The sequence below is a fragment of the Rana temporaria genome, chromosome 13, assembly GCF_905171775.1.
Source record: "Rana temporaria chromosome 13, aRanTem1.1, whole genome shotgun sequence".
Classification (NCBI taxonomy): Eukaryota; Metazoa; Chordata; class Amphibia; order Anura; family Ranidae; genus Rana; species Rana temporaria.
Window position 1 is genome coordinate 116327790 of NC_053501.1, and position 66531 is coordinate 116394320.

General features: G+C 48.1%; 1 protein-coding gene across 2 annotated transcripts; it reads left to right on the forward strand.

Moving 5' to 3' along the window:
- The first annotated feature begins 35037 nt into the window (after window positions 1-35037).
- LOC120920459 (toll-like receptor 2) lies at window positions 35038-52560 on the forward strand. 2 transcript variants are annotated; one of them, XM_040332568.1, is made up of 3 exons: window positions 35038-35111; window positions 47691-47829; window positions 49913-52560. In XM_040332568.1, the coding sequence occupies exon 3, from the start codon at window positions 49939-49941 to the stop codon at window positions 52444-52446; it is 2508 nt and encodes an 835-aa protein (XP_040188502.1). In that variant the 5' UTR covers window positions 35038-35111; window positions 47691-47829; window positions 49913-49938; the 3' UTR covers window positions 52447-52560. The 2 variants fall into 2 exon arrangements, with proteins under 2 accessions (XP_040188502.1, XP_040188503.1); XM_040332569.1 differs by having other exon boundaries at window positions 47691-47808.
- The last annotated feature ends 13971 nt before the right edge of the window (window positions 52561-66531 follow it).

Genomic DNA, 66531 nt, shown 5'->3' on the forward strand with positions numbered 1-66531 from the left:
GCCCCCGTGATGGGAGTAAAGGGCCTTGGGATCTGAGGGAAGGGCCCTGTGATGAGAGTAAAGGGCCTTGGGATCTGAGGAAAGGGCCCTGTGATGAGAGTAAAGGGCCCTGTGATGGGAGTAAAGGGTCCTGGGATCTGAGGAAAGGGCCCTGTGATGAGAGTAAAGGGCCCTGTGATGGGAGTAAAGGGCCTTGGGATCTGAGGGAAGGGCCCTGTGATGGGAATAAAGGGCCCTGGGATCTGAGGAAATGGCCCTGTGATGGGAGTAAAGGGCCCTGTGATGAGAGTAAAGGGCCCTGTGATGAGAGTAAAGGGCCCCCGTTATGGGAGTAAAGGGCCCTGGGATCTGAGGGAAGGGCCCTTGTAGTCAAGGAGGCACTTAATACATTTTTGCATCGAGGCGCCGAAGGTTCTAGTTATGCCTCTGGTATGGGGAACCCCATAATAATTCCCTCAGGGGTCTCCAAACTACGGCCCTCCAGCTGTTCAGGAACTACAATTCCCATCATGCCCAGTCATGTCTGTGAATGTCAGATTGCCTCATGGGATGTGTAGTTTTGCAACAGCTGGAGGGCTGTAGTTTGGAGATCCTATCAGTGACGGGGAACCTCCGCACCCCCAGATGTTTTAGAACTACATTTCCCATGATGCTCCACTACACTGCAGAGTGCCTGAGCATCATGGGAAATGTAGTTCCAAAACATCTGGGGTGCCGAGGTTCACCATCACTGCCCTAAATGATACAATCCTAGATACATACACTATATTGTCAAAAGTATTGGGACGCCTGCCTTTAATGGCATCCCAGTCTTAGTCCGTAGGGTTCAATATTGAGTTGGCCCCGCCCTTTGTAGCTATAACAGCTTCAACTCTTCTGGGAAGGCTCCACAAGGTTTAGGAGGGTGTCTATGGGAAGGTGTGACCGTTCTTCCAGAAGCGCGAGGTGAGGTCAGGCACTGATGTTGGACGAGGTGTGGTGGAGGAGACATTGGAGGTGAAGGAGGCGCCCCCTGGTGTGCAGATGACAAAACCTCACCCTGATCTTTCCATATCTATACCTCCCGCATCTCCATAGACTTCTAGGGAACCGTCACTAGAGGAACGTCCAACCCCATTCTACACACCGCAGATTATCCCACCACTGACCTCTCTAGAGATCTGCAGAGCATCGCACCCTCCCACCCCCCTCCTGATATATTCTGCAGATTATCCCACCACTGACCTCTCTAGAGATCTGCAGAGCATCGCTCCCTCCCCTCCTGATATGTTCTGCAGATTATCCCACCACTGACCTCTCTAGAGATCTGCAGAGCATCTCACCCTCCCACCCCCCTCCTGATATGTTCTGCAGATTATCTCATCACTGACCTCTCTAGAGATCTGCAGAGCATCGCTCCCTCCCCTCCCCCCTCCTGATATGTTCTGCAGATTATCCCACCACTGACCTCTCTAGAGATCTGCAGAGCATCGCTCCCTCCCCTCCCCCCTCCTGATATGTTCTGCAGATTATCCCACCACTGACCTCTCTAGAGATCTGCAGAGCATCACTCCCTCTCCCCTCCTGATATGTTCTGCAGATTATCCCATCACTGACCCCTATAGAGATCTGCAGAGCATCGCTCCCTCCCCTCCCCCCTCCTGATATGTTCTTCAGATTATCCCATCACTGACCCCTATAGAGATCTGCAGAGCATCGCTCCCTCCCCTCCCCCCTCCTGATATATTCTGCAGATTATTCTATCACTGACCTCTCTAGAGATCTGCAGAACATCACTCCCTCCCCTCCTGAAATATTCTGCAGATTATCCCATCACTGACCCCCTCTAGAGATCTGCAGAACATCGCTCCCTCCCATCCCCCTCCTGATATATTCTGCAGATTATCCCATCACTGACCCCCTCTAGAGATCTGCAGAACATCACTCCCTCCCCTGCCCCTCCTGATATATTCTGCACATTATCCCACCACTGACCTCGCTAGAGATCTGCAGAACATCGCTCCCTCCCCTCCCCCTCCTGATATATTCTGCACATTATCCCACCACTGACCTCGCTAGAGATCTGCAGAACATCGCTCCCTCCCCTCCCCCTCCTGATATATTCTGCAGATTATCCCATCGCTGACCCCTTTAGAAATCTGCAGAGCATCGCTCCCTCCCATCCCCCTCCTGACAGATCCATATTGAGATATTCTGCAGATTATCCCATCACGGACCCCCTCTAGAGATCTGCAGAACATCGCTCCCTCCCCCTCCTGTATGTGGATTGGCTGTGAATTGGGGGAGGGGGGGGTCAGGAAATCTTCTCTCCCGGTACAGAGACGTGAGATTGTCGCACCGCGTTGGGTGATTAATACACACATAACACGGGTGGCTCTGGGGATCGATGGCCTGGTTTACATTCCGCAGGACGGAATTATAATGAAACATAAACCTGATTTTTATTATCCTCTCTTCTCTCTGCTGAGTGTTTAAAATTTCATAAGAACAGCGGGGGAGGTGGATATTCATATTCATCAAGGTGTATGGTGAGAACAGACAGAGGGGGCGCCAAAGAGCCCAATATTACAGATAGAGGTGAGCGATGCTGCGCTACTGCCCTCTGCTGGCCACTGAGATCTTAGCTTTACATCTACACTATATTACCAAAAGTATTGGGACGCCGGCCTTTACACACACATAGGGGCAGATAAACAGAGCGAGTAGTTACACCTGCCATGTTAAGTATGGCCATCGTTCCCGCGTTTAATTTGAATTTTTTTTTTTTTTGCGTAAGTCGTCCCTGAATCGGGATGGACGTAATTCACATCAATGTTAAAAAAATGACGTCCTTGCGATGTCATTTAGCACAATGCACGGCGGGAAATTTAGAAACGGAGCATGCGCAGTTCGATCGGCGCGGGGACGCGCTTCATTTAAATGAAACACGCCCCCTACTCACCGCATTTGAATTCAGCGCCGTTACGCCGATTGAGATACACTACGCCGCCGTAACTTACGGCGCAAATTCTTTATGGATTCGATTTAAAGCCAGGTAAGGTACAGCGGCGTAGCGTATCTCAGATACGATGCGCCGGGGCAGATCTCTGTGAATCTGCTGCATGAACTTTAATGGCATCCCAGTCTTAGTCCGGAGGGTTCAATATTGAGTTGGCTCCGCCCTTTGCAGCTATAACAGCTTCAACTCTTCTGGTAGGGCCGTCCACAAGGTTTAGGAGGGTGTCCGTATCAGTCAGTATCACTGTTAGTTAGTGTCAGTGTCAGTTAGTGGCAGTCTATTGGTTACTGTCAGTGTCAGTTAGTGGCAGTCTATTGGTTACTGTCAGTGTCAGTTAGTGGCAGTCTATTGGTTACTGTCAGTGTCAGTTAGTGGCAGTCTATTGGTTACTGTCAGTGTCAGTTAGTGGCAGTCTATTGGTTACTGTCAGTGTCCGTTAGTGGCAGTCTATTGGTTACTGTCAGTGTCCGTTAGTGGCAGTCTATTGGTTACTGTCAGTGTCAGTTAGGCCCCTGTCACACTAGCGCAGAGAATACGAACCGAGCCCACCCAGGTGTGTTACAATAACGAATGAATATTTGCTATTGTAACAGTGATCCTCCTCCCAGCCTATCAGGAAGCGGGTCTTGAGACCCATCACCCGATTGGCTGAAAGGACAGGCGATCCTATTGAACGCCTAGGAGGAGCGGAGGAGACGCACGACGGAACAGGGACAGTCTCTCTATATCAGAGACAGTCTCTCCAAATCACAGACAGTCCCTCCAAATCAGGGACAGTCCCTCCAAATCAGGGACAATCCCTCCAAATCAGAGACAGTCCCTCCAAATCCAGAACAATCCCTCCAAATCAGGGACAGTCCCTCCAAATCAGAGACAGTCCCTCCAAATCAGGGACACTCCCTTCAAATCAGAGACAGTCCCTCCAAATCCAGAACAATCCCTCCAAATCAGGGACATTCCCTCCAAATCAGAGACAGTCCCTCCAAATCAGGGACACTCCCTTCAAATCAGAGACAGTCCCTCCAAATCCAGAACAATCCCTCCAAATCAGGGACATTCCCTCCAAATCAGGGACAGTCCCTCCAAATCAGAGACAGTCCCTCCAAATCAGGAACATTCCCTCCAAATCAGGGACAGTCCCTCCAAATCAGGGACAGTCCCTCCAAATCAGGGACAGTCCCTCCAAATCAGGGACAATCCCACCAAATCAGGGACAGTTGGGAGCTATGTACTAATGCATGCTCTTAGATTGTAAGCTCCAAGGAGCAGGGCCCTCTGAACCCCTCCTGTAATAAAGTGCATTGTATTTGTTCTGTCTGCCCCCATGTTGTAGAGCGCTGCACAAACTGTTGGCTCAGTATAAATCCTGTATAATAATAATGTGAAAGTCGCACCATTGGGTGCTCAGGGTTTGTATTGACCATGAAGGGGTTAAAGAGCCCGGTGCGGCTCCTGAGTCCGGCAACAACATCACATGGCCGCTTGTAAACACATCACCGTGCCGCGCACACACCGCGAGGCGGAGGAAGGGCTAAATTGCATTTGTATTGATAAGACCCGGCTGAGGAAATTCTAAGGACGCCGCACGGCGATAACGAGGAAGGATGGAGCCTCGCGCTAATTGTTCTACATTAACCAGATTGAGTCTTCTGAAGAATCTCGGCGAGCTCGCCCGCCGCTAATCGTTTTCTAGGAAGCGCCGGCCTCGGACGCACCAGATGAATTTCCTTGTAAGAGTTCCAGAATGAGGAGGCGGAGGAAGCGCGGCGGGGGCATGCGATGGCAGATGGATCGCTTCGATATCACTTTATTCATTTAACGAGTTGTGAGATGTGAAGGGAGAATCCTGGGGCTCCTTAATATCGGGGGGGGGGGGGGGGGGCTCTGGCTCCTCTCATGGACTGAAATGGCTTCCTCTGATATAGCCGCACACTGTGAGCTTCTCACCATGTTCATTAGAAGCTGCAGCCAGTCACATAGCACTTGTCTCATTTGCTGGCTTGGAGGACACCCAGCATTATCTAGCCAGTGGCGGCCCGTCCATAGAGGACACACCCCCTACCCATGCGTCCGTCCCCCTGGTCTACATATCAGGGCACCGGACTATGGATTCCTATGGTGGTGGGTGTATTTTTGAAGCACCTGATTAGAGCCAGAGGCTCTTATAGGCTTCAAAAAAGGGTGGGCTTGGGGCGCAGAACACTGCGCCCCAATCCCACCCAGTTGTGTGATGATAGCGAATACATTTTCACTATTTTCACACTAAAGTTCCTCCCCGCCAATCGGGAGGCAGGTCGTGAAACCTGTTTCCCTGATTGGCCAAAGCATCAGGCGATTCTATTGGATGCCTAGCGCTTTGGCGGAAGAGGAGAAACGCGGCGGAGGAAGCTTGAGGAGCGGACACCGGAGCCGCCGCTGCCCGCACTCCAGGGGTGGGGGGAGCTGTCCGTTTCGGGCCGCCCTGGGGGGCGGCATCACTGGGGGGGCAGGTTCGGCATCACTGGGGGGGCAGGTTTGGCATCACTGGGGGGGGCAGGTTTGGCATCACTGGGGGGCAGGTTCAGCATCACTGGGGGGCAGGTTCGGCATCACTGGGGGGGCAGGTTCGGCATCCCTGGGGGGCTGGTTTAGCATCACTGGGGGGCAGGTTCAGCATCACTGGGGGGAAGGTTCAGCATCACCGGGGGAGGCAGGTTCAGCATCACTGGGGGCAGGTTCGGCATCACTAAGGGCAGGTTCGGCATCACTAAGGGCAGGTTCGGCATCACTGGGGGGGCAGGTTCAGCATCACTGGGGGGCAGGTTCGACATCACTGGGGGCAGGTTCAGCATCACTGGGGGCAGGTTCGGCATCACTAAGGGCAGGTTCGGCATCACTGGGGGGGCAGGTTCAGCATCACTGGGGGGCAGGTTCGACATCACTGGGGGCAGGTTCAGCATCACTGGGGGGGCAGGTTCAGCATCACTGGGGGGCAGGTTCGACATCACTGGGGGCAGGTTCAGCATCACTGGGGGTAGGTTTGGCATCACTGGGGGGGCAGGTTCAGCATCACTGGGGGGGCAGGTTCAGCATCACTGGGGGACAGGTTTGGCATCACTGAGGGGGGCAGGTTCAGCATCACTGGGGGGGCAGGTTCAGCATCACTGGGGGGCAGGTTTGGCATCACTGGGGGGCAAGTTCAGCATCACTTGGGGGCAGGTTCAGCATCACTGGGGGGCAGGTTCAGCATCACTGGGGTGCAGGTTCAGCATCACTTGGGGGCAGGTTCAGCATCACTGGGGGGGCAGGTTCAGCATCAGTGGGGGGGGGCAGGTTTCGGCATCACTGGGGGTAGGTTCAACATCACTGGGGGGGCAGATTCGGCATCACTGGGGGGCAGGTTCGGCATCACTGGGGGGCAGGTTCGGCATCACTGGGGGGGGGGGCAGGACGATGATGTCAGCAAGAGCAATTTGGCCACACCCACTGTTCGTTGCAACACGCTATGCGCACCGCATGACTACTCTCCTCGGGGGTCCCAAAGGAATCCCAGGGCATTAAAGTACTGGCTTAAAGAAAAGGCGACAACCCTGAGAGGAGTACTGAGGCCGGGGGGCTGTGGATGTCTTCAGGAAGCGATGTACAGCCCCCTGCCAGCTCCTCCCACCAGCCATGATCTGCCTGCATTGCATAGAGAAGCACAGAGACCCACCAGGGCTACAATAAGATATTTAATGATTTTATTTAAACATGTCACAGCATATTGATGAGGAGGGAATGTAAAAAAATAAATGGTCAGCTTAGTGTGGAGGAACTTGGAGTGTCCTGAGCAGAGGCCGGGCCTCAACCTCTACTGAGGACCTTTGGGGTGCATTGGAATGAAGATCTTCTCATCCCTCATCAGTATCACACCTCAGAAATGGACACAACACCCCACAGACACCAAAATCTTCTGGAAAGTGGAAGATCTCAAAACTGCAAAGGGGACAATTCCAAATTATGGCCATGGGGAGGGGGGGGGTCTCCATATTAATAGCCTTGTGGGCAACTCCTTATTATTGGCCTTGTGGGCAACTCCTTATTATTGGCCTTGTGGGCAACTCCTTATTATTGGCCTTGTGGGCAACTCCTTATTAATGGCCTTGTGGGCAACTCCTTATTATTGGCAATGTGGGCTACTCCATTTTAATAGCCATGCGGGCAATTCCATATTAATAGCCTTGTGGGCAACTCCATATTATTGGCCATGTGGGCAACTCCATATTGACGGCCATGTGGGCAACTCCTCATTATTGGCCATGTGGGCAACTCCATATTAATGGCCTTGTGGGCAACTCCTTATTATTGGCAATGTGGGCTACTCCATTTTAATAGCCATGCGAGCAATTCCATATTAATAGCCTTGTGGGCAACTCCATATTATTGGCCATGTGGGCAACTCCGTATTGACGGCCACATGGGCAACGTCTTATTATTGGCCATGTCGGCAACTCCTCATTATTGGCCATGTGGGCAACTCTATATTAAAAGCCTTGTGGGCAACTCCATATTATTGGCCTTGTGGGCAACTCCTTATTATTGGCCTTGTGGGCAACTCCTTATTACTGGCCATGTAGGCAACTCCTTATTAACGGCCATGTGGGCTACTCTATATTAATGGGCAGGCAGGAGAGGAACAAGGAACAACTCCATATTAATGGCCATGTGGGCAACTTCATATTAATAGCCATGTGGGCAACTCCTTACTATTGGCCATGTGGCCAACTCCTTATTATTGGCCATGTGGCCAACTCCTTATTATTGGCCATGTGGGCAACTCTATATTAATGGGCAGGCAGGAGAGGAACAAGGAACAACTTCATATTACTGGGCATAGGGGAGGGGGGCAACTCCATAATAACAGCCATGCGGGGAGGAGGGCAACCCTTTATTAAGGGCCATGGGGGAATAGGGCAACTCCATTATAATAGCCATAAGGGGAGGGGGCAACTTCATACTAATTGCCATGGGGGGAGGGGGGTAACTCCATACTAATGGCAATGGGGGGAGAGAGGGCAACTCCATACTAATGGCCATGGGGGGGAGGGGGTAACTCCATACTAATGGCCATGGGGGAAGGGGGGTAACTCTATACTAATGGCCATGGGGGGGGGGGGGGGTAACTCCATACTAATGGCCATGGGGGGAGGGGGGGTAACTCCATACTAATGCCCATGGGGGGAAGGGGGGTAACTCCATACTAATGGCCATGGGGGGAAGGGGCAGCTTCATAATAATAGCCGCCATATGAGGAGGGGAGCAACTATTATTTTCTCATGATGAGAGTATAATCTATGCAATGGTCATTCCTCAAACTCACCACTAGATGTCAGGAGTATACCAACCTTAATCCCATAAATAAGTGTCTATTGCCATTGTGTAGGGCATGGTGCAACACCCCCCCTAGGGGGCATATAAAAAGATGGGCACCTCTAGGGCCATCCACATTCCGGACCTCACCCACATTCACTGCCGTTGGCTTCAATACTTTGAGTCCCTGACCTGGAACAGGAATACAGATAAGGACGGCCCCCCTTCCTTCATTTGGAGTGCGCCTACGTTGCTTCCTGTGTTTTCTTTCATTATAAAGGTTTTGAATATTTAAAGTACTAAGCCCCGCCTCTCAGGGTAGTCAAGCCCCTCGTCCCTAAGGTGCGTTGCCATTTTCCCTTTCTATATATAGTGAGATAGTGTGACCAAGACAGGGTGGCTACGTTCCTACATACAGTGGGACCAAGACAGGATGGCTACGTTCCTACAAAGAGTGGGACCTAGACAGGGTGGCTACATTCCTACCTACTGTGGGACTAAAACAGGGTAGCTATGTTCCTACATGCAGTGAGAGCAAGAGAGGGTAGCTACGTTCCTACATACATGGGGGACTTAGGCAGGGTGGCTACGTTTCTACATACAGGGGGACTAAGGCAGGGTGGCTACGTTCCTACATACAGTGGGACCAAGACAGGGTGGCTACGTTCCTACATACAGTGGGACCAAGGCAGGGTGGCTACGTTCCTACATACAGGGGGACCAAGACAGGATGGCTACGTTCCTACATACAGGGGGACCAAGACAGGATGGCTACGTTCCTACATACAGGGGGACCAAGACAGGGTGGCTACGTTCTACATACAGTGGGACCAAGACAGGATGGCTACATTCCTACATACAGTGGGGCCAAGACAGGGTGGCTAAGTTCCTACAAACAGTGGGATCCAAGACAGGGTGGCTACATTCCTACCTACTGTGGGACCAAGAGAGGGTGGCTATGTTCCTACATGCAGTGGGAGCAAGAGTGGGTGGCTATGTCCCTACATACATGGGGGACTAAGGCAGGGTGGCTACGTTTTTACATACAGGGGGACTAAGGCAGGGTGGCTACATTCCTACATACAGTGGGACCAAGACAAGGTGGCTATGTTCCTACATACAGTGGGACCAAGGCAGGGTGGCTACGTTCCTACATACAGGGGGACTAAGGCAGGGTGGCTACGTTCCTAAATACAGTGGGACCCATAGAGGGTGGCTACGTTTCTACATACAGTGGGACCAAGACAGAGTGGCTACGTTCCTACATACAGTGGGAACCAAGACAGGTTGGCTACGTTCCTACATACAGGGGGACCAATGCAGGTGGCTACATTCCTACATACAGTGGGACCAAGGCAGGGTGGCTACATTCCTACATACGGGGGGGTCCAAGGCAGGGTGGCCATGGTTCTACATATAGTGGGACCAAGACAGAGTGGCTATGTTCCTACATAGAGTGGGACAACAGGGAATGAACACAGCCCCCCTTTAAGGTTCATGCAAATTCTATTGCTGTTTGTCAGTCTTTGAAGCCCCCAAAGCCGCACCGTTCCCGGGAATCTGATCTCAGTACACGTGTTCCCCGGAATCTGTGATTACCTACAATTAGAAGATCTACGTCTTCTCAGCCTGTCACCGGTATTTCCTGGAAGGCAGCGTCTGCTGAGGAATAATGACTTCCCGAGAACAGATCAGTGTGATTATAATGTGTTCATTTCTCCTCCAATCCACAGCGCTTGCAGAAAAACTGCAATAAAACAAATTACAGGACAAGCCACACAGGGATTACATTGTGGATGCAGTCTGGGCTGACACAGAGAGGGGGCGCAGCAGAGCACAGTCCCCTCACTGAAAATGATTTGGATGAAACAATAATCTGATACATAGAAATATTTATAAGAGGATATAGAAGATAGATCGTGCTGCAGCAATAAAGACATTTCCAAAGGAAAAAATGTCATTTAAACTTTCTCACGGCTGTAATGTATTGCTGGCTCGGCATTCCTAACCCTCAGAAGATATTATTGAAATGAGTTGCCTCTCATGTTTGGAAAGCTCAGATATCGCACATTTATGGTCATGGTTTATTTTCTCAGCAGCAGAGAAAGAACTTACCTTACCTGTCATCTCATTTCAAATTCTTCCTATTATCTCCCTATCTGCTCCTGTCATGTGATGCCTTGCTGAGTCATAAAAACAGCAAAACTATTTGCATATGACATCAAATATTCAAAATATGAAACAGCAAACAACTCAAAACTGAAAGTCATAGCAAATATTACTGTCAGCAAATGCACTGTATTATATACACTACACTGCCTGCACTGTATACTCTGCACTGTATTATGTACACTACACTGACTGCACTGTATTATATACACTACACTGACTGCACTATATACTCTGCACTGTATTATATACACTACACTGACTGCACTATATTATATACACTACACTGACTGCACTGTATTATATACACTACACTGACTGCACTATACTGTATACTCTGCACTGTATTATATACACTACACTGACTGCACTATATACTCTGCACTATATTATATACACTACACTGACTGCACTATATTATATACACTACACTGATTGCACTGTATTATATACAGCATTGTATTATATACACTACACTGATTGCATTGTATTATATACACTACACTGACTGCACAACATACTCTGCACTGTATCAGATGTAACAGAAAAGCATGCAGCCAGGTAAGTCACAATTCCCTTTCTGAACACTTTGATGGGTGGCACAGGAGCAGCTGCTGGAAGTTCAGTTCCCATTGACCACCCCCAGAACTACAGCTCCCGAGAACCTTTCCTTTAGACACATTGGGGTTGAATTATTAAAACTGGAGCACTCAGAATCTGGTACAGCTCTACATGGTAGCCAGCTTCTAGCTTCAGCTTTGACAATAAACCTTGTTTACGTTAGGACGTGTCACGTAGACATGCGATTTGACATATCAAGTCACATGCCAAATCGCAGCCTATTGCCTGCAACGGCACCATTCCCAATCAGTGCGATGCCGACTACAGAAATGGGAATTGTCAATAAATGTATCATGCGGCACGCTGTGATGCATTGCAGTGAGCTGCAGAGCGTGTGCATTGCCTTGTTGCATTTGGACCCATTCAAAATGAATTGCACCACAACGCATGAAACACGCACATTGCCACAACGCAGTCATCCTTTGTGTCCGGCTCAGCAAGCCTAATGTAAAGAACTTAATGTTTGTAACCTTTCCACCCATATATATTCTATACATCCATGCTGGGAGTTGTAGTCCTTGAACAGGTAGAGGATACCCCCCACCCCCCCCCCCCTGGCTGTAACCTGACCCAGATTTCTGTTCTGGGAGCGGCCAATAGCCAGACTGGAATGTCAGCCATGCGGACAGACTGGATCTACAGAGCCATGTCATCATCCACGCTTCACTGATGGCAGAACAAGTGTGAGAAGAGCTCAGCAAGGGCCGTGGCGTCACTCCACCGCTCGGCCAGATGTCACCAAGGGGGCTCAGCGGGGGCCGAGGCGTCACTCCACCGCTCCGTCACATGTCACCAAGGGGGCTCAGCAAGGGCCTCAGCGTCACTCCACCGCTCTGTCACATGTCACCAAGGGGGCTCAGCAAGGGCATCAGCGTCACTCCACCGCTCTGTCACATGTCACCAAGGGAGCTCAGCAAGAGCCTCAGCGTCACTCCACCGCTCTGTCACATGTCACCAAGGGGGCTCAGCAAGGGCCGCGGCATCACTCCACCGCTCTGTCACATGTCACCAAGGGAGCTCAGCAAGAGCCTCAGCGTCACTCCACCGCTCTGTCACATGTCACCAAGGGGGCTCAGCAAGGGCCGCGGCATCACTCCACCGCTCCGTCACATGTCACCAAGGGAGCTCAGCAAGAGCCTCAGCGTCACTCCACCGCTCTGTCACATGTCACCAAGGGGGCTCAGCAAGGGCCTCAGCGTCACTCCACCGCTCTGCCAGATGTCACCAAGGGGGCTCAGCGGGGGACGAGGCGCCACTCCACCGCTCCGTCACATGTCACCAAGGGGGCTCAGCGGGGGCCGAGGCGCCACTCCACCGCTCCGTCACATGTCACCAAGGGGGCTCAGCGAGGGCCGCGGCTTCACTACACCGCTCCATCACATGTCACCAAGGGGGCTCAGCGGGGGCCGAGGCGCCACTCCACCGCTCCGTCACATGTCACCAAGGGGGCTCAGCGGGGGCCGAGGCGCCACTCCACCGCTCTGCCAGATAATAACCAAGGGGGCTCAGCAAGGGCCTCAGCGTCACTCCACCGCTCTGCCAGATGTCACCAAGGGGGCTCAGCGGGGGCCGAGGCGCCACTCCACCGCTCCGTCACATGTCACCAAGGAGGGTCAGCGAGGGCCGCGGCGTCACTACACCGCTCCATCACATGTCACCAAGGGGGCTCAGCGGGGGCCGAGGCGCCACTCCACCGCTCCGTCACATGTCACCAAGGGGGGTCAGCGAGGGCCGAGGCGTCACTCCACCGCTCTGTCACATGTCACCAAGGAGGCTCAGCGAGGGCCGAGGCGTCACTCCACCGCTCTGTCACATGTCACCAAGGGGGCTCAGCAAGGGCCTCAGCGTCACTCCACTGCTCTGTCAGATGTCACCAAGGGGGCTCAGCGGGGGCCGAGGCGCCACTCCACCGCTCTGCCAGATAATAACCAAGGGGGCTCAGCGAGGGCCGCAGTGTCACTCCCCCGCTCTGCCACATGTCACCAAGTTGGCTCAGCAAGGGCCGCAATGTCACTCCGTCGCTCTGCCACATGTCACTAAGGGGGCTCAGCGAGGGCTGAGGCGTCACTCCACCGCTCTGCCACATGTCACCAAGTTGGCTCAGCAAGGGCCGCAGTGTCACTCCGCCGCTCTGCCACATGTCACCAAGGGGGCTCAGCAAGGGCCGCAGTGTCACTCCACCGCTCTGCCACATGTCACCAAGTTGGCTCAGCAAGGGCCGCAGTGTCACTCCGCCGCTCTGCCACATGTCAACAAGGGGGCTCAGCAAGGGCCGCAGTGTCACTCCACCGCTCTGTCACGTCACGTCAGCAAGGGGGCTCAGCGAGGGCTGAGGCGTCACTACACCGCTCTGTCACATGTCACCAAGGGGGCTCAGCGATGGCCGAGGGCCGGTCTGGATGAAGTCCAGGGTCAAATTTTTGTCCCAGTCCAGCCCTGAATATGCCACATTGTTGGTGTCAGTTGACAGAATAGTGTCATATATCAGAGGGATAAGTAGTACTCCAAGGGCCGGATAAAGGCAAGTAAAGGGCCGCAGTTACGAGACCCCTGCCCTAGGGTGTCTGGAAAAATGTTTGGGGGTTCTAAGTAATTTTGTAGCAAAAAAAGAACCCGATTTTAACTTGTAAACAACAAATCTCAAAAAGAGTCTCGGTCCTGAAGTGGTTAAAAGGATAGCGCACCCTTATTTTATACATGCTAGAAAATAATAGTGTTTGTGGCACCTCTGAGAGTGCTGCTTTCCCAGTACAGTGAAACCTCGAATTACGAGCATAATCCGTTCCAGGAGAATGCTTGTAATCCAAAGCACTCGCATATCAAAGCGAGTTTCCCCATAGAAGTCAATGGAAATGAAAATAATTTGTTCCACATTGGCTTCTATGGCAAGCAATACCGCATGTAGCCAGAGGTGGGGGGGCACCAGAGAGAAGAGAAACACTCGGAGACCGTTCGGCTGCATTCGGAAAGGCTAGGAAACACTCGGGAACCAAGTATTTCCAAGAATTTAGGAGTATTTCTGAACGGCTCTGGCGCTCCCGCACCTCTGGCAAAATGCGATACTGCACACTGCAGAGGCTTGAATCCTGCTCGTGTTGCGAGACAACACTCGCAAACTTAGAAAAAACTAAAATTGCTTGTATTGCGAAATGCCCGTTCACTGCGTTACTCGCAATCCGAGGTTCCGCTGTATTGTAATTTTTGTTGCATCGTTTGATTTGCTATACAAACATTGAGCGTAGAGGTACACAGGTACAGCGGAACCTTGGATTACGAGCAAAATCTGTTCCAGGAGAATGCTGGTAATCCTGAAGTACTCGCATATCAAAGCGAGTTTCCCCATTGAAGTCAATGGAAACTAAAATAATTTGTTCCGCATTGACTTCAACAGCATGCAATACCGCATGCGGCCAGAGGCAGGGGAGGAGCGCTCGGCTGACCTCAGCAAACCTCGGAAAGGCTCAGTTCACAAGCCTTTCCGTGGTTTGCCAAGGTCAGCCATGCTGTCCTGGGGTCTTTGCTTGCATTTCCGAACGGCGCCGTTCGGCTCAGGCGCCCCCCCACCTCAAGCCGAATGCGGTACTGCAGGCCTCATTAGCTGGAATTTTTCTTGTTTTGCAATACCGCATGCGGTCAGAGGCAGGGGAGGAGCGCTCGGCTGACCTCAGCAAACCTCGGAAAGGCTCAGTTCACAAGCCTTTCCGTGGTTTGCCAAGGTCAGCCATGCTGTCCTTGGGTCTTTGCTTGCATTTCCGAACGGCTCCGTTCGGCTCAGGCACACCCCCCCCACCTCAGGCCAAATGCGGTACTGCGGGCCTCATTAGCTGGAATTTTTCTTGTTTTGCAATACCGCATGTGGCCAGAGGTGGGGGGGGGGGGCGCCAGAGAGACTCAGAAAAATTCTCAGAGACATTGAAGTCAATGGCATGCAATACCGCATGCGGCCAGAGGCGAAGGGGGCGCCGGAGAGCCTCGGAAACGACCAGAAAGGACTGAGGACAGCTCGGCTGAACTCGGATAAACTCGGAAAGGCTGGGGAACTGAGTATTTCCAAGGTTTTCCGAGAATTTCCGAATGGCTCCGGAGCCCCCTACATCAGGCCAAGCGCAGTACTGCACACCGCTGTGGCTTAAATTCTGTTCGTTTTGCGAGACAACACTGCCAAACCGAGTCAGTATTGTTTTTTTTTTTAAAGTTGCTCGTCTTTCAAAATGCTCCTTACTCGTAAACCGAGGTTCCACTGTACTAGTGTTTTAGTCCAGTCTTCACATTTCCTCCTCATTGTAGTAATGGTACATACATACAATAGTGGGGCAGCTGTACAGGAGAGGAGCGGAGGGGGTCTGGGAGCTGCACCACCCATCACCAACTCCACCACACTGGATGACGCACGTCATCATCACCTGGCTGCAGGTCCTAGATAACGGTTAGACGGGTTCGGAATATAAACACACCTGTCCCCCGGGATGGAGTTCCCATGTCCTGTATTGTCCTTCTATTCTGTTATCTCTGTACTGGTTGTCCCTGGAGAGGAGTACATTGTGTCTGAGAATCCGATCACGTCCAGCAGATGTGCGATTGGCGTAATAAAGGACCACTCCGGGCTTCATGCTGTATTCTAGAGATGCTTTTTTCTCCTACAGGAGTTTAGCAGCAGTAAGTAGAAAAAAAAGAAAAACAAAAAACAAACAAGTTTGCATGCGTGTTTAGGCGCATTCTTGTGCGTTCTCGCTTCTGGTGTTGATACATTCTATTGGCCAGAATTCTGCCCATCAGAATGCATAAACGTGGGAAACGCACCCGATGGTTATTTGCATTTAGGTGGAAAAAAGCTCCAAATACTGCAGCTGCGGACTTTTAGACCCCTTTCACACTGGGCCCGCCTGAGCGCCAGCGGTAATGCGCCGCTCGTCTCTGCGCCGCGCTACCACTGTTTAACCACGTCAATACCTGCCCAGGCCAATTTTCAGCTTTCAGCGCTGTCGCTGTTTAAATGACAAATGCGCGGTCGTGCTGCTCTGTACCCAAACTAAATTTTTACCATTTTGTTCCCACAAATAGAGATTTATTTTGGTGGTATTTTATCATCTCTGCGTTTTTTATTTTTTGCTAAACAAATAAAAAAAGACTGAACATTTTGGAAAAATCGTTTTTTTCTTTTGTTTCCGTTTAATTTTTTTGTAAAAAAGTAAGTTTTCTCCTTCACTGATGGGCACTGATAAGGCGACACCGATGAGGTGCCACCAATGAGGTGGCACTGTAGAAGCTGAAAGGATGGACAGCCGCACTTCCAAAAAAAACCTTAGGTTGTCTTTATTTTAAAAAATGTGATGGAAAATGCACTACAAATGACAGCAAAGGGTGGAATACAGCCTACGCGTTTCGCACTGCGATCAGTGCTTAGTCTAAGCCTCCTGAGCAGCTACTGATTGTCCAGCAGACCCACCTGGAGCGGTAATTTCTCTTTCTAATGAGGTGGCACTGACGGGCACTGACAATGGGCACTGGTAGGCGGCACTGATGGGCACTCATGGGTGGCACTGGTGGGCACTGATAGGCGACACTGATGGGCACTAAAAGGCTGCACTGAGGGGTACTTATGAGTGGCACTGATAGGCGGCACTGCTGGGCACTGATAGATGGCACTGATAGACATCACTTGTGGCACTGGCAGGCATTGTGGATGGGTACTGATTAGCAGCTACCTGGGCATTGATTGGCATTTCGCTGGTGGTCTAGTTTAGCATACCTGGTGGTCCAGTGTGGTGGCCTTCCCTGGTGGTCCATTCCGGCGTTCTGGTGGTCCTGGGTGGGCATCCAGGGGGGGCTGTGCTGATAAACAATCAGCACAGACCTCCCTTGTCAGGAGAGCAGTCACACACAAGTGAGGAAAAGCCGATCAACGGCTCTCCCTATTTACATTGTGATCAGTCGTGATTGGACACGGCTGATCACGTGGTAAAGAGTCTCCGTCAGAGGCTATTTACCGAGATCGGTGTAGCGGTGTGTCAGACTGACACACCGCACCACCGATCGCTGTGATGCACACCGCCATGGGCGTGTGGCGGCTGCTAACCTGAAAGATGTCATATGACGCCCAGTCAGGATAACTCAACCTCCGCCCGGCCGTCATTCTGCTATAGGCCGGCCGGGAAAATTAAGTTCAATGCTTCCGAGCATGCGTCAAATTGTTTCCAAGCATGCGTCTGAATTTTGAGCGTCGGAATTGCTACAGACGATCGGAATTTATTTTTCCGTCGGAAAATTTGGAGAACCAGCTCTCAAATTTTTGCTGGCGAAAATGCCGATGGGAAAAGTCAGATGGAGCGTACACACGGTCGGAATTTCCAACCAAAAGCTCCCATCGAACTTTTCTTGTCGGAAATTCCGACCGTGTGTACGGGGCATAACAGTATAAACAATACCAGACCTGGAATTCTACTTTGAAATGCGGGATATATTTTTGGCTCCATTGATGAGATAAATATCCAGTTCAATTTTCTGATCTGTTAATTGTATATTGTTGTATTGTGACAATAATCTGATAATTATAGAACAACACAATGCACAGCAACCCGAATGTATTATAATGCAGGAAACAATTGGTAATAAATTACACCGAGGTCAAACAAGGATTGGCGACCTACTTACCTCACCTGTTTAGGTTTATTTTATGATGTTGTATTTGTTTTATTTATTGGTTTTGTTTTCTTTTGCTTTATTTTCTTTTGATTTATTATATTTAGTTTTCTTTTGCTTTATTTTCATTAGTTTTCATTTATTTTCTTTTGCTTTATTTTCATTTGTTTTTATTTATTTTTTATTTTCATTTGCTTTATTTTAGTTGGTCTTCATTTCTTTTATTTTGTCTTCATGTCTTTTCTTTTGCTTTATTTTATTTTGATTTATTATATTTCATTTTCTTTTGCTTTATTTTCATTTGTTTTTATTTATTTTTTTTTGCTTTATTTTCATTTGTTTTATTTTCATTTGCTTAATTTTAGTTGGTTTTCATTTATATTATTTTGTCTTCATCTCTTTTCTTTTCCTTTGCTTTATTTTGATTTATTTTATTTTGTTTTCTTTTGCTATATTTTCATTTGTTTTTATTTATTTTATTTTCATTTGCTTTATTTTAGTTGTTTTGCTTTATTTTCATTCGTTTTTATTTATTTTCTTTTGCTTTATTTTCATTTGTTTTTATTTATTTTTTCTTTTCATTTGCTTTATTTTAGTTGGTCTTCATTTATTTTGTCTTCATTTCTTTTCTTTTTCTTTATTTTATTTTGATTTACAGTATTTTATTTTGTTTTCTTTTGCTTTATTTTCATTTGTTTTTATTTATTTTTTCTTTTCATTTGCTTTATTTTAGTTGGTCTTCATTTATTTTGTCTTCATTTCTTTTCTTTTCTTTTGCTTTATTTTCTTTTGATTTCTTTTATTTTATTTTGGGTTTTTTTTGCTTTATTTTATTTTGATTATTATATTTTGTTTTCTTTTGCTTTATTTTTATTCGTTTTTATATTGTTTCTTTTGCTTTATTTACATTAGTTTTCATTTCTTTTATTTTGTCTTCATTTATTTTATTTTATTTTGCTTTATTTTATTTTGATCTATAATATTTTGTTTTCCTTTGCTTTATTTTCATTTGTTTTTAGTTATTTTATTTTGCTTTATTTTCATTTGTTTTTAGTTATTTTATTTTCATTTGCTTAATTTTAATTGGTCTTCATTTATTTTATTTTGTCTTAATTTATTTTCTTTTGCTTTATTTTCTTTTGATTTCTTTTATTTTATTTTGTTTTCTTTTGCTTTACTTTATTTTGTCTTAATTTCTTTAACCGCTTGCCGACCACTGCACGACTATATACAGTGGCAGAATGGCACGGACGCTATTTTGGGACCATTTGTCATTTATACAGCGATCAGTGCTATAAAAATGCACTGATTACTGTGTCAATGACACTGGCAGGGAAAGGGTTAACCACTAGGGGGCGAGTAATGGGGTTAAGTGTGTCCTAGGGAGTGATTCTAACTGTGTGGGGGATGGGCTACGAGTGACACAACACTGATCACTGCTCCCGATGACAGGGAGCAGTAGATCAGTGTCCTGTCTCTAGGCAGAACAGGGAAATGTCTTGTTTACTTAGGCATCTCCCTGTTCTGCCGCTTCATGACACAATCGCAGGACACCGGTGCACATCGAGTCACGGAGCTCGCGGCGGGCGCGCCCGCACGGTGGGATTTTCAAAGCAACCTACAGGTTCGTTCCTTTGCCCACACGAGCCATTCTGCCGACGTATAAGTGTGTGAGCCAGTCGGCAAGTGGTTAATCAGATGGTCATTCAGCAGACTGTGTAATCTGATCTCACTGCTGTTCAGGACTGTTTCCCAGACCAGTTGCAATTTACAAGCTACAGAAATCTTCTTATTTTTACTTGGGAGGCACATTTAAAGTGAACCTAGCACCAAGGTATGCATTCCCTCTCACAGAGATCACAGTACTCCCCCCATCAATGCCTTTGTCTCTGCTTTTTTCTCCAGACGGACGGCGCCATCTTTATTCAGTCATCATTCAGGGTCACCATCTCCTTCTCAGACTGAGATGTCGGCTTAGAGATGGCACTATCCTATAAATCCTGGTGCCTGTGCAGTTCTTGGCTGTGTTGGCAAATGTCTGACACAGATCAGTCCATGCTGTGCCCCCCTCATCTTGTGACTTGCTATAAAGTTACAATGTACAGTCTGCGTGATCACTGAAGGAGAGGAATTTTTTTTTCCCTGCCGGAAGCAGAAAGATGACATCATCATATCAAGATCATAAAGGGAAAAAAAAGAAATAAAAGCAATGGATTTCCTTTAAAGCTAGACTCAAGTCACACATTAAAAATTTGTATCAAATCCCCATTCTCAGGGCAGTATTGATTTTATATAACAGATTGGCCAGCTTGATATAATAAAAAGTTAGGTGTCTCCCCAGGTACAACTCCGCCCCCTGTGGTTGCCAAAGATAATAGCTGTACGGGACAGAATCATGTGATAAAGATGAGGCAGCCCCGCCCATGAGCACTGATAAATAGGCTGCTCGTGGGTGGAGCTTTCTAATCTCATCACATGATTCTGTGCTGTACTGCTGACTGAATTTCGCTCTATAAAGCTCCAATTCATGGTGAACAAAGTGTACTTCAGGCTTAAACACAGAAATGTTCTCCGACAGCCCCCCCCCCCCCCCCTCCTCCCCGTAATTGCTTTATATTCTGCAAAAATGAGAGGGTGTCCCGACTTAAAAGGCTATTTTCTTGTAAAAGATAATTGTCTAATGCAGCATCATAAAAGCTCATAAAGCTATAAATCACATATAAAACAATCAAGGGGTTTCCGGCTCAGACAATCTACTTACTGGGATCACCCCGGGCGTCATACACAGGACAACCTAAAAGCAGAAACATAAATGTCAGAAAATATAATGATATATTAAGGCAGGACTCCGGAAAAATCTGCATTTGATCCAGGTACATTTTTATTTATAGAAATGATGTGGCCCCTCATTAGCCACATTATTTGGGGTTTTTAATTACTAATTTGCAGAAAAAATATCAAAATGAAATTACAAAGAACACCAAATGAAATAAACAAAACTATCCTAAATTTCCTGCGGTGCTACCAGCCTTTGGATGGATGGCAGTACACACAGACCAAATGTCGCCTGTCAATTAGCCCGTGTGTACTACTAGGCTTTAGTCTCCAACCAAAACTGCAGCATGTCCTTAGTCTCCAACCGAACCTGCACCATATCCATAGTCTCCAACAAAGCCTGCAGCCTGTCCTTTTTTCTCCAATCAGTGACCCCCCTAATCTACATGCAGGGCACCGGACAAATGGATTTCAATGGGGTTTCTTTTTTTTTTTTTTAAGCACGTGATTAGAGCCTGAAGCTCTAATTGGCTTAAAAAAAGGGTGGGCTTGAGGCGCGGAGCACTGCGCCCTGAGCCCACTCAGTTGTGTGACATTAGCAACATAATATCCGGTATTGTCTTGCTGATTCTCCTCCTGGCCAATCAGAAAGCGTGTCCTGAGTCCCGATTGGCCGAGAGGAGAAGCAACTGTATTGGCTGCCGAGAAGGAGATGCAGGGGGAAAGCGCCAAGGAGGGGATGCCAAGGAGGAGACACTGAGGAGGAGACACCTAAGAGTAGAGGCTGGCCCATGACCTAGATGGGGTAGGTGTGGGGTTTGCCAATCGACTGAGCGACGGGGGGTGGGGGATTTTGACTAACCGACCAAAGGTGGGGGGGGTGGGTTTAGACTGATCGACCAACTGGTGTGGGGGGGGGGCAGCAGGTGGTTTGTTTGCTGCCCCCCTCCACACAAAAAATGGAGCACCAGCCGCCACTGTATTCAACCAAATCTGCAGGAGGTCCTTAGTCTATAACGAAACCTGCAGCATGTCCTTAGTTCCCAACCAACCCCGCACCATGTCTTCGATCTCCAAATATACCTGTAGGATGTCCTTAGTCTATACCAAAACCTGCACCATATCCATAGTCTCCAACAAAGCCTGCAGCATGTCTTTGGTCTCCAACCAAACCAGTAGGATGTCCAAACCAAAACCTGTAGCATGTCTCCAATCAGACCCATAGCATGTCCTTAGGCTTCAGCCAAACCCGTAGCATGACCTTAGTCTCCAACCAAACCCATAGCATGTCCTTAGCCTTCAACCAAACCCGTAGCATGTCCTTAGTCTCCAACCAAACCCATAGCATGTCCTTAGCCTTCAACCAAACCCATAGCATGTCCTTAGTCTCCAACCAAACCCGTAGCATGTCCTTAGTCTCCAACCAAACCCATAGCATGTCCTTAGCCTTCAACCAAACCCATAGCATGTCCTTAGTCTCCAACCAAACCCATAGCATGTCCTTAGCCTACAACCAAACCCGTAGCATATCCTTAGTCTCCAACCAAATCCATAGCATGCCCTTAGACTTCAATCAAACCGATAGCATGTCCTTAGTCTCCAACCAAACCGTATTATGTCCTTAGTCTCCAACCTAACCCATAGCATGTCCTTAGTCTCCAACCAAACCCATAGCATATTCTTAGTCTCCAACCAAATCTGTAGCATGTCCCTAGCCTTCAACCAAACTGATAGAATGTCCTTAGTCTCCAAACAAACCCATAGCATTTACTTAGTCTCCAACCAAACCTGTAGCATGTCCTTAGTCTCCAACCAAACCCGTATTATGTCCTTATCTCCAACCTAACCCATAGCATGTCCTTATGCCGGGTACACACGAGAGGATTTATCCGCGGATACGGTCCATCGGACCATTTCCGCGGATAAATCCTCTGAGGATTTCGATCCGCTGGATTGTACTCACCATCGGATCGAAATCCGCGCCGAATTTACACCGCGGTGACGTGTCGCGCCCGTCGCCGCGATGATGACGCGGCGACGTGCGCGACGCTGTCATATAAGCAATTCCACGCATGCGTCGAATCATTACGACGCATGCGAGGGATGGGTTCGGACGGATCGATCCGGTGAGTCTGTACAGACCACCGGATCGATCCGCTGGAGCCGATTCCAGCGGATAGATATCTTGGCATGCTAAGAAATTTTTATCCTCTGGAAATCGGTCGGCCCGAAATATATCCGCGGATAAATATCCGCTGGATCGTACGCACCAGCGGATCTATCCGCTGAAACCGATCCGCGGATCAATTTCAGCGGATCGATCCTCTCGTGTGTACGGGGCCTTAGTCTCCAACCAAACCCATAGCATATTCTTAGCCTCCAACTAAACCGGTAGCAAGTCCTTACCCTCCATTCAAGCCCATAGCTTGTCCTTAGCCTTCAACCAAACCCAAAGCATTTACCTAATCTCCAACCATCCATACCGGTAAGTAATAACACACAGGAATCCTTATTGTCTAAGGGATCTTTTTATAAAAAAAAAATTCTATGTGAATGCCTCAAGCATTCTGTCACAAATAATCACATATAGTGTCAAATATGATCGTCAGCTCCATCTAGTGTCCATAGAGTGGTATTTTCCTAAATAACCTCCATTATGGCCACTAGATGGAGCTGACAACCACTGAGGCCCGGATTCTCAGAGGACTTACGACGGCGTAGCGCCATGTACGCCGTCGTAAGTCCGAATCCGAGCTGTCGTATCTATGCGCCTGATTCTTAGAATCAGTTACGCATAGATTTCTATTACATCCGACTGGCGCAAGTCTCTTACGCCGTCGGAACCTAACTGCATTTTTACGCTGGCCGCTAGGGGCGTGTAAGCTGATTTACGCGTCAAAATATGTAAATTAGCTAGATACACGAATTCCCGAACGTACGCGCGGCCGATGCAGAAAAGATACGCCATTTACGTTAGGCTTTTCCCGGCGTAATGTTGCCCCTGCTATATGAGGCATAACTGCGGCGTACCAATTTTAAGTATGGCCGTCGTTCCCGCGTCAAAATTTTAAAAAGTTACGTCGTTTGCGTAAGTCGCCCGTGAATGGGGCTGAACGTCATTTACGTTCACGTCGAAACCAATGACGTCCTTGCGGTGTACTTTGGAGCAATGCACACTGGGAAATTCCACGGACGGCGCATGCGCCGTTCGGGAAGAACGTCAATCACGTCGGGTCACAGTACATTTACATAAAACACGCCCCCCTGATCCAAATTTGAATTAGGCGGGCTAACGCCGGCCGATTTACGCTACGCCGCCGCAACTTACGGAGCAAGTGCTTTGAGAACACAGCACTTGCCCGTCTAAGTTGCGGCGGCGTAACGTAAATCGGATACGTTACACCGCCGCAGAGATACGCCGCTGGACGAGAATCTGGCCCTGAGTATATGTATTAGACACCATACGGTGATTATTTGTGACAACCTTGCAAATGCTTGAGACAGTCGCACAGCAATTTTTTTAATAAGTTAACCCCTAAGAGTTTGTTACATGTATGGAATATGGACATGTACAGAGAGAATGCCAGAAGTGCGGAGATAATCATTCTCTGAAAATAGCCTCGCTGTGCCCGCACACAACCAACTCATTGCAGCACAGGACAGATAAGTGCCAGGAAATCGTCTCTTTAGGAAATGTGTTTTGCTGATCTGGCAGAAGATCGAAAATGTGGATTCAGCAACAACCTATTTCTCACTTCCAAAGATTCTTCCCTAAAGTAGATGGCAATGCCACTTCATGAGCTACCTAGTAACAGCATTTTACAGTAAGTACAATACGTTTTATATACCGTATACACTCGAGTATAAGCCAACCTGAATATTAGCCGAGGCACCTAATGTATTGACTCGAGGTGACTCGAGCCCTAGGGTGAGAAATGCAGCAGCTACTGGAAGTGGAAAAAAGGGTCAACAATGCCAATCTGCAGCCTCACTGTGCCCATCTGCAGCCTCACTGTGCCCATTTGCAGCCTCGCTGTTCCCTTCTGCAGCCTCGATGTGCCCATCTGCAGCCTCAACTGTGCCCATTTGCAGCCTCACTGTGCCCATTTGCAGCCTCACTGTGCCTATCTGCAGCCTCAACTGTGCCCATTTGCAGCCTCAATGTGCCCATTTGCAGCCTCACTGTGCCCATTTGTAGCCTCAATTGTGCCCATTTGCAGCCTCACTGTGCCCATTTGCAGCCTCGCTGTTCCCTTCTGCAGCCTCAATGTGCCCATCTGCAGCCTCGATGTGCCCATCTGCAGCTTCGACTGTGCCCATTTGCAGCCTCACTGTGCCCATTTGCAGCCTCACTGTGCCCATTTGCAGCCTCACTGTGCCTATCTGCAGCCTCAACTGTGCCCATTTGCAGCCTCACTGTGCCCATTTGCAGCCTCACTGTGCCTATCTGCAGCCTCAACTGTGCCCATTTGCAGCCTCACTGTGCCCATTTGCAGCCTCGCTGTGCCTATCTGCAGCCTCAACTGTGCCCATTTGCAGCCTCACTTCGCCCATTTGTAAATTCACTGTGCCCATTTGCAGCCTCATGTACTTTTGATTTCCCAATGTGTCATGCAACTGCAGTTGGCGGCCATCCACTGTAACAAAGCCCCGCCTCCTCCCCGTCCGTGATAGATGGAACACGGAATATAAGCCGAAGCACCTAATTTTACCACAAAAAACTGGGAAAATGTATTGACTCGAGTATAAGCCTAGGGTGGGAAATTCAGAAGCTCCTATAAGTGGGAAAAAAGGGTAAAAAATGCCCATCTGCAGCCTCACTGTGCCCATCTGAAGCCTCACTGTGCCCATTTGTAGCCTCACTGTTCCCATCTGCAGCCTCACGGTGCCCATTTGTAGCCTCACTGTGCCCATCTGCAGCCTCACTGTGCCCATTTGCAGCCTCACTGTGCCTATCTGCAGCCTCAACTGTGCCCATTTGCAGCCTCACTGTGCCCATTTGCAGCATTGTGTACTTTTGATCTCCCGCTGTGTCATGCAACTGCAGTCGGCGGCCATCCACTGTAAAAAGGCCCGCCTCCTCCTCCTCATCCGTGATAGACAGAACACTGATTCAGTTTCCCAGCATTGTTATCAGTGTTCCATCTATCATGGACGAGGAGGAGGCGGGGCTTTGTTACAGTGGATGGCCGCCGACTGCAGTTAAGACTGACACAGCAGGAGACCCTCACTCGAGTATAAGCCGAGGGGGGTTTTTTCAGCATAAAAAATGTGCTGAAAAAGTCGGCTTATACTCGAGTATATACGGTACTTTTATAAGTCACAACAATAATACCAGTTTTTATGGTGTTTCTGGCAGTCATGAGATCCCGAACCCTCTGAGATACATATACCTCCTTCTGCAGACAGTCGGTGGAGACCATCAGTGAGCCTGTGCATCAAAGGAAGCGTGCAATGTGATCAGCCAGTATTCAGATATAATAATGCGGGAAAGCTTCAGGTGTACAGTTACAGCGGAAGTTTCAGATTTGTATATTATTTCGACATGTTTCGCCTGGTAGCTTCGTCAGGGGATATACGAATTAGTCAAGAGATTCATGAAACACCCCAAGTTATCCTACAGATTAACGGCTGCCAATGATCTGACGCCAGAGACGGAGGGCGACTTCTCCACTACTTCACAATATTCTGGAGTGATATTCCAACTTTGTAACCTAAGTCGCCCTTCACCCCATGCTCTGAGTATACCATTTTTAACCAGGTCATTGTGTGTCCTCTGTGGCCACTCAGGACTTCCTCCTTTTTGGGACTTTGTTTGCCCCGATCAATGGCAGCGGTTAATCTGTGGGATTACTTGGCGTGTTTAATGAATCTCTTGATTAATTTGTAAATCCCCCTGATGAAGCTACCAGGTGAAACATGTCGAGATTATATACGAATCTGAAACTTCTGCTGTAACTGTACACCTGTTTGTATGACCACCTATTTCATGAATTGCTGTACATCAGTGAACAAATTGTCTCTGTCTTGTTTTTAAAATGTATATTCATTAACTACTTGCCGACCGCCCACCGCCGTTATACGTCATCACTTTAGAGATGAATATCTCGGTAACGGTAGCAGCTGCTGCCACAATCGAGATATTCATCTCTTCTGTGGGCGGCCGTGTTAACGATAATGGCGGGCTCCGCGGCGAATTCGCCGCGAGATCGCCGTTATCGGTGGCGGGAGAGGGCCCCCCCCCTCCCACCGCTGTCCCGCGCTCTCCGCCGCTTACCGGAGCCGTCGGTAGCGGCGGAGGAGATCGCGACCATCCGGCAGCTGAGCGGGGACGAGACTGAAGGAAAAATCTCCTTCGCCCGTCCCCATAGCTCCGCTGGGCGGAAGTGACGTCAAAACGTCAGTCCCGCCCAGCGCCTTAAAGAAACATTTTTTTTTTTGTCATTTGAAAAAATGACATTTCCAAATTTTTTTTTTTTTTTGCATTTAAGCCCAAATATGAGATCTGAGGTCTTTTTGACCCCAGATCTCATATTTAAGAGGACCTGTCATGCTTTTTTCTATTACAAGGGATGTTTACATTCCTTGTAATAGGAATAAAAGTGATAATTTTTTTTTTTTTTTTTTTCAGTGTTAAAAATTCTAAAATAAATAAAAATAAATGCGAAAAGCAAAAAAAATTTTTTTTAAAGCGCCCCGTCCCGACGAGCTTGCACGTAGAAGCGAACGTATACGCGAGTAGCGCCGACATATGAAAACGGTATTCAAACCACACAAGTGAGGTATCGCCGCGATCGTTAGAGTGAGAGCATTAATTTTAGCCTTAGGCCTACTCTGTAACTCAAAAAATGCAACCTGTAGAATTTTTTAAACGTCGCCTATCAAGATTTTTAAGGGTAAAAGTTTGACGCCATGCCACGAGCGGGCGCAAATTTTTAAGCGTGACATGTTGGGTATCATTTTACTCGGCGTAACATTATATTTCACAATATATAAAAAAATTGGGCCAAATTTATTGTTGTCTTATTTTTTCATTTAAAAAAGTGATTTTTTTCCAAAAAAAGTGCGCTTGTAAGACCGCTGCGCAAATACGGTGTGACAAAAAGTATTGCAATGACTTCCATTTTATTCTCTAGGGTGTTAGAAAAAAAAAAAAATATAATGTTTGGGGGTTTTAAGTAATTTTCTAGCAAAACAAAATGGTTTTGTCTCGTAAACACCGACTCTGAAAAACAGGCCCGGGGCTAAAGTGGTTAAATTCATTTAAATAGAGAAATAGAGGGGTCTCAAGGATTCCCCAACAAACCCCGAGACTCCAATGAAGCAATGTGGGCGGGGAGGACTATACCGGTACTTAATAATTAGGTTTAGAAACCTGGATAATTCATATTTATGAAAGTATTTATTAACAAATAAACATTCAAGACAAGCATAAAATTACACAAAATATACAGACATTACAAAAAATACAAACTTGACCACAATCAGGTCACCGGTTGTGCAATCCCCATTTAGCAGACGGGGTAAGTATCGGTGAAGCAATTGAAATCATGAGACCATAAGTCTCGAGTCTCGACTAGTTTCGCTTTCGCTTCGTCAGGAGACGGTCTAAAAACACAACATAAAACAAACATCAGGTATATTAAAAACAACACAATTTGTTATTAGTAGCGGGGTTCTTTTGTGTAAAAAGACTGCCCGGTACATACTGTAATATCCAAGGGGATTTTTATGTCCAATTATGTCTCATACCTAGAGGCACAAGGTCTCTTGTTCCCAGAGAGCGGGTCCCAGTTGAACGATAGGTGCATAAGAATTATGACCAGGTCTAATAGAACAGACCTGGATAAGACAACAATATATGGTAAGTTGAGTGTGTATATGTGAAAATATATATAAAAAAAGGGGAGGAGAAGGGGGATCGGTTTGTGAAGAAACTTCCGCAGATGCAGAGTGCATGCAGTGATATTGAAGACTGTGACCTGAAAGAGAGATTAGGTCCAGATATAATCCAAAAATTACTTGTAGAGGATAGTTGGTGCATATATGCAGTGTGCTACAAAAGGTAGTGTAGAATGGTGGATACCATCCCAACTGAAAGTGAGTAGAATGTGAAAGAAAGAGAAAAAACAAAAATAAGGGAGAGAAAAAAAGTGGGGGGGGGGAGGGAGGGAGAGAGTGGGGGGGGAAAAAAGTAAAGAAACGGGAAGGGGATGTGAGAAGTGGAGGAGGAGGGGGGGGGAAAGGAGGGGGGAGGCGGGAAAATGGACAGCCAGGGAAAAGTAAAGGGGAATATTTGAATAAAAGGTGGGCACAGGAAGGAGAGGAACAAAAAAAGGGGGGGGGGGCCGAGAGGGAGAAGGAAAAGGGGGAGAAAGAGGGGAAAAAAGGAGAAAGGGGGGGGGGAGAAGAAACCAGGGGGAAGGGAAAGTATCGGGAGAAATTAACAAGAAAATTCATTTAAATATCTGATTCTCGTTATCATTTATAAGCACCGTCAAAACCCCTTTATCCTTCCCATTTGATATAGTGGACTATTTATACATTGGCTGGAGTAAGATTTTCATGTTAGTGAATTTAGGAAGTAAGGCGCAATCCAGGGTTAGTTTGTACATTAATGGCAGTATACATTGTTCACTGATGTACAGCAATTCATGAAATAGGTGGTCATACAAGCAGGTGTACAGTTACAGTGGAAGTTTCAGATTTGTATATTATGCCAACGTGTTTCGCCTGGTAGCTTCATCAGGGCATATACGAATTATTCAAGAGATTCATGAAACACGCCAAGTAATCCCACAGATTAACCACTGCCAATGATCAGCCATAACAAGACCACCTACCTAATATTGAATGTGTCCCCCTTTTGCCACCAACACACACTTGACCCATCAAGGCATGGACTCCACTAGACCTCTGAAGGTACACTGTGGTATCTGCAACCAAGCCATCAGAAGGAGATTCTTTAAGTCCTGTAAGTTGCGAGGTGGGACCACCATGGATTGGACTTTTTTTTTCCAGTACATGCCGCATATGCTCGATTGGATTGAGATCTGAAGAATTTGGAGGGGAACACCTCAAACCCATTGTTGTGTTCCTCCAACCAGTCTTCAATTCACCAGACCAGGTCACCTTCTTCCATTGTTCTGTAGCGGTGTTGCTAGGGGGGTGCGGGGTGTGTGGTCCGCACCGGGTGACACCCACTAGAGGGGTGACACCATCCTGTTTTTTTTTTTTTTAGCTGACATGCCCAGCCTGCCCTGTGCAGTCCCAGCCTGCCCTGTACCACCCCAGCCTGCTCTGTGCCACCCCAGCCTGCCCTGTACCCCCCCAGCCTGCCCTGTATCACCCAGCCTGCCCTGTACCACCCCAGCCTGCCCTGTACCACCCAGCCTGCCCTGTGCCACCACAGCTTACCCTGTACCACCCCAGCCTGCCCTGTACCACCCCAAACTTTCCCATGCCACCCCAACTTGCCCTGTGCCACCCTAACTTGCCCTGTACCACCCCAATCTGCCCTATGCCACCATAACTTGCCCTATACCACCCCAACCTGCCCAATGCCACCCTAACTTGCCCTGTACCACCCCAACCTTTCCCATGCCATCCCAACTTGCCCTATGCCACCCTAACTTGCACTATACCACCCCAACCTGCCCTGTACCACCCTAACTTGTCCTATACCACCCCAACCTGCCCTATGCAACCCTAACTTGCCCTATACCACCCCAAACTACCCTATATAACCCCAACATGCCCTATACCACCTTAACCTGTCCTATACCACCCCACTACACCAACCTGCCACTATACCACTCTATACTACCCTAACCTGCCACTATACTGCCCTATACTATCATTTACAGGGGCTGGTTTCGGGTGCGCCCTGTGCCCGTGCGCTGCCTGCTTGGTGCTGGACAGCCCTAGACAGAGGGGGGGTGACACCATGTTTTACTGCACCGGGTGACACCAACCCTAGTGACGCCACTGCTGTAGTCCATAATCAGCTACAGAACCTGTGTAATTAATATGTGTTCGGGTTTAAAGGGATGAGGTGGCAACCCTACCCAGGACCCTGTCACCAATTGGCTATTTTTCCTTCCTCTGACCAATTTTGATCAATCCTTGCCATTGGCGTCGGGAGGGGGGGGGCTGGAGCCCCGAGTGTACCCCCGAAAAGCACAGAGTCTCGATAATCCCTAATAAAATTATTAGCCACGAGCCGTTTCCATGGGCAACGGTGAACGATCTCCCGCTTATGCAGCGCGGCTGATGTTACTGACGCACAAATAGTCCCGCCTCCGGGACCCGGCTCCTATGATGGACGTCCCACCGGTCCAATGCTGAGAACGCGGGACATGTGACGTCCATCATAGGCGCCGCAGGATCCAGGAGGAGGTGGGAATGACACTGCGGCCGCGCTGGGCACAGAGATCCCCGCTGACCTCTGCAGACCAGGAACATCCCACATCCTCTCCGAAAATTGTTTCTGAAGAACCTTTATTTTGCTCACAGATGTGAGAAATGACAAAAGTGTGGGAGAGGATGGCAATTACCCTACATCTGTATGACCCTAACTCTGGAAACTCAATGACCTTACAGATCGGCAGCATATGGAATTGTTTAGGTCATTACATCTGTTGGTAGAAAAAAAATGTCTCTTCTTAGTAATTACAGTAGAGCTTTATATCACTAGAGGGGTCTCCATCTGGAGGAAGGAGGTCCTGATCCCTCTATATAGATCTTTATATCACTAGAGGGGTCACCAGCAGGAGGAAGGAGGTCCTGATTCCGCTAAATACATTTTTTTATCACTAGAGGGATCACCAGCAGGAGGAAGGAGGTCCTGATTCCGCTATATAGATCTTTATATCACTGAGGGGTCACCAGCAGGAGGAAGGAGGTCCTGATTCCTCTATATAGATCTTTATATCACTAGAGGGGTCATCAGCAGGAGGAAGGAGGTCCTGATTCTTCTATATAGATCTTTATATCACTACAGGGATCACCAGCAGGAGGAAGGGGGTCCTGATTCCTCTATATAGATCTTTATATCACTACAGGGATCACCAGCAGGAGGAAGGGGGTCCTGATTCCTCTATATAGATCTTCATATCACTAGAGGGGTCTTCAACCACAGGAAGGAGGTCTTGATACCTCCATATAGATCTTTATATCACTAGAGGGGTCACCAGCAGGAGGAAGGAGGTCCTGATTCCTCTATATAGATATTTATATCACTAGAGGGGTCTTCATCAGGAGGAAGGAGGTCCTGATACCTCCATATAGATCTTTATATGACTAGAGGGGTCACCAGCAGGAGGAAGGGGGTCCTGATTCCTCTATATAGATCTTTATATCACTAGAGGGGTCACCAGCAGGAGGAAGGAGGTCCTGATCCCTCTATATAGATCTTTATATCACTAGAGGGGTCACCAGCAGGAGGAAGGAGGTCCTGATTCCTCTATATAGATATTTATATCACTAGAGGGGTCTTCATCAGGAGGAAGGAGGTCCTGATACCTCCATATAGATCTTTATATGACTAGAGGGGTCACCAGCAGGAGGAAGGGGGTCCTGATTCCTCTATATAGATCTTTATATCACTAGAGGGGTCACCAGCAGGAGGAAGGAGGTCCTGATTCCTCTATATAGATATTTATATCACTAGAGGGGTCTTCATCAGGAGGAAGGGGGTCCTGATTCCTCTATATAGATCTTTATATCACTAGAGGGGTCACCGGCAGGAGGAAGGAGGTCCTGATTCCTCTTTATAGATCTTTATATCACTAGAGGGGTCACCAGCAGGAGGAAGGAGGTCCTGATTCCTCTCTATAGATCTTTATATCACTAGAGGGGTCTTCAACCAGAGGAAGGAGGTCCTGATACCTCTATATAGATCTTTATATCACTAGAGGGGTCACCAGCAGGAGGAAGGGGGTCCTGATTCCTCTATATAGATCTTTATATCACTAGAGGGATCACCAGCAGGAGGAAGGAGGTCCTGATTCCTCTATATAGATCTTTATATCACTAGAGGGGTCACCGGCAGGAGGAAGGAGGTCCTGATTCCTCTATATAGATCTTCAGTTAGACCTCATTTGGAGTACTTTGTCCTGTTCTCAGGGCTGGTGCAAGGATTTTTGACACCCTAGGCGAAACCTAATTTTGCTGCCCCCTCCCCTTGGCCCCACCCCCTTCCCCTGCCCATGTAAACCCCACCTTCCCCAGCGCCCATCAAATGCAGCCTCACCAGCGCCCATCAAATGCAGCCTCACCAGCGCCCATCAATGCAGCCTCACCAGCGCCCATCAAATGCAGTCTCACCAGTGCCCATCAATGCAGCCTCACCAGTGCCCATCAATGCAGCCTCACCAGCGCCCATCAAATGCAGTCTCACCAGCGCCCATCAAATTCAGCCTCACCAGTGCCCATCAATGAATGTTTGCTTGCTTCCGATCATTCGGGAGTCGGGACACAGACACAGTTCTCCGCCGCCACTGCGCCTCTGACACTATGTGCGAACGTAGCGGCGGCTGCCTGCTGATGCTGAGACTTAGTTGCTTGCTGCAGAGAGAAGAGAGTAGCAACACCAGTGGCATCATGGCGCCCTAGGCCGCTGCCTAGTTTGCCTAGTGGTAGCACCGGCCCCTGCCTGTTCTATCGTTGGAAGAAGTTCGGAAATGGACAACAAAAATAAAAGGGATGAAACATATCAAGAGAGGCTTCAGGAATCTCATAAGTACAGTTTGGAGGAAAGAAGGGAAAGGATGGACATGCCTGAAATTTTTAAAGACATGAAGGTCGTGATGAGTAAGGTCCAGGGGGAGCGGAATTTTCAATATAAAGATTTGATCAAGAACACGGGGGCGTGACCTCCAGCAGCAGAAGGAGGCCAAACCTACCCTTTGAAGTTATTTTTTTCCAGAAAGAGTAGTTGATGCTTGGAATAGACCTCCAGCAGAGGTGGTGAGTCAGTTACAGTAAGTGAGCTTAGGACAAACATTGGTTGAAAACTTAGACCAGCGTTTCTCAACTCCAGTCCTCAAGGCGCCCCAGCAGCAGGGCCGATCCTGGGCAGGGTGCACGGGGTGCTCCGCACCCAGGTGCCACAGAGGTGGGGGCGCCGAAGCTCCAAAGTCTCCTGTCTGCCCCGCCCCCTCTGCGTGTGTGGGCTCTTCTCCCATAGGCGGTGTGATGAGAGGCTTCTGGGTTGGCCGGAGCTGCTGCCAATCATCCTGTGCACTCCCAGAAATGCTCTCTGAGTGCCACCCTCCAAGTAACCAAAGATGCCACATATGCCCCGCCCCCTGTAATGTGCTTCTGCTCCCAGCGTGCCCGAGCTACAGGGATCTATTGGACAAGTATTGATCTATGGGGACACCTGATGTGGGGGGCTCTACTGGGGGACACCTGCTGTGGGGGGCTCTGATGGGGGACACCTGCTGTGGGGGGCTCTGATGGGGGGCTCTTATGGGGGACACCTGCTGAGGGGGGCTCTGATGGGGGACACCTGCTGAGGGGGGCTCTGATGGGGGACACCTGCTGAGGGGGGCTCTGATGGGGGACACCTGCTGTGGGGGGCTCTGATGGGGGACACCTGCTGTGGGGGGCTCTGATGGGGGGCTCTGATGGGGGACACCTGGTGTGGGGGGGGCTCTGATGGGGGACACCTGCTGTGGGGTGGATCTGCTGGGGACACCTGCTGTGGGGGGTTCTGATGGGGGACACCTGCTGGGGGGCTTTAATGGGGGACACCTGCTGTGGGGGGCTCTGATGGGGGACACCTGCTGTGGGGGGCTCTAATGGGGGACACCTGCTGGGGGGACTCTGATGGGGGACACCTGCTGTGGGGGGCTCTGATGAGGGACACCTGCTGTGGGGGGCTCTGATGGTGGACACCTGCTGTGGGGGGCTCTAATGGGGGACACCTGCTGTGGGGGGCTCTGATGGGGGACACTAATGAAGACTTTCATAGGGGAGCATCTCTGTGTTTGAGTCGTAGCCATAGAAACATTTGTAAAGGGGAGGAGTTAGTAAAGACGACCACTCCCATGTGGGGGCGCCAGAAATATTTCTGCACCCAGGCGTCTGTGACCCTAGGATCGGCCCTCCCCAGCAGGTCATGCTTTCAGGATTTCCATTATTTTGCACAGGTGATTCGATGAGTTTCACTGCCTTAGTAATCAGAACAGCCGTTTCATCTGAGGGAAATCCTGAAAACATGACCTGTTGGGGCGCCTTGAGGAAAAATGGGCCAGACTCGATCCTTTTTCTATGTTTCTAACCAAAGCAGCTTTTCTGACCTTTCATTGTTATTTAGAGTCGTTCGTCGATCGATTATATTTAGCATTTGCCCGGAATTGTATGAAAACATCTGAGTGCTGTTGATAGTCATAAAGCTTGGCTTTGTGCAGTGACTAATCCTCCTCCTCCGAGGAGGCCGTGAAAGAGTTAAAGAAATAGTAGAGGCCGGGACACACCTCTTGCTCACTCAGTCACCATTCCAAACACAGACTGAAAAGTGAATGTGAGAAGACGGGGGAGAGGATCAGGGGCGCGCTGGGCTCCGGTGGAAAAGGTAAGGTGCGTTTCGCACGCTCGCTGCCTCTCCAGCTCACGCATTTCAGAGTCGGGCAACTTTTTGGGAACCTGAAATCCTGCGCCAATCTCCGCACTTGGTGGAAATTTGCACTCTATATTCGGCGTTGCCGAATCGCTGTCACTTAAACGCATGAACCTGGAAGATTCACCTGCAGTGGATGTTTGATATCAGATTCACTTCTAAGCATGCTACTAAGTTTAGTTCTCCGGGACGCGTCTTGTTCTATAAAGAGGACTGACCCTTTATTGCGGGGTGAAGGGATCCTTTGTGACCTGCATTGGTAGGCTGTGCGTGTCCAGAGACGCCTTACACCTGTTTCCAGTCTAACCGACTTCCATGAATAAAGTTGGGCTCTGAGTACCAGCAGCATAGATGGAGCTGTTTATTTAAAATGTGAGGCTTTAAAATGTTATTCCCTCTATATAGATCTTTATATCACTAGAGGGGTCTTCATCAGGAGGAAGGAGGTCCTGATTCCTCTATATAGATCTTTGTCACTAGAGGGGTCACCAGCAGGAGGAAGGAGGTCCTGATTCCTCTATATAGATCTTTATATCACTAGAGGGGTCTTCATCAGGAGGAAGGAGGTCCTGATTCCTCTATATAGATCTTTATATCACTAGAGGGGTCACCAGCAGGAGGAAGGAGGTCCTGATTCCTCTATATAGATCTTTATATCACTAGAGGGGTCTTCATCAGGAGGAAGGGGGTCCTGATTCCTCTATATAGATCTTTATATCACTAGAGGGGTCACCGGCAGGAGGAAGGAGGTCCTGATTCCCCTATATAGATCTTTATATCACTAGAGGGGTCACCAGCAGGAGGAAGGGGGTCCTGATTCCTCTATATAGATCTTTATATCACTAGAGGGGTCACCAGCAGGAGGAAGGGGGTCCTGATTCCTCTATAGAGAGCTTTATATCACTAGAGGGGTCTTCATCAGGAGGAAGGGGGTCCTGATTCCTCTATATAGATCTTTATATCACTAGAGGGGTCACCAGCAGGAGGAAGGGGGTCCTGATTCCTCTATAGAGAGCTTTATATCACTAGAGGGGTCTTCATCAGGAGGAAGGAGGTCCTGATTCCTCTATAGAGATCTTTATATCACTAGAGGCGTCACCAGCAGGAGGAAGGGGGTCCTGATTCCTCTATATAGATCTTTGTCACTAGAGGGGTCACCAGCAGGAGGAAGGAGGTCCTGATTCCTCTATATAGATTTTTATATCACTAGAGGGGTCATCAGCAGGAGGAAGGAGGTCCTGATTCCTCTATATATAGATCTTTATATCACTAGAGGGATCACCGGCAGGAGGAAGGAGGTCCTGATTCCTCTATATAGATCTTTGTCACTAGAGGGGTCACCGGCAGGAGGAAGGAGGTCCTGATCCCTCTATATAGATCTTTATATCACTAGAGGGGTCACCGGCAGGAGGAAGGAGGTCCAGATTCCTCTATATAGATCTTTATATCACTAGAGGGGTCACCGGCAGGAGGAAGGAGGTCCAGATTCCTCTAAATAGATCTTTATATCACTAGAGGGGTCACCAGCAGGAGGAAGGAGGTCCTGATCCCTCTATATAGATCTTTATATCACTAGAGGGGTCACCGGCAGGAGAAAGGAGGTCCTGATTCCTCTATATAGATCTTTATATTACTAGAGGGGTCACCAGCAGGAGAAAGGAGGTCCTGATTCCTCTATATAGATCTTTATATCACTAGAGGGGTCTTCATCAGGGGAAGGAGGTCCTGATTCCTCTATATAGATCTTTATATCACTAGAGGGGTCACCGGCAGGAGGAAGGAGGTCCTGATCCCTCTATATAGATCTTATATCACTAGAGGGGTCACCGGCAGGAGGAAGGAGGTCCAGATTCCTCTATATAGATCTTTATATCACTAGAGGGGTCACCGGCAGGAGAAAGGAGGTCCTGATTCCTCTATATAGATCTTTATATTACTAGAGGGGTCACCAGCAGGAGGAAGGAGGTCCTGATTCCTCTATATAGATCCATATATTACTAGAGGGGTCTTCATCAGGGGAAGGAGGTCCTGATTCCTCTATATAGATCTTTATATCACTAGAGGGGTCACCGGCAGGAGGAAGGAGGTCCTGATTTCTCTATATAGATCTTTATATCACTAGAGGGGTCACCGGCAGGAGAAAGGAGGTCCTGATTCCTCTATATAGATCTTTATATTACTAGAGGGGTCACCAGCAGGAGGAAGGAGGTCCCGATTCCTCTATATAGATCTTTATATCACTAGAGGGGTCACCAGCAGGAGGAAGGAGGTCCTGATTTCTCTATATAGATCTTTATATCACTAGAGGGATCACCAGCAGGAGAAAGGAGGTCCTGATTCCTCTATATAGATCTTTATATCACTAGAGGGGTCACCGGCAGGAGAAAGGAGGTCCTGATTCCTCTATATAGATCTTTATATCACTAGAGGGGTCACCGGCAGGAGGAAGGGGGTCCTGATTCCTCTATATAGATCTTTATATCACTAGAGGGGTCACCGGCAGGAGAAAGGAGGTCCTGATTCCTCTATATAGATCTTTATATCACTAGAGGGGTCACCAGCAGGAGGAAGGAGGTCCTGATTCTCTATAGATCTTCAGTTAGACCTCATTTGGAATACTGTGTCCAGTTCCATTGATAGAAGATATTGATGGAAGAAGTTCGGAGATGGACTTTGGGAACTTCATATGTTCATTTTGGAGAAAGGAAAGGTGGGACATAACCAAAATGTTTAAATACAGTGAAACCTTGGCTTGCGAGTAACGCGGTTAACGAGCGTTTCGCAAAACGAGCGCTGTATTTTTTAAAATCCTGACTCGGGTTGGCGAGTGTTGTCTCGAGCAGGATTCAAGCCACAGCGGTGTGCAGTACCACGTTTGGCCTAAGGTGGGGGGGGGCGCCGGATCCGATCGGAAATGCTCGGAAAACCTTGGAAATACTCAGTTCCCGAGCCTGTCCTCGGGCCTTTCCGAGTCTCTCCGGTGCCCCCCCTCACCTCTGGCTTCATGCGGTATTTCATGCCATTGAAGTCAATGCGGAACGAATTATTTTCGTTTCCATTGACTTCTATGGGGAAACTCGCTTTAATATGCAAGTGATTTGGATTACGAGAATTCTCCTGGAAGGGATTATTCTCGTAATCCAAGGTGCCACTGTACATGCGAATAAGGTTCGGGGGGGGGGGGGGGCAGGATTTTCTGTATAAAGTTTAGTTTAACCACCTAAGGACCGGACCAATATGCTGCTAAATGACCCAAGGGGTTTTTACAATTCGGCACTGCGTCGCTTTAACAGACAATTGCACGGTCGTGCGACGTGGCTCCCAAACAAAATTGGCGTCCTTTTTCCCCCACAAATAGAGCTTTCTTTTGGTGGTATTTGATCACCTCTGCGGTTTTTATTTTTTGCACTATAAACAAAAATAGAGCGACAATTTTGAAAAAAATGCAATATTTTTTACTTTTTGCTGTAATAAATATCCCCCAAAAACATATATAAAAACAAAATTTTTCCTCCGTTTAGGCCGATACGTATTCTTCTACCTATTTTTGGTAAAAAAAAACGCAATAAGCGTTTATCGATTGGTTTGCGCAAAATTTATAGCGTTTACAAAATAGGGGATAGTTTTATTATTTTTTACTACTAATGGCGGCGATCAGCGATTTTTTTCGTGACTGCGGCATTATGGCGGACACTTCGGACAATTTTGACACATTTTTGGGACCATTGTCATTTTCACAGCAAAAAATGCATTTAAAAATGCATTGCTTATTGTGAAAATGACAGTTGCAGTTTGGGAGTTAACCACAGGGGGGCGCTGTAGGAGTTGGGGTTCACCTAGTGTGTGTTTACAACTGTAGGGGGGTGTGGCTGTAGGACTGACGTCATCGATCGAGTCTCCCCTATAAAAGGGATCACTCGATCGATGCAGCCGCCACAGTGAAGCATGGGGAAGCCGTGTTTACACGCGGCTCTCCCCGTTCTTCAGCTACGGGGAGCGATCGCGACGGAGCGGCTAGAAACGGCTAGATCGTCCCGGATCGCTCCCCGCGGGAATCCGACCGCCGCATGTAGCGGGGGGGGGGGTCCCGCTCGGACCCCCGACCCACGTCTAGGCAGGGACGTACAGGTACGCCAATGTGCCTGTACGTGCCATTCTGCCGACGTATATCTACATGCGGCGGTCGGGAAGTGGTTAAGGAATCGGGGACATGACCTCCAGCAGCAGAAGGAGGAAAAACCTACCTTTTTGGTATTATTTTCCAGAAACAGTAGTTGAAGCTCGGAATAGACCTCCAGCAGAGGTAGTGAGTCGGTTACTCGGGTGCCATTGATATAAATGGGTTTCGATTTGTTATGCGACTTTGTGTCACAAGTCGCACGACAAGTCGCACTGGTGTGACCGGAGCCTAAATCTGCAGCCGGTGGGGCCGAGCAATGAGACTGAATCCATAGCAGAACGGCGGGCAGGTCTGTGTAGGGAGTTGTGGTTCTGTGTTTATGTTGCCGACGAGGCCTTGCCCTCGGGAGGGGCAGACTGCGTTGTTTGATTCTGGAGGAACTTGTCCAACTCCCCCCCCAATGTCTCTCGTGTTCCAGAAAACTGATAGGAAAGTAATTCTTTTGTTTTGTTTGGCAGGTAGAAGGTGCGAGGAGATTAATCCGCAGATGATTACAGGGTGTGGGAAAATTGATATCCTAGAAAGAGAAAGCTGTGCTGGTTACATAACCTTCTTCATTGCAGACATTGGGAGGTGATGGATTGCAGGTGTTGCCCCTGGAAACGTCCCCACTTTTCAGTATCGACTCCGATTTACATAATCCAGTCCTCCAGGGTGCTACATTGTGTTTCTTAATTTATCATTACATTTCAATTAGGGCATTTTTGCAACATATGCTCATCATTAACCACTTCTGGACCGCCCCACGCCGATGTACTCCGGCAGGGCGGCCCTTCTGTGTGAAATCACGTACCTGTACCTGAGTTCCTGCATGGGGTCTGGGGCTCGTGCACCGCCGGTGGTGACCAGCTCCACCTGTGATTGGACACAGCGGGAGCCAATCAGCGGGTTTCGACGGATGCGATGTCCGCCGGGACCTGCAGCTCCTTCTTAGAAGAGGCAGGACGACGGTCTGCCTATGGGCAGGCTGGGTTGTACTCGAGTCGATCCATCTATGGGCAGGCTGGTTGTACGCAAGGCGGCAGGCTGATTATACTCAAGTCGATCCATCTGTGGGCAGGCTGGTCTTACTCATATTGATCCACCTATGAGCAGGCTGCTTGCATTTAAGTCGATCCTTCAATGGGCAGGCTGATTATACTCAAGTCGATCCATCTGTGGGCAGGCTTGTTTTTACCCCAAGTTAATCCATCTATGGGCAGGCTGATTATAGTCAAGTCAATCTTTCTATGGGCAGGTTGATTGTACCCACGTTGATCTATCTGTGGGAAGGCTGGTTGTAAGCAAGTCGGCAGGCTGATTATACTCAAGTCGATCCATCCATGGGCAGGCTGGTTGTTCCCAAGTTGATCCATCTATGGACAGGCTGGTCATACTCGTATTGATCCATCTATGGACAGGCTGGTCATACTCGTATTGATCCACCTAGGAGCAGGCTGCTTGTACTCAAGTCGACTGGCTGATAGTACCTAAGTCAATACTTCAATAGGCAGGCTGTTTTTTCCCAAGTTGGTCCGTCTATGGGCAGGCTGGTCATACTCGTATTGATCCATCTATGGACAGGCTGGTCATACTCGTATTGATCCACCTAGGAGCAGGCTGCTTGTACTCAAGTCGATCCTTCAATGGGCAGGCTGTTTTTTCCCAAGTTGATCCATCTATGGGCAGGCTGATTATAGTCAAGTCAATCTTTCTATGGGCAGGTTGATTGTACCCAAGTGATCTATCTGTGGGCAGGCTGGTTGTACTGAAGTCGACAGGCTGATTGTACTCAAGTCGATCCTTCAATGGGCAGGCTGGTTTTTCCCAAGTTGATCCATCTATGGGCAGGTTGATTGTACCCAAGTTGATCCATCTATGGGCAGGCTGATTATAGTCAAGTCAATCCTTCAACGGGCAGGCTGGTTTTTCCCAAGTCGATCCCTCTATGGGCAGATTGGTTGTACTCAAGTTGATCCATCGATCGACTTGGGTACCACAAGCATGCGATTATTGCCAGCAGCCAAGGCACGCTGTATTTGTATTGGTAATGCCCACATGCAATGCTGAGCCTATATAATTGAATGAAGTGAAAAACCAATGAATTAAAGGAGCAGGCCGGGCTGGAGAGAAAAGTGCTAGATGATGCTGGACGTCCTCCAGCCAGCAAATGAAGTGGGGCTCTATCTGACTGCCTGCAGCTTCTAGTGCACATTGTGAGAAGCTCGCAGTGTGCAGTGTTATCGGAGGAAGACATTTCAGCACAGGAGAGGATCGGCTACAACTCTGCAAGACTGGAGGGGGGGGGGGGGGGGCGGAGGTCAGAATAAAATAAACAGGAATTTTCGGAGGTCTTGTAAATGATTTGCAATTCCCGGAAAATCCTCCGACACCCAGGAGATGGGGAGAGCCGGTGATTGGCCTGGAGAGGTGACAGATAGAACAGAGGTCTGTTAAGTAAATATTAGGGACGGGGCTAAGTGGTGTTTTGGGTTGGTAAAGGGGGGGGAGAGGGGGGGGGGGGGGATTTTCCGAATTCCTGGAGGGAGACCAGCTGTGTCCAAAACAATCCGAGGAGGAAGACAGAGACCTTCTATAATACAAACATTATCAGGCAGGAGCGTATCTACAGATCATGGGGCCCCACAGAAACATATTAAAGGGGGCATATCTACAATCATGGGGGCCCCATGGCAACATTTTTAAGAGGGGGGGGGGGGCATAACTTCAGATCATGGGGCCCCACAGAAACATTTTTAAAGGGGGGGGCATAGCTACAATCATGGGGCCCCATGGCAACATTTTAAGAGGGGGGGGGCATAACTACAGATCATGGGGGTCTCATGGCAAAAAAATTACAGGGGGGCATAGCTACAGATCATGGGGCCCCACAGCAACATTTATAAGGAGGAGTGTATGTACATATCATGGGGCCCCACAAGAACATTTTTAAGGGTGGGGGGCATAACTACAGATCATGGGGCCCCATGGAAACATTTTAAGGGGGGGGTATAATAACTACAGATCATGGGGCCCCATGGAAACATTTTAAGGGGGGGTATAATAACTACAGATCATGGGGCCCCACTGCAACATTTTTAAGAGGGGGGCATAACTACAGATCATGGGGGTCTCATGGCAAAAAAAATACAGGGGGGCAAAGCTACAGATCATGGGGCCCCACAGCAACATTTATAAGGAGGAGTGTATCTACAGATCATGGGGCCCCACAAGAACATTTTTAAGGAGGGGGGCATAACTACAGATCATGGGGCCCCACGGCAACATTTTTAAGGAGGAGTGTATCTACAGATCATGGGGCCCCACGGCAACATTTTTAAGGAGGAGTGTATCTACAGATCATGGGGCCCCACGGCAACATTTTTAAGGAGGAGTGTATCTACAGATCATGGGGCCCCACAAGAACATTTTTAAGGGGGGGAGCATAACTACAGATCATGGGGCCCCACAGCAACATTTTTAAGGAGGAGTGTATCTACAGATCATGGGGCCCCACAGATTTTTTTTTAAGGGGGGCATAACTACAGATCATGGGGCCCCACAGGAATTTTTTTAAAGATGGGGCATAACTACAGATCATGGGGTTCCACAGAAACATTTATAGGTAGGAGCGTAACTACAGATCAGGGGGCCCCACAGCAACATTTTTAAAGGCGGGGCATAACTTCAGATCATGGGGCCCCACAGCAACATTTTTAAGAGGGGGGGGGGGCATAACTACAGATCCTGGGGGCCCCACAGCAACATTTACTGAGACTCGGGTGATCACAGATCCGAGTAAGGGGCCCCCGGCCACAGTACTCTTCCCAAGAGCCCGCAAACAGTGGGAGGAGTTATGCAAATATCCTTGGTGGGTGTCAGTCTGGAGGATTGGGGGGGGGAGGGGCTCCTATGTATTTACAATGTGATGCTGTAGGTCGGAACAACAGTCAGACTTGGGAGGAGAGGGCTAGATGACGCTGGGCGACACGGCAGATTCCTGGCCTTAACTCAACCGGCTGCGGTCTGTTTTACCCCCCATGCTGGTTGCTAAGAGGTGCCGGACCTTCAGGTTTCTCTCTATAGGCCCCGAGGCAGCAGCTGCTACAAACCTGTTCTGGGAAAAAAATAAAGCCTTAGGCACACCAAAGAGTAAAATGTATCTAAACACAAAAATGTCTCGAGTCACGCTTACCAGTCTATAGATTGCATTTGTTTTCTTTTGTATCCCTTTATTTTCACCTGGTGATCCTGCCAGTAACACACTTCCTGTTCTACCAGTCCACCCGGGGGAAGGCGTGCCAAACTTCCCAGCCTTGAAACAGAATAAAGGCACCCACCCCTATCCCTATAGATAACCATTGCGCCCCGAGCAGGTGCCCTGGGCAGATGTCTATCCTGCCCACCCCTTGTTCCAGCCCTGTGTTCTACAGTGACAACGCTCACTCACCGCACTGTATCTATGGAGGCAGCCATGGTGGTCACATAGGCTGGACCTCCAACATGCCTGCCTTTGCTCATCTCCATTACATGGAGGCGGGGGGGGGGGGGGGAAAAGGAGTTAACCAGGTTGGCTCCAGAGCAACTTTTTTTGTAAAAATCTTAAATGTTGGCAATAAAATTACTTAACCACTTCCATACTGGGCCAATTCTGGCACTCGTCTCCTACATGTAAAAATCAAATACGGTGTGACATAAAAAGTTGCAATGACCGCCATTTTATTCTCTAGGGTCTCTGCTAAAAAGAAAAAAATATATATTTTTTATAATAATATAATTATATATATATATATATATATATATATATATATATATATATATATATATATATATATATATATATATATATATATTAAAAAATATATATATATATTAAAAAATATATAAATATATTTATAATTTTTTTTATTTATTATATTATTTTATTTTATTATAAAAAATAGTTTTTAGCAGAGACCCTAGAGTATAAAATGGCGGCCGTTGCTACTTTTTATGTATCGCTGTATCTGCGCAGCAATTTTTCAAAACTTAAAAAAATTAAAAAAATAAATAAAACAAATGTTTATTGAATAAAAAAAAAAAAACAGTAAAGTTAGCCCAATTTTTTTGTATAATGTGAAAGATGATGTTACGCCGAGTAAATAGATACCCAACATGTCACGCTTAAAAATTGCTCAAACTCGCGGAATGGCGCCAGACTTTGGTACTTAAAAATCTCCATAGGCGACGCTTTAAAATATTTACAGGTTATCGGTTTAGAGTTACAGAGGAGGTCTTGGGCTAGAATTATTGCTCTCGCTCGAACGATTGCGGTGATAATGTGTGCTGCAAACATCGTTTACGTATGTGGGCGCGATGTACGTATGTGTTCGCTTCTGCATGCAGGGGCGGGGGGGGTACTTAATTTTTTTTTTTTTTTTCGTTTTTACACTTTCTCATTAATTTTTTTTATAATTTTTTTTTTTATAATTTTTATTCCTATTACAAGGAATGTAAACATGCTTTGTAATAGGAATAGGGCATGACAGGTCCTCTTTATGGAGAGACATTGGGATAGATTCAGATAGATTAGCGGATCTTTAGATCCGCGTAATCTGATTTACGATCCGCCGGCGCAATTTTGAGAGGCTAGTGCAGTATTCAGAAAGCACTTACCTCGAAACTTGCGCCGGCGGATCGTAAATCCCCCGGCGGAATTCAAATTCCGCGGCTAGGGGGAGTGTAGTATTTTTATCAGGCGCGTCCCCGCGCCGATTTAAATGGGCATGCGCCGTCCGCAAATTTTTCCGGCGTGCATTGCTCCCAATGACGTCGCTAGGACGTCAGTGGTTTCGGCGTGAGCGTAACTTGCGTCCAGCCATATTCTGAATCGACTTAACGCAAACGACGTAAAAATTCAAAACTCGGCGCGGGAACGACAGCCATACTTAACATAGGATACGCCTCCCATAGCAGGGGTAAGTATACGCCGGAAAAAGCCGAACGCAAGCGATGCAAAAAAAAAAGCGACGGGTGGGCGTTCGTTTCTGAATCGGTGGAAATCGGCATTTGCATATTCGTCGCGTAAAAAACCGAAGCGCCACCTAGCGGCCGGCGGGGAATTGCAGCCTAAGATCCGACGGTGTAAGTCACTTACACCTGTCGGATCTAAGGGAGATCTATGCGTAACTGATTCTATGAATCAGTCGCATAGATCCGACCGACGGAACTCAGAGATACGACGGCGTATCAGGAGATACGCCGTCGTATCTCTATCTGAATCTCCCCCAGTGGGTCTATAAGACCCCTCATCTCTCCTCTAGGCAGGAAAGGCTATGATAGATAAAAAAAAAAAAAATCTGGGCTTTTCAGCATCGAGTAAATAGATACCCACAAAAACGATGGTGCCCACAAATCGCCATAGATGACGCTTTAAAAGCCTTTACAGTTGATCAGCTTAGAGTTAACTAGGAGGTCCGGTGCTACAATTATTGTTCTCACTCTGGCGTTCACTTCGATAGGTCGCACTTGAGGTGTGACCGCGGATTACATACGCGTGCGCTCCCTGGGCTTGCATTTGCGCTGGAAGAATGGTAAAACATCCCCATAGACACCCTCCTAAACCTTGTGGACGGCCTTCCCAGAAGAGATGAAGCTGTTATAGCTGCAAAGGGGGCGGGGCCAACTCAATATTGAACCTTACGGACTAAGACTGGGATGCCATTAAAGTTCATGGGCTGGATTCAGATACATTGGCGTATCTGTCCGCCCGGCGTAACGTATCGCGAGTTCTTTATTCAGAAAGAACTTGCGCCGTTAGTTACGGCGGCGTAACGTATTTGTTGCGGCGTAAGGCCACGTAATTCAAATGGGTATGTAGGGGGCGTGTTTTATTTAAATTTGTGTTGACCCTCCCTTTTTTTTACGTTTTATTTGAACTGCGCATGCGCCGTCCATAAAATATCCCAGTGCGCTGCAAGGACGTCATTGCTTTCGACGTGAACGTAAATTACGTCCATCCGTATTCGTGAACGACTTGCGCAAACGACGTAAAATTTCAAAACTCGGCGCGGGAACGACGGCCATACTTAACATAGGATACGCCTCACATAGCAGGGGTAAGTATACGCCGGAAAAAGCCGAACGCAAACAACGTAAAAAAAAAGCGCCAGGCGGTCGTTTGTTTCTGAATCGGCGTAACTCCTCATTTGCATATTCCTCGCGTAATAATACGGAAGCGCCACCTAGCGGCCAGCCTGGAATTGCAGCCTAAGATCCGACGGTGTAAGTCACTTACACTATTCGGATCTTAGGGATATCTATGCGTAACCTGATTCTATGAATCAGGCGCATAGATACGACCGTCCGAACTCAGAGATACGACGGCGTATCAGGAGATACGCCGTCGTATCTCTTTCTGAATCTAGCCCCATGTGTGTAAAGGCAGGTGCCCCAATACTTTTGGTAATGTAGTGTATATGCGGCCCCACGGAAAAATACCCATGGTCTTTGGTGCTCAGTGTTTTGTGGGGGGATGGCAAACTAACGCCACCCCCGCGGGAGATGGACGGGAAGGCGGCGATAAAAGCCCCCGCGGGAGAAGGTTAGTAAGGCTGCAATAAGAGGCCTTGCCTTAGGAGGCAGGGGGAAGGAAGAGCCGGGGGCCGTTGCTTTTCCTCCCGACCAAACAGGAAGTGGGTCCCGAGACCCGATTGTCCAGGGAGTCTTAAGACTCGTTTGGCCAGGATTCAATACAGTAAGACAATAGTGAATATTCGCTAATGTCATACAACTGGGTGGGCTTGGGGCGCAGTGCTCTGTGCCCCAAGCCCACCCTGCTTTGAAGCCAATTAGAGCTTCAGGCTCTAATCATGTGCTTAAAAGAAATAAAAAATCCCATTGCAATCCATGCGACCGGCGTCCTGCATGTAGATTATGGGCCGGGCGCATGGATTACGGAGGCTCCTCAAAGACGGGCCACCATTATGTCATACTTACCTTTTTAAGTGTAATGGTTTTGCACAGACAGCCCTGATCCTCTTCTTGAGTCCCCTCGCCAGTGCTCCTGGCTCCTCCCCTTGCTGAGTGCCCCCATAACAAAACACTCGCTAGGTGGGCACTTGTGTAGGCTCCATCCAATCTATTTCAATCTATTAAAGATATTAATATTCATTTTTCCTTATTCCTTTTTATAGCACCTTGAGTGGCATTGGCTAGAAGTGGCATTGGCTAGAAGTGGCATTGGCTGGCTATAGTAAAAATGAATGTTACTGTTGTACAAAGGCTGCAATGACACAATAAAGTTACACGTTGTTGAAGTCTGGTGTTACATGTCTTCTAAATAATTCAACCAAAGCACCACACAGCTGACGTTGCCTCTCTCCTCTTACTTCCAGGTGCCATCGCGTGGACCAAGATGACGCAACCCACCACCACCACCCATAATCCTCTGAACAGCCCCCCAGTCACCTAAGGACCCCCACTCTGCTGACCCCCGATAATGAATTCTGGGAGGTAAGACTCTCAATGGAACAGGTGAGGTTCTGTATTAAAGGCTGTTGGAAACCAATGAACCTCAAAGAGGCCTTGTAACATAAGATGGCAGATAGACATGTGCAATTCGTTTAGTTCCGAATTTAGTTTTTTAACAAATTTTGACAAATTCGTTGAGTTCCGAATTTTCCGAGTTCCGAATTTTCCGAGTTCCGAATTTTCCAAAAAAGCTAAAAAAAGGAATACGAAAATGGATGAATTTTTCGGCAGTGCACATGTCTAATGACAATAGTTTTAGAGGGCCGTTTACGTCTTGAAGCCATTGTAGCCTATACATGAACTGCTTCTTCATCTTTTTTTTGTCGTTTTCTGGATGAATGTCATTGAAGGTCACACCACCACTCCAGAGAAGACACACACACACTAGTCCTATAAGGATGTAGGGTGTAATTTGAGGCCAATAATCTTATTATTAAAAGATAATTACACAGAGAGTAACTGCTGAGTCAAAGGAGCATTCCTGAGATACCTCGCCTAAGGGGACAATCTCTTTCATCTCGTAGAAGAAGACTTAGAAATTGTTGTCATGACACAATGTACATTACAGTAAAACCTGGGGGGGGGGTGTCATTCTTCAAGTGTATGTATAAGTATAACCGAATTCTATTAGCCAGATTCAGGTATGGCGGCGCATCTTTCAGGCGGCGTATCGTATTTACGCTACGCCGCCATAAGTCAGAGAGGCAAGTGCTGTATTCACAAAGCACTTGCCTCCTAAGTTACGGCGGCGTAGCGTAAATGGGGCCGGCGTAAGCGCGCCTAATTCAAATGAGGATGAGGGGGCGTGTTTATGTAAATGGGTGGTGACCCGACGTGATTGACATTTTTTATGAATGGCGCATGCGCTGTCCATGTACATATCCCAGTGTGCATTGTTCCAAAGTACGCCGCACGGACGTATTGGTTTCGACGTGAACGTAAATTACGTCCAGCCGCATTCACGGATGACTTACGCAAATGACGTAAAAATTTCAAATTTCGAAGCGGGAACGACGGCCATACTTAACATTGACTAGGCCAGCTATTTGTTCGACTAACTTTACGCCGGAAAAAGCCCTACGTAAACAAAGTAAAAAAAATGTGCCGGGCGCACGTACGTTTCTGAATCGGCGTATCTAGTCATTTGCATATTCTACGCCGAACTCAACGGAAGCGCCACCTAGCGGCCAGCCTAAATATTGATACGACAGCGTAGGAGACTTACGCCGCTCGTATCTTAGCCTAATTTAAGCGTATCTGGTTTCCAGACTACGCTTAAATTTAGAACGGCGTAGATTCCGAGTTACGACGGCGTATCTACTGATACGCCGGCGTAAAGCTACCTGTATCTGGCTATATGTTTTTAGTCACGCACTTTTTCACCATGAAAATCGGGTGCAAATAGTGTGTGCGTGTTATATGCTGATACTACAATTTGGGCTGCCTTGGAGGGAACAGGGAGGGCCATCAGATTACATACAGCGAGAATCTCCTGTTTACTCAGCGGCCTCTGTAATAGGAAGTCTTGTCTCCTGGGCCGGTATTGGACCAGTGTTCTGTCTATCATAGAAGCCGGTCCAGGAGGCGGGACTTTGTATGAAAGAGGCCGCAGAATAAACAGGAGTTTCTCTCTGTATGTAATCTGATGGTGCTAATCCCGCCCCCCCCCCGTCCCCCGTCCCCTCCGAGGATGCAGTAATCTGAGGTGAGGCTGCAGATGGGCATTGATCAGACTGCATTGCTCGGCAATGATGAGGCTGCAGATGGGCATTGATCAAGCTGCAATGATGGGCACTTGTGAGGCTGCAAATGGGCATTGGTCAAGCTGCATTGCTGGGCAATGATGAGGCTGCAGATGGGCATTGATCAGGTTGATCACCACTGACTGCATATATAATTTGAGGAATAGTTAAGAGCCAAAAAAAATAAAATATGTCCCCGGATTTCATTTAAAAAATCGGGTCACCTTGGGTTAAGGAAAATGGAAATAAACAATTCGGCATGACGCAGAGTCCTCCCACGTAGTGTTTGTGGGGTTGAATTTAGTTTGGAGCATTCAGATAATAATTATTTAAATTATTTTCAGAAAAAGAAGATGCGGATTGCCTAGATATGTTCCCGTCCACCGGATGGTTGATGACCTTAATAGTCTTGACCGGAGCTTTGACGCGGTGCCAGTTGGCTTGTGATGTCAGCACAGATGGAAATATGGTCACCTGCAAAGGACGGGGCCTTGTAGGAGTCCCTCAAAACCTCTCAGAGAACCTGGAATACCTGGATCTATCATATAACGTCATTTCAGAAATAGAGGCCGATGACTTTTTACGATATCCCAAGCTACAAATTCTAAACCTGAGCTACAACAATATATCATACATAGAAAACGGAACATTTCAGTATAACTTATTTATAAGGAACTTGAGTTTGTTCAATAACTCTCTCATGGAGATTCCTCATTCTTCCTTGGAAAATCTCAGATATTTGCAGATCCTTGACTTGTCCAACAACTTCTATGAACGAGCCACTCTTGAGGATGTCTTCAGCTCTCTGGTGAATCTTAAAGATTTGTCTGTAGGAGGTCCTCTCATCTCCAACATCTTAAAAGATGACTTTGCTTCTATGGAAAATATTAGTCTCATAAGGTTTGCTTTGAAATCCAAGTCTAGCTTGGACTATTATGAACCCGGGGCCTTCTCATTTCTGAACATGCAGAATTTGTGGCTGGACGTTGCTATTGACAAAAACGCAACACTACTAGGCGATATGTTGAAGGATTTGACAAACAAATCCTTAAATAGCCTCCGATTTCGAAACTTGTTTGAGTTGTCTTATTATGTGGGCATAGAAGATATATTTTCTCATCTACCATATATTGGATTAAGACACCTGGTCTTCTACAGAGGGAAATTCAATGAGAACCTCCTACGTCTAGTCTTGCAGAATGTCCAGAGAGCGTTGATAAAGAATCTTTATCTGATTTCCATTGATTTTGCCCGTTCTCCAAATGCTAAAAAATCTGAAGTCACCATCAACAATTTATATTTGGATAACCTGCTCATACAGGATGTCACCAACCCAGATATACTCCGATTTGATTGGACGTTCACTTGGTTCAACAAGGTAACCAACCTCAGTATCATTAATGTGAACTTCAACTTTGTTCCTTGCGATGCTTGGGGCCAGATGACCAATGTGGTCAAGCTAGATATATCGGACAACCGTCTCCTGGCCACCTACCTGTTCAACCTGTTGTGTAAAGATAACATTTTACCCAATATTGAGATATTTAATGCCAGCAACAATATAATGCGCAGTCTGAAGACCATCTCTTTGTTGACTGCTCAGTGGCCAAAGCTCACCTACCTTGACCTTAGGTCAAACAACCTTGGGAGTCTCAACGAATCTTGTGTGTGGACATCTAGCCTCAAAGTTCTTATTTTAAGAGATAATTTGCTCAAGTATGAAGTGTTCCAGTGTCTACCTACCACAGTGGAGTACTTAGACCTGTCCAACTCCCATCTTGACCGATTAAACATGAATTACTTTGACATGGCCACCAGTTTGACACAACTCATTCTCAGCAACAATAAAATCAAGTTTATAACGTCCAGTTGGAATAGTCCCAACCTTCAAGTGTTGGCACTGGAAGGCAATTCTTTTGGAGTTATCGATAAGGGTTCTTTTCAAGACTTGCCCCAGCTGAAACTTTTGACAGCGGGCAACAATCCTTACCACTGTACGTGCGACCTTTATGCCTTCTTTACAGACACTCTTAAAGTGGGGTCTTTGGTTCTGGATGACTGGCCTGATTATTATTACTGCTTTCACCCCCCGCATTTATTGGACACTAGAATTGAATATTTCCAACCAGGATTACTGGAATGTAATGTTGGATTGGTGGTGGCCATATCTGTATCGGTGACAGCTTTTGTCGTCATTGTCTGCATGTTGCTGTGTTGGAGATACGATGCACCATGGTACATCAGAACAACTTGCCAAATAATCCAAATGAAATATCGATCACAGAAGTCTGACCAGAGCAGAATCTATGACTATCATGCCTTCATCTCTTACAGCTATTCAGATGCTGATTGGGTAAGAGGGGTTCTCCTCCCTCATCTGGAGAACTCCAACCCACCCTACAAAGTATGTATCCACGAGAGAGACTTCCAACCAGGGAAATGGATCATCGATAACATAATCGAGAACATTGAGAACAGCCACAAGATCATCTTCATTCTGTCACACAACTTTGTCAACAGCGAGTGGTGTAACTACGAGCTGTACTTTGCCCACCAAAGGGCCATTGGCCACGCATTTGAGGATGTCATCCTGGTGGTCAAGGAAAGTGTTAGCATGGAAGATCTGCCAAAAAGATTCCACAGGTTACGGAAAATCCTTAGGACAAAAACCTATTTAGAGTGGCCTGTGGAGGAAAACAGACAACCCTTCTTTTGGGTCCAGCTCAAGAGCATCTTAGGAAAGGGCGACTCAAGCCTTGTAGGTAAAGAAAGCTTATCCCTGGTGAATGATGCTATCGTAGGGCAGGAGAGCAACTCAGAGGAAATGGTATTATCTACAGAGGACAGCAATGTGAATTCAGCTGAAAACCAGACTTAGAAACCGTGTTCTTGTATTTTACAATGTCATTGTTCTAAATCGGGGGTCTCAAACTGGCGGCCCTCCAGCTGTTGCGAAACTACAAGTCCCATGAGGCATTGCAGGACTGACAGTTACAAGCATGACTCCCACAGGCAAAGGCATGATGGGACTTGTAGTTTCCCAACAGCTGGAGGGCCACCAGTTTGAGGCCCCTTTTCTAAATGCTGTCTATAATTATATGTAAATATTACTCAATGGAGGCAAACTTGCCTCTTGTACTTACTGTGAAAGCTTTTTTTTTTTTACATATGATCAACAAGTGTATGACCAAGAACAGAGTTCATATAGTACAACCCCCACCCAAACCTTTTGGGGTTTAGGATAGACATATGCATTAGTTTTCGTCCGAATTTTGGGGATTTTCACGTTCGTTTTAACAAATGATAATGAATGTGCAGAGTCCGAAATCCGAAAGATCCGACATAAAAAAATGCTTTAGTTTAAATTTTGTTGTGACAACAGTTCGATATAGATAGGAAATTCGACATGACGGTGACAATAGCGATCTGTGTCTATCGAATCTGCGGTTGAATGTACCTAACCTATTAGTCCAAGATTATTCTACATAGAGAGGAAGGATCTGACATTATAGAGACATGAGGAGTCGATATAGAGAGAAAAGATTTGACATAGAGAGAAAAGATTCAACATAGAGAAAAAAGATTCGACATTATGGAGACCTGAAGATTCGACATTATGGAGACCTGAAGATTCGACATTATGGAGACCTGAAGATTCGACATTATGGAGACATGAAGATTCGACATTATGGAGACATGAAGATTCGACATAGAGAGAAAAGATTCGACATAGAGAGAAAAGATTCGACATAGAGAGAAAAGATTTGGCATTATAGAGACATGAAGATTCGACGAAGTGGCTAAAAACATACGATCGCCGCGAGCAGGCATTTGGTCAAATGCTCGGCCCATAGGCTATAGAAGAATTCTAAAGTTGGTTTACTAGTAATAATAATTAATAAATGTCATTACTAGTCATACAACATTAGAATTCTACTATAGCTTGTGGGCGGAGCATTCGAAATGTACGACTGCGGCGTCGTACAGTTTAGCTACTTCGTTGAATCTTCTTAGAACATCCGACAGACACCATAAGCCTTCAATTGACAGATTCGACCTTAATTCGGATTTTCGGACGAATGCATTTTTTAATGAAAATAAATAAAGAACTTCGGGAGTAACAAAATAAAGTTATTTTTCGGACAAAAACGAAATTCCGAAACAAAATATTTCAGTGTGCACATGTCTAGTTTAGGATAGAGTGGAGAAGGGCTTCCACTAATTAATTTTTTTTTATAATTTTTCTTGGATGGAAAATGGGGGTAAATCTCCCCAGTGGGACACAGACAACAATAAGAACCTGACAGGTTCTTTTACAGTTCTATATACATCAGCAGTAAAAATAGCTTTTTAGCTTTGAAGAAAAATCAACTAAGTTGTCATTAACTATGACACTCTGATCACAGGATATATTTAGATGGGAACAAAAGAGCGCCCTGTATACAACATAATGCAACACTGGTTTATTGAGAATATGGAATGAGCAATTCGAGCCAACGTGTTTCGGGGGAACATGAAGACAAGCAAGCGCCCCCCCCTTCTGAACCAGGCCAGGAAAGGTGGGGACAAGCAAGCGCCCCCCCCTTCTGAACCAGGCCAGGAAAGGTGGGGACAAGCAAGCGCCCCCCCCTTCTGAACCAGGCCAGGAAAGGTGGGGACAAGCGAGCGCCCCCCCTTCTGAACCAGGCCAGGAAAGGTGGGGACAAGCGAGCGCCCCCCCTTCTGAACCAGGCCAGGAAAGGTGGGGACAAGCGAGCGACCCCCCTTCTGAACCAGGTCAGGAAAGGGGAGGACAAGCGAGCGCCCCCCCCCCTGGAAAGGGGGGAACCAGGCCAGGAAAGGGGGGATGAGGAGCAAGCGCCCTCCCTTCTGAACCAGGCCAGGAAAGGGGGGGGGTGACAAGCAAGCGCCCTCCCTTCTGAACTAGGCCAGGAAAGGGGGGGCATTAGCTTGTCCCCCCCCTTTCCCCTCTTTCCTGGCCTAGTTCAGAAGGGAGGGCGCTTCTGAACCATACAAGGCCACATTACCTCAACAATGGGGGGTGCCGGGGATCCTGCAGACAGCAGATGAGTCATGACCGTTAAGGATGTGGCAGCTGCCTGCTCCTTAAAGTGGAGGTTCACCCGGAAATGTTAATTTTTCACCTTAGATTCATGCTCATTTTGTCTAGGGGAATCGGCTAGTTTTTTTAAAATCGAAGCTGTACTTACCGTTTTAGAGAGCGATCTTCTCTGCCGCTTCCAAGTATGGGCTGCGGGACTGGGCGTTCCTATTTTATTGACAGGCTTCCGACGGTCCATCGCGTCACGATTTTCCGAAAGTAGCCAATTGTCAGTGCGCAGGCGTTGTATAGAGCCGCACCGACGTTCAGCTTCTTTCGGCTACTCGTGACGCGATGGATGCGACCGTCGGAAGCCTGTCAATCAAATAGGAACGCCCAGTCCCGCAGCCCATACCCGGAAGCGGCGGAGAAGATCGCTCTCTAAAACGATAAGTACAGCTTCGATTTTAAAAAAACTAGCCGATTCCCCTTCACAAAATGAGCCTCAATCTAATGTTAACATTTTTTAACAACCAGCTATTTAGAATGACACTAAATGAATGCTGAAAACACAAAACAAATTTTGAAAACTGATTGATTCAGTGAAAACTAAGTGAAAATTTCCAGCGTGCATATGTTTATTCTCCACCCTTCCCCCGTTTCTAAGAGGTGTCCCCATGATTTTGGTCCAAGGCAAGTTTGCCCAGTGAGAATATCAGTGACCCATTGAAAATCCCTATCCAGCGCCTATTTGTACTTTGTGTTTAGATTTTATTTTTTTCTGTCTGATTCTCTGAGAGTTTCCTTCACTTCCTGTTTGGGGAAGAACCGTCAGCAGGACAGGAAGTGAGGAAGAATCTCTCCAACGTAGTCCCATATTGCAGTAGAAAGTTGGAGGAGAGCGGTACATCTAGAGCAGTGGTCTCAAACTGGAGGCCCTCCAGCTGTTGCAGAACTACAATTCCCATGAGGCATTGCAAGGCTGACAGTTGCAAGCATGACCCCCATAGGCAGAGGCATGATGGGACTTGTAGTTCCGCAACAGCAGGAGGGCCACCAGTTTGAGACCCCTGTTCTAGGGATTATAGTTTGGCGAGATGCTACTATGTGAAATATTTCTGAAACTTGTCATTACCGTCTGATCCGAAACGAACACATCTTGTAAGTATTACTACCGATTTCAGCACTTCTGTGAATGTTAAAGGGGACTTCTCCCTTATACTTTTATTATACACTTTACTTGTCTTATGTTGATGATGAAGATTGATGGTTGTATGTTTTATGTGTTGTATATACAGCGGAACCTCGGATTACGAGCATAATCCGTTCCAGGAGAATTCTCGTAATCCAAAGCACTCGCATATCAAAGCGAGTTTCCCCATAGATGTCAATGGAAACGAAAATATTTTGTTCCGCATTGACTTCAATGGCATGCAATACGGCATGTGGCCAGAGGTGTGGGGGGCGCCAGAGAGCCTTAGAAAGGCCAGAGGACAGCTCGGCTGACCTCCTGAAACCCTTGGAAACACCCAGGAACTGAGAATTTCCGTCTCTGCTCAGCTCCGGCGCCCCCCTCTGCACATCAGGCCAAATGCGGTACTGCACACCCCATTAGCTTGAATTCTGCTTGTTTTGCGAGACAACATTCGCAAACCGAGTCAGATCTTTTTTATTTTTAAAGTTGCTCTTCTTTTAAAATGCTTGTTAACCTTGTTACTCGTAAACCGAGGTTCCACTGTACCTCTATATGTCTGTATGTGTTTATACTCATTGAGAAGGCCTTCCCCCTTGGAGGTGTCCTCACATTATTATCTCTGAGCACTGTGCTATACATTGTATATTTTATTGTAAAAGACATTAACAACCAATTATGAAGGAGGGGCTTTATTTTGCCCCACCCCTTTCGTGATCTCTTGAGTTTGCACCTCCATCCTCTGCAATGTAATTGCCTTTTTATTACTACTTCATATTATTATTTTATTTATTTTTTTATGTTTTGTTTAATGTTTTTCTTGCTTTATTAGTCATCACCCTATTTTTTTTTGTTCCATTATACTTTTTTTTTGTATTTTTACCTTTTTTGTAAAGGGGTTAGTACATCCCAAAGCGATATATATTTAAGAATGTATCGTCTGTTGGCACCAATCCCTTCACCCGTGCTCTCATTCCATCAAGGTCTCACTCCCCCCCCCCCCCACCCGTCGTCGTCTTTCCCATCCATACAATAGAAAATGTCCATTGCCAGGTGTTTTTTCACCTTAATGCATAGGATTATGGCATTGGTATCTTGTGGTGAACTGACCTGGACCGGAGGGGACGTTTATGGCCGCGGTGGAGCCAGCGTAGAACGCAAATGGTGCAGATGCCGGAACTGACGTCAGCGGGGGAACGTGATGCTGTGGATGGGCGGTAACGCGTTTCAAAACTTCCTGTTTGTTCTTCAGACCTGATTGGATTACTAGACAGTCTAATATAGGCAAAAAAAACTGGGCGAGTTTAGATGATTAGGTCTGAAGAAGAAACAGGAAGTTTCGAAACGCGTTACCACCCCATCACGTTCCCCGATGACGTTGGTTCCGGTATGAGTTGCCAATTTTTATTGTGTCTTATTAAACCCATTGTACTTAGTCTGGCGCCTCCTTCCGTTTTTTCCTAGTTTTTGCAGAGTCTGCTTCGCTCTTAAGGGTGCTGCCAGTGTTTACCGCCCACATGTCAATTGCTTAATGAAATTTACATGGACTTTTATGGAAATTTGCAGAGTGGTTTTCAGCCCATTAGTCCTCCAGCACCAGGTTTATTGTGTGTCATAGGAATGCGTGGCTGTGCTGGCATAGACCTGAGGCTAGTGTATGTCTATGGACAGCTGTACATGGCGCCTGGGCTTTCCCAATGGGAAAACTGCATTGGAATTCCCATTGAATGGGATCAGGCATCCACATGTAAGAGACCTAAAGCATTTGCCTGTGTGGCCGGCATACCAGAGGGGGAGACCCCCTGACCGGCGATCAGGCTCTAATTGAAACTGTGTTTTCTGAAGCCCCGCCCATTTTTGGGCGACTGTCCGTCCCTGTAATTCACTTGCTTATAAAGTCGTAGAATGTTGGAAACCTCCTCAGCGGAGTTCTGAAGGTCTCCTTTACCTGAAATAATGTGTTCTGTAGATATGTAGATTGTACACGGCTCTGTCCTGAGGACTCATTTCATTGTGTAAAATGTTGTTATAGAAAAAAATGCTTGTAAAGTTGTTTATGTTTTATAAAAAAAAAAAAAAAGCCAAAGTTTATAACTGTGTACAAGGTGTCCTTGTCTTCTTAATATTCATTTAAAGGAGATTCACTATGATGTCACATCTCTTTAATCCAAGTCCTGCAGGGGGAGCTGATGAGGCCCCAATGCATTGTAGAAGGTCATTGCAGTCACATACACACATGGAACACCTAACAGGGTCATTAGAAACGGAAAACTCATCCATGTCTTTGTGGACCTTGCTTTGTACACTGGTCCAAATCATTTAGTGGAGGGGGGATTATTGTGTGTGGGGGGGGGGGGGGATTTGTGGTGTGGGGGTTGTTGTTCAGGGGTTGGGCTTGGCCCCTTAGTCCCAGTGAAGGGAACTCTTAAGGCGTCAGCATACCAAGACATTTTGGACAATTCCATGCCCCCAACTTTGTGGGTACAGGTCCAACTTTATGGACCTTGCTTTTCTTTGCAAGTTCCTCCACCCCAAACTCGCTCATCCACGTCTTTATGGACCTTGCTTTGTGCTCTGGTGTGCAGTCATGTTGGAACAGGAAGGGGCCGTCCCCCAAACTGTTTCCACAGAGTTGGGAGCATCAAATTGCCCAAAATGTCTTGGAATGCTGACGCTTAAGAGTTCCCTTCACTGGAACTAAGGGGCCAAGCCCAACCCAATCAATATGGGGACAAGGTGCTTTTTCCCCCACTCCAAAGTACCTCCCCCATGTTGAGGGCATATGGCTTGGTATGATTCGGGGGGGCAGGCGCTTTCTTGTTCCCCCTTTTCCTACCTGCTGGGCTGCATGCTCAGAAAAGGGCCCAGTATGGATTTTTGGGGACCCCACGACATTTAAAAAAGAAAAATGTGGCGTGGGGCTCCCCTTAAAATCCATATCAGACCCACAGGGCCTTGTATGGATTTGGGAGAAACGTTTTTCACGTTTCTCTATTGCCGGCAATTTAAATGTAATTTTTTTTGCTTTAGAAGTGTCAGTTTTGCTGCAGCAGGTTCTATACATGCTACAGATGCACCACTTTACAGGCAGACTAAGGGGACCCCACAGGCACATTATTTAAAGGAAATACATTTTTTATTGTTTTTTGCATTCAGGGCAGTACCCAGGCCCCCCGTACCCTTATTATGGGAAATAACTTGCATATGAGCCTTCAAAATGGGGACTTTTGATTTTTCAAGTTTGGGTCACAGACATTCATTGAGGTTTGGAGTTCCGGTGCCAACCGAACTGGGGGGGGGGGGGTGTCCGGCCCAACTTTATTTACAACTACTTTTAAATCCCTATCTGTCCAAATAAAATTTATATACAGGTATATTATATTATGGTGGACTACAAAAGGTGACTAAGGAAGAAAGCGGCCCAGCGACTCAAGTGGTTAAGTTGGATCTGCATGCTCAGATATGGATTTTTGGGGGACCCCGCTGCATTTTTAAAAAACAAAAGTGGCGTGGGGTTTCCCTTAAAATCCATATCAGACCCGCAGGGCCTGGTATGGATTTGGGAGGGGGACCCCCACACAGTGTTTTTTTATTTTACATTTCTCTATTGTCGGCAATTTAAATGTAATTTTTTTGCTGCAGCAGGTTCTATACGTGCTACAGATTCACCACTTTACAGACAGACTAGGGGAACCCCAGGCACAATATTTAAGGGAAATTAAATTGTTATTTTTTTTTGCATTCATATATGTCCCCCAGGGCAGTAGCCAGGCCCTCTATACCCTTTTTATGGGAAATGACTTGCATATAAGCCTTCAAAATGGGAACTTTTAGGTCACATAGACATTGATTGGGGTTCGGAGTTCAGGTGCCAACTGAACTGGGGGGGGGGGGGGGGGGTGTTTGGCCCAACTTTATTTATAACAACTTTAAATCACTATCTGTCCAAATAAAATTATATATATTATATTATGGTGGACTACAAAAGGTGACTAAGAAAGAAAGAGACCCAGGGACTCAAGTGGTTAAGTAGTAGTAGAGTTCCTCTTTAGATTACAGCAGTCCTTTGGCCCTTCGCACAGCGGTGACTCACCAATGGAATGCGATGTGGGACGGGAAGTCATCGTTATTTGATGTACGGGTTCCGTGTTAATAAACAGCCACTTATGAAAGGAGCGTGTTATGTTCTCCTGTCCTTATCAGGCCCCATTGATGGTCAGCGCAGCCTCTCCAGGAACCCTCCGGAGTCCGGTGTCTGTTTTTCGATGTAACCGCTCCCAACGCAAACACACTTATCTGTCACGCTTTCTTTTGCGTAACGCGCCAGCAAATTGTACACTTCTGGGTAAACATTTGCAGCCTCCCATGTTTTTTATCATTTATTACTGACAGGTTGCGTCCCGAATCCCAGCTGCATCGCCCAATAGCCTGAGGGGCGGCTGTGTTCTGATTGGCCGGCCATAGACTTACAACTCTGAAAACAATTCTGCTCTCTGTAATAGGGTGACCACATTTCCAAACTGCCATTCAGGGACACCCCCCCCCCTCTCTCACCTTCCCCAAAAAAAGATGAGGGGGGTGGGGGGTAATGTAGTCTCGGAGGTTGATGGGGAATTTGGCGGCGGGTTATTTGTCAGGTGAATGTGCCACTTGCCACCAGATGCAGTGCCGTTTGCCACCCATAGCCTGCCACCAGATGCAGTGTTGCTGTCACTCCCACATGAGCCGCGTGCGTAGAAGGAAAGGAGCGGCATCACGATCTGGAGAGTGAAGATCACACCAGTCCCTGCTGTTTGCCGCTGGGTCCCGAAGAAGGAGGAGGTGCTGAGGTGGGTGGGGACAGCAGTGCTGCACTGGGTGCAGGCCTCGCTTCCGGTCTCACTGTCTGATAGTAAATTGTCACTGGTTACAAGATGCCAGGCAGGGCTGGCCCTAGCAACCAGTTCCGGAAATGTAGTTATTAGTTAGTAGGGGGCGGCTGTGTCCTCTATTTCATTCCGGGACATTGTATTGTCCCGGAATGAAGGTGCCTGGGACCTGGGACAGACATGTCAATTGCGGGACAGTCCCGGGCAATCCGGGACACCCTACTCTGTAATGAATCTTGTCCGATTTGTATGTTGTGAATGCTTTTTCTGAAGTGTATCTGCTGCCACATCCACCAGCTGACTGCTGCCACCACGCAGTCTATTGGACTGATCACAGGCACTCATACCTCGCATTGCTGCTGTCTAACCAGGAGATCACTAACCAGGTATGGGACAGGAGGGCAGCTCAGCGAAGCTGGCCCCCCTACAATCAGAGCTCAGCGAAGCTGGCCCCCCTACAATCAGAGCTCAGCGAAGCTGGCCCCCCTACAATCAGAGCTCAGCAAAGCTGGCCCCCCTACAATCAGAGCTCAGCGAAGCTGGCCCCCCTACAATCAGAGCTCAGCCTACAATCAGAGCTCAGCGAAGCTGGCCCCCCTACAATCAGAGCTCAGCAAAGCTGGCCCCCCTACAATCAGAGCTCAGCAAAGCTGGCCCCCCTACAATCAGAGCTCAGCAAAGCTGGCCCCCCTACAATCAGAGCTCAGCGAAGCTGGCCCCCCTACAATCAGAGCTCAGCGAAGCTGGCCCCCCTACAATCAGAGCTCAGCGAAGCTGGCCCCCCTACAATCAGAGCTCAGCAAAGCTGGCCCCCCTACAATCAGAGCTCAGCAAAGCTGGCCCCCCTACAATCAGAGCTCAGCAAAGCTGGCCCCCCTACAATCAGAGCTCAGCGAAGCTGGCCCCCCTACAATCAGAGCTCAGCAAAGCTGGCCCCCCTACAATCAGAGCTCAGCGAAGCTGGCCCCCCTACAATCAGAGCTCAGCAAAGCTGGCCCCCCTACAATCAGAGCTCAGCAAAGCTGGCCCCCCTACAATCAGAGCTCAGTAAAGCTGGCCCCCCTACAATCAGAGCTCAGTAAAGCTGGCCCCCCTACAATCAGAGCTCAGCGAAGCTGGCCCCCCTACAATCAGAGCTCAGTAAAGCTGGCCCCCCTACAATCAGAGCTCAGTAAAGCAGGCCCCCCTACAATCAGAGCTCAGCGAAGCTGGCCCCCCTACAATCAGAGCTCAGCAAAGCAGGCCCTAGTGTTGCCACCTGTCCAGGATTCACCCGGACAGTTCGGGTTTGGGATCTTGTGTCCGGGTTTCAGTCTGCCTGAAACCCGGACACATTATTTTAGACTGGGCTGTGGCTCCCCTAGTAACTGACATAGTCACACAAAAATCTGTTGCCATTCGGGAGATGCGGGCCGCTGTCTGGGGGCAGGTTTGGCATCACTGAGGGGGAGCCATGATGTCAGCAAGAGCAGTTTGGCCACACCCACTGTTTGCCGCAAACGTGCCCTGTGTGGCTAAAGTGTTCGGGTTTGGCTGGAAGAAAAGGTGGCAACCCTAGCCTGGCCCCCCTACTGTGCAAACAAGGCCCAAACCTCTTATTATGGGATGTATGATAGGGTGACCAGACATCCCCAGTTTCAGGGGACAGTCCCCTGATTGAGGACACTGTCCCCGGACCAAGTCTGTCCCTGGTTTTGTCCCCAGATTGGATTTAATAGGGGGCAGGGGCAATTGCAAAGACAATGGCCACGGATTCAGATACAATTGTGTATCTATCGGCGGGCGTAACGTATCTCAGATACGTTACGCCGCCGTAACTTAGGGGCGCAAGTTCCGTATTCAGAAAGAACTTGCGCCCTAAGTTTAGGTCGTCGTAGCGTATGTGGTCCGGCGTAAGCCCGCGGAATTCAAATTCTCCATGCAGTGGGCGTGTTGTATGGCAATGATGGCTGACCCCACGTAAATGACGTTTTTGGCTAACGGCGCATGCACCGTCCGTGAACGTATCCCAGTGCGCATGCTCCAAATTAACCCGCAAAAAGCCAATGCTTTCGACGTGAACGTAACTTACGTACAGCCCTATTCGCGATTGACTTACGCAAATGACGTAAAATACGGTCGTTTCCGACGTTCATACTTAACATGACTTACCCCTGCTTTATGAGGGGTAACTTTACGCCGGAAAAAGCCTTATGTAAACTACGTAAAAAAAATGCGGCCAGCGTAAATATGCAGCCTAAGATACGACGGTGTAAGAGACTTACGCCGGTTGGATCTTAGGGAAATCAATGCGTAACTGATTCTACGAATCAGTCGCATAGATACGACCCCGCACACTCAGAGTTACGACGGCGTATTGCCGTCGTAACTCCTATCTGAATCCGGGCCAATCAGTGCAGAATTAAAATTTTAAAAAAATAGAATTACACCCCCCCGCTCCGCCGTGCCTACTAGCACAGGGGGGTGTATTTTTCCCATTATCTGTGCCCCTTTCTGATGATGATGTGCTGGTCGGAGCGAAGGGAATATTTCTTCAGTTTCGGGCGTATGCTCATTAAGCTTCGCTCGCATGTTCTTCTGCCTTGGCTCAAATCCTGGCCAGCCACCTGCCTATCTCCTTGCCTTCCCTGGCGGAGTGATCTTCCTCCGCTCCCCATCCAGTAGTAGCCGGGGCTCGAAGAGTGAGACTTGAGAGGCTGTGAGGCGGTTGGCGACGGGCAGAGAGTCGCTGATTGTTGCCATTACTAGTAAAGAAAAAATATGTTCCCGGATTTCATTTAAAAAATCTGGTCACCTTAATGTATGAGCCTCATAATAGAAACACATGGGGGGGATCTCCATCCATGGCCTGTGTGGGGGATGGACAGGCTTTCTGTGATTGGCCGTGAAGGGGGGGGGGCTCTCATTCAAGTGACTCCTCCCAGTGTACATCCCAATGGAGGGAAACACATGTATACACCCCGTGTCACTGAGCCATAAAACCCTGCAGGTGAGCCGTGATTTTACCCCCCTCAACTGCTTCCTCTTTTATCTGCAGAGGCCGCGGCCCACCTGGGGGGTAAACATGCCATGAATTCCACCAAACACGACCCATTCCAGTGAATAGGACGGCTCTGCACCCATGTGTAATGTATGAGGATGTGGGGTGCAATCATCACATGACCTCTGAAGAGCGATCTGAATGTGGGTCACTCATCAGAATGCAGCGCTATGTGAAGGAGCCCTCAGGCTGCATCTACACCTGAGAGGGAGGAGCCACTTTCAGGGTTTTTATGTGAGATTTGCATGTTTTATACAGAAATTTTCTGCTTTGGGATTTTTTTTTTATCCAATAGAGAAAACCTCCCCTCCCCCACACATAATTCTCCTCATGGTTACTCACAGTCCCAGATTTCCTCTCAGATCAGAGGTGTGACTTCCTCCCCCTTCCCCCGGGAACACACAATGTACACAGCGCCCCCAGAGGATGGAGGACTCACCTCTACAGGCTGCACTGGGGAGGAAGTGATGTCACCAGATGGAGGAGGGAAACTCTCTGAGGTAAGAATGGACCCTAACTGTGTGGCCCCCACTGAGGTGATTGTCAACCTACCTGTGTGACCCCCCCCCGAGGTGTGATTGGGGCCCTGTTTCACACCCTCTGAGGTGATTGTCCACCTAACTGTGTGGCCCCCTCTGAGGTGATTGTGCCCCTCTAAGGTGTGATTGTGACCCTGTGTGGCCCCCTCTGAGGTGTGATTGGGGCCCTAACTGTGTGGCCCCCTCACTGAGGTGTGATTGGGGCCCTTCCTGTGTGGCCCCCTCACTGAGGTGTGATTGGGGCCCTTCCTGTGTGGCCCCCTCACTGAGGTGTGATTGGGGCCCTAACTGTGTGGCCCCCCTCTGAGGTGTGATTGGGGCCCTTCCTGTGTGCCCCTCCTCTGAGGTGTGATTGGGGCCCTAACTGTGTGGCCCCCTCTGAGGTGTGATTGGGGCCCTTCCTGTGTGCCCCTCCTCTGAGGTGTGATTGGGGCCCTAACTGTGTGGCCCCCCTCTGAGGTGTGATTGGGGCCCTAACTGTGTGGCCCCCCTCTGAGGTGTGATTGGGGCCCTTCCTGTGTGGCCCCCTCTAAGGTGTGATTGGGGCCCTTCCTGTGTGCCCCCCTCTGAGGTGTGATTGGGGCCCTAACTGTGTGGCCCCCCTCTGAGGTGTGATTGGGGCCCTAACTGTGTGGCCCCCCTCTGAGGTGTGATTGGGGCCCTAACTGTGTGGCCCCCCTCTGAGGTGTGATTGGGGCCCTGTGTGGCCCCCCTCTGAGGTGTGATTGGGGGGCCCTTCCTGTGTGGCCCCCCTCTGAGGTGTGATTGGGGGGCCCTTCCTGTGTGGCCCCCCTCTGAGGTGTGATTGGGGCCCTAAATCTGCCCCCCCTCAAAGGTTTGATTGAGGCCCTGTGTGGGCCCCCCACTGAGGTGTGATTGGGGCCCTGTGTGGCCCCCCACTGAGGTTTGATTGTGGCCCTTCCTGTGTGGCCCCCCTCTGAGCTCTGCTGTCAGTGAAGTGGGGACAATGACGGATTACAGATCTGGGTGAGGATGCCGGTCGGTGTTCCTGGTCACAGACTACAACTCCCAGCATGGATCTATACAATATATATGGGGGAGGAGTCCTGAGGTCAGCAAGCATTGAATCTGGCCAATCACTGGCAGAGATGCAGCCGGCTGAGCCGGGATTGAAGGGATTTCTCTCAGTGGGTGGAGCCTCCTCTCAGCAGAGGGTGATAATTGGATGGATTTCTGGTGAAGGGAGATGTGGGGAAATGTTCAGTGTGTTGTGATCACAGCGCCCCCCGCTGGTGGGAGGAGTCCTCCTCAGTGTGTTGTGATCACAGCGCCCCCCGCTGGTGGGAGGAGTCCTCCTCAGTGTGTTGTGATCACAGCGCCCCCCGCTGGTGGGAGGAGTCCTCCTCAGTGTGTTGTGATCACAGCGCCCCCCGCTGGTGGGAGGAGTCCTCCTCAGTGTGTTGTGATCACAGCGCCCCCCGCTGGTGGTCTATTTTCTATAGAGTTCCATTCTTCCAGCTCGTCCAATAGAACTCTGTATATCCCATACCTGGCCCATGTCCCCGCCCCCCCCCCCCCTCGTCCAATCATCTCTCTGCTTCATTCCAGGGGCCCCTCTGAATGCATTGTGAGCCCAGGAGGTCGTCCGCTCAGCATGGCCGCCATTCACACAATTCTTTGTATTCTCTGATTGGATGAGGTGGAGAGTGTGACATCACCGCCCTGCCACTCCTCCTCGTCCAATCAGAGAATACAAAGAATCCTGTGAATGGTGGCCATGCTGAGATAGCGCCCTCCTGTGTTCAGTAAGCAGAATGTAGCCACTCGGTGCCGCACCCGGGAGCAAGTGGAGATCACTGGAATATCGGGGTCACTGCAGAGATTTCCAGCTTCCGGGGTCACCAGTCAGGTACGGTAGGTACAGAGTTACAATGATCCGAGCCCGACCAATGAGAACGCTCGATAAGATCTCCATAGAGGGAGATTATAAAGAAATGACATCGATCCTCCATGGAAGATCGTTCTGTGTGATCAGCACAACATCTCCTCTCTTCTCTGCTCATTGAATGTGTGAATGGGGGTAGTACTGCATTACGGCCACTAGATGGAGACGGTGAGCGTTCTCATTTCCTAGGATAGCGCCATCTAGTGGCCACAATGTATATTTTCCCTTTTCACAAATGACTGCAATCCGATCCTCAGAGTCATCTTCCATCCGATCCTCAGTCATCTTCCATCCGATCCTCAGAGTCATCTTCCATCCGATCCTCAGAGTAATCTTCCATCCGATCAAATCCGATCCTCAGAGTAATCTTCCATCCG

Bases quoted from the DNA above. Each gene is read 5' to 3' on its own strand.
- LOC120920459 (XM_040332568.1), top strand. From the start codon at position 49,939: ATGTTCCCGTCCACCGGATGGTTGATGACCTTAATAGTCTTGACCGGA.